This window comes from Peromyscus californicus, unplaced genomic scaffold (assembly GCF_007827085.1).
Source record: "Peromyscus californicus insignis strain IS unplaced genomic scaffold, ASM782708v3 Scaffold_20__1_contigs__length_68692818, whole genome shotgun sequence".
NCBI classification, from domain to species: domain Eukaryota; kingdom Metazoa; phylum Chordata; class Mammalia; order Rodentia; family Cricetidae; genus Peromyscus; species Peromyscus californicus.
Genome location: NW_026294503.1, coordinates 48,865,123 through 48,926,070, shown reverse-complemented (window position 1 = coordinate 48,926,070; position 60,948 = coordinate 48,865,123). Strand labels below are relative to the sequence as shown.

General features: G+C 50.7%; 2 protein-coding genes and 1 long non-coding RNA gene across 6 annotated transcripts; 1 reads left to right on the top strand and 2 right to left on the bottom strand.

Moving 5' to 3' along the window:
* Positions 1-3,155: 3,155 nt before the first annotated feature.
* Samm50 (SAMM50 sorting and assembly machinery component) lies at positions 3,156-36,292 on the bottom strand. Of its 3 annotated transcripts, XR_008220608.1 has the most exons (17): positions 36,142-36,292; positions 31,975-32,085; positions 30,338-30,439; positions 26,903-26,990; positions 25,213-25,319; positions 24,665-24,795; positions 24,361-24,448; positions 22,766-22,894; positions 22,220-22,291; positions 21,732-21,818; positions 18,891-18,961; positions 16,554-16,621; positions 14,099-14,245; positions 13,557-13,698; positions 10,458-10,575; positions 10,285-10,367; positions 3,156-3,351 (listed from the first exon to the last, which is right to left on the bottom strand). XR_008220608.1 is itself a non-coding variant. In XM_052748512.1 (15 exons), the coding sequence occupies exons 1-15, from the start codon at positions 36,160-36,162 to the stop codon at positions 10,530-10,532; spliced, it is 1,410 nt and encodes a 469-aa protein (XP_052604472.1). In that variant the 5' UTR covers positions 36,163-36,292; the 3' UTR covers positions 10,398-10,529. The 3 variants fall into 3 exon arrangements, 1 of the variants encoding a protein (XP_052604472.1); XR_008220607.1 differs by lacking the exon at positions 3,156-3,351 and having other exon boundaries at positions 7,351-10,367; XM_052748512.1 differs by lacking the exons at positions 3,156-3,351; positions 10,285-10,367 and having other exon boundaries at positions 10,398-10,575.
* Positions 36,293-36,297: 5 nt separating this feature from the next.
* LOC128116880 (uncharacterized) lies at positions 36,298-36,917 on the top strand. Its single transcript, XR_008220609.1, has 2 exons — positions 36,298-36,656; positions 36,748-36,917. It is a non-coding gene; the product is annotated as an uncharacterized LOC128116880 (long non-coding RNA).
* Positions 36,918-38,511: 1,594 nt separating this feature from the next.
* Pnpla3 (patatin like phospholipase domain containing 3) lies at positions 38,512-58,511 on the bottom strand. 2 transcript variants are annotated; one of them, XM_052748513.1, is made up of 9 exons: positions 58,239-58,509; positions 54,962-55,194; positions 53,302-53,367; positions 51,821-52,030; positions 49,608-49,668; positions 47,314-47,496; positions 45,607-45,739; positions 41,933-42,037; positions 38,512-40,537 (listed from the first exon to the last, which is right to left on the bottom strand). In XM_052748513.1, exons 1-9 carry the CDS (start codon positions 58,423-58,425, stop codon positions 40,447-40,449), a joined length of 1,269 nt encoding a protein of 422 aa, XP_052604473.1. In that variant the 5' UTR covers positions 58,426-58,509; the 3' UTR covers positions 38,512-40,446. The 2 variants fall into 2 exon arrangements, with proteins under 2 accessions (XP_052604473.1, XP_052604474.1); XM_052748514.1 differs by lacking the exon at positions 38,512-40,537 and adding an exon at positions 40,544-41,731 and having other exon boundaries at positions 58,239-58,511.
* Between the last annotated feature and the right edge of the window lie 2,437 nt (positions 58,512-60,948).

The following is a 60,948-nucleotide window of genomic DNA, read 5'->3' as shown; positions in this document are numbered from 1 at the left end:
CACCAGCTGGGGACGGGTGTGCACACGGATGAGCCTGTGGGAAGACTGTCAAACCATCGCGCTCCATCACACTAAGTGCTTTTAGGAGTTTTTAAAACCTGAAAAGTTCATCTCGTTTCCTTTTCCTATGACCAGAAAGTTGGTAACTTCCACAAAATATTTTATACAAACAGTTTTTATAGATCTGGGGGAAAGGGAAGGAGCCTGGAGTGGGGGAATCGGAGACCCTGAGATGTTTGCACTGCTCACCTCCAAATCTCCAAGCAATTTTGGGAGCGCTAGAAGTGTGCCGAGAAGAGGCGAGCAGAGCTAATGGATTCGCTGATGGAGAAAATGCCTGATTCCCCAGGTTACACTGTGGGAGCAATCTTAACTGCACTTTGGGGTGGCGTGCTGGAGCCTTCTGTAATCAGACTCTGTAAACTAGCGTTTGGAGTCGTGTTATTTAATCAGTTTGCTAATTTAGTGATTTGGCAGGAGAGTCGTCTGTGATTTTCACTGTAAAGGCTAAGAGCATGAGAAGATAACCAAGCCAGCCTGGAATCTTCAAACGGCCTCAACACTCTCCCCCACCAATCCACCAAGCGTGAGCCGTTGGGGTGGGGAGTGGGGGGGGGGGCACTTCTCACCAGCTGCGGAGATCAACAGCCTTTCATCCAAAGGACTCTAGAAGCATCAGCACACGGAGACAACATGCATTTGCATTTAGCAGCAAGCCCCGAGTTTTCCTTCTGCAAACCAGGCAAATGAAGCCACGAACGCACTTCGTGCTCCTAAATATTTTATAGATGAGCAGAGAGCGAATAACTTGGCACCTAGTCTGCCATGGCGATCCCTGAAAAGAGATTTCTCCTGGCTTTTATTAGACGATAGATGAGCAAGCTCCTTTAAATGTGCCTCTCTCATCCCCAGACCCCTCATCACCAATAAAGAAAGTGAAAAAGACAAGTGCCTTGATTGTGGATAGAAAGACAAATGCCAGGCCTGTTAAACATTCACACCTTGGCCTGACTGTGTTTTGCCCTTCACCTGCCACATGCTATCACCTGTCTGCAAAAGAAAAGGTTCTGCTCACCCTTCCCACCTAACTTGAGACCAGTGTTTTGGAGGAAGGAAGAGATGATGAATGGTTGGGGGAGAATTGAGGGGTGGTGAATTTTGGGGTGAATTTTGGAGATCAGACAACCAAAGGACCCTGGGAGGCCATGGCGGGGGGCAGGGTGGCGCACCGGAGGAGAGTCTAGGGCAGGGCCTGCTAGGGCCAGCCTGGTACAACATTCATCTTCACTATGGAAGCCTGAACACAGTCACGGGCACAGACGATCTCACGGGGCTGTATACAGAGAAATTACTCATGAAGACAGAGAAAGGGCTCATTTCAATGTCCCATGTCTTTCCATGTGTTTGTCCCAAAGGTTAGAATGGGGAATACATGACAAGCAGGGCTAATCTGGGGAAAGATGACCCCCAACGGGCCTTATTTCTTGACCTGCCTCATGAGGTGAAGAAGAGACTCTCCCAAACTCAGTGCAGGGGCTGTGGTGTGGCTCAAAGGCTGAGCCGTTGCCTGGTCTGTTAGTTGAGGTTCTCTAGAGAAGCCAGAAGCAATAGCATGGATGTACATCGAAATGGGAGTCACTAGATCGGCTTACATGGTACAGGCCGGGTAGCTCCACAGTGGCTCTCACACTGGACAGGTTGAGAACCCAGAGTTGCTCAGTCCACAAGGCTGGTTGCCTCAGTTGTCCCAGTTTGCTGTCAAAGGCCTGGAGGCAGGGGACAGCAGGGCAGAGCTACATTTTGTGATGGTCCCCCCAGCCCCCCAGTGAGTGCCCTGTAAGATTTAGATGTGATTCCACCAGTGACCAAATCCAACAAGACCTGCTATGGGGGAGTCGAGAACGGGGCATCACACCTGTGCACCGGCACGCAGAGGCAGGAGAATCATCGAAGACGCCAAGCCAGCTGGAGCTACAGAATGAGACCAGAATGAAATGAGCTTCAGAATGAGAGAGAGAGAGAGAGAGAGAGAGAGAGAGAGAGAGAGAGAGAGAGAGAGACAGAGAGAGAGAGAGAGAAAGAGAGAGAGAGAGAGATTGCTGTGGAGTTCACTGTAACAAGTGAAAGTAAGTTTCAACTAAAGAACCTATGTACCTGTGTGTTTACATAAACCTTACATCCGTGTCCAGACACATTCTATACACACACACACACACACACACACACACACACACACACGATTGAAAGACGCCTCAGCAGGTAAAGGCTGACCCCCCAAAAAACTCAGAAAAGTTACCCTTTGACCTTTACAGGCTGCCTGTGGACATGTGCACCCCCATTAATAACTTTTTAAAAGATGTATTTATGGGTAAGGGTGCTTTGTCTGCATATATGTCTGTGTACCATATGTGTGCCTGGTGGCCGCAGAGGCTGGAAGAAGGCATTCAATCCCCAGAAGGAGAGTTACAGATGGCTGTGAGCCACCACACAGGTGCAGGAGATCAAAGCCAGGTCCCCCGATCGAGCAGCCGGTGCTCTTAACCATGGAGCCATCTCTCCAACCTGCAACAACAAGCTTTAAATAGACATATGTGTATCTTGATGGAAGCCTGACTCTTGTGGAGGGGCTGCTAGGGGTGCAGTTCAGGATGCCTTGCAGGCTGAGCTCCTCCTGGGCCTGAAAGAACTCTACCCTTAACCTTGAAACAGTTTGTCTATGTGACACAGTTGGTTTGAGCCCTTTTCATCTGCTGATGCAAGAAAAAAAAAAAAAAACATTTACGAAGAGTAAACAGGCCTGATTTCAAAACCAATTAGAATTCGTCTTGATTGAGAAAATGAATACTCCGGCAAGCACAGCAGGGCCACAGCTAAAATCGCAGCCCAACAAGAAGGGATGAGACTTCATCCCCGGTGTCAGCTTCTCCTCTGCAGTCACACACACACACACACACACACACACACACACACACACACACACACACACCCCACAGTGGACCAGGGTGCCAAGCAGCTGCGAGCGGGTGACACTCTTGAATCAGAAGTGTGTCACACAGCTTGACTCGGTGCTGGGAATTGTCCCGGCACGGTCAACATTTCAGATTCACAAGGCAATCAGTAAAACGCAAGGTTTGGAAAGACTGTTCAAACATGAGTGATTTTTGAATATTTATTTCGTAGAGCTTAACAGATGGGTTTAGTGTTTTCTTCCAGGAAAGCTGGACAGAGTGGCTTTCGGGCAACAGACCATGCAAACCTCAGCAGTATCATCCCCCGTTGTGTGGCTGAAGATGACCCAACTGTACCAGAGCCCAAACCACCTTGTGATCGAAGGTTCTAGTTCTCTGCAGCCTGGAAGAAGAGCGCAATGGAAAGACTACTGCTTAGGGGCTGTATGCCTCAGTCACTGTGGGGAAGCAGGTGACTAGACAGATTGTAAAAGCCTGTCTCTGAGGTACAGCCACCCAAACATCCCGACACATGGAGGGACAAAGCAGATGTGGCACTCCCATCTACACTCAAGAGATTCTGACCCTTGCTGTGTGGCTTGGGCTCAGTTTTTTTTTTTTTAATTTTTTTTATTTAAAAAATTGTATGAGTGTTTGCCCAAACGAATGTCTACCATGTGCCTGCTGTGCCCACTGAGGTCAGAAGAGGGTATCAGATCCCCGGGGACTGGAGTTACAGATGATTGTAAGCTGTCATGTAGGTGCTGGGAATCAAACCGAAGTCCTCTGGAAAAAATAGCTAGTGCTTTTTGGGGGGGTGGGGGGCAGGGAGAGCATTTCAAGACAGGGTTTCTCTGTGTAGCCTTGGCTGTCCTGGAATGTGCTCTGTAGACCAGACTGGCCTTGAACTCAGAGATCTGCCTGCCTCCGCCTCCCGAGTACTGAGATGAAGGGCCTGTGCCATGCCAACCCGTTAACCACTATGTTGGGCTCAGTTTTTAAAAACAAGAACAAGCCGGGCGGTGGTGGCGCACGCCTTTAATCCCAGCACTCGGGAGGCAGAGGCAGGCAGATATCTGTGAGTTCCAGGCCAGCCTGGTCTACCAAGTGAGTTCCAGGAAAGGCGCAAAGCTACACAGAGAAACCCTGTCTTGAAAAACAAAAAACAAAAAACAAAAAACAAACAAAAAAAAAAACCCAAGAAGAAAAAGACTATCACAGCAGGGCTAACTGCTACCATAACATGACAAGAAAAAGGTAGAAAGTGGGGTGGCCTAGGGCTCTAGGTGGCCCAGTGAGCATCGACTATAGTTCTGGAGATGAGGGCTGGAGAGAGAGATGGTCTCAGTGGTTAATAGCACTTGCTGTTCTTCCAGAGACCCCGAGTTCAGTACCTAGCCCCATGTCAGGTGGTTCAGAACTACCTGTAAATGCAGCTCTAGAGAATAGGACTCCCATTGCTGGCCGCCTGAAGGTACCTGCACACATACACAGACACATAAAAAATAGAATACAAAGTTCCAAAAAGGAAAAAGAAAATCAGTTTTTAAGACCCCCAAATGAAAGGCTAGTGAGTGAACTCTGAGAAGTACCCACTAGGGTATCAGTGGAGAGAGCGAGGGAGGAAGAAAGCAGAGTCATCGTCCAGTGTCCACGTCCTCAGATCCAGACATCCGCAGATCTAAACAAGTATTTTTTGAAGCTAGTCTTGGTGGCACAGCCTATAAATCCTACATGTCAGAAACAGATGAGTATCTTTCTACACCTCAGATTTCATTAAATAACAATGAATTCCACAGCTACACCAGCAGCAATTTGCTAACCGGTCCCAATGTCCCTCGACAGCTGGCCATTGGCAAACAGATTCTCAGCTGGTAATGCTGGCCGAGCACACATTCCACAGTAATGCATGCGTGACAGAATGACAACAAAGGGTTAAAAAGGTCCACGTGGAGAGAGGGCTGCTACAGGAGAGTTCCAGTGAGGCCCTGAAGCTGGCAGGTAAGATACCAACAACCCAGATGGAGACCTTCTGGTTGTGCTCAGAGCTGCTGTGGGGTCACAGGGTCAAGCTGGGCTGCAGAAGGACCACTGAGAAAAGATGAAGGACTGGGTCCAGACAAATGGATAGAGGATGAATGGATAGACGGATAGATGGGCAAATGGATGGATGATGGATGGATGGATGATGAACGGATGGAAGGCTGGATAGATGGATGATGGATAATGAATGGATGTTGGATGGATGGATGATAAATGGATGATAGATGAAAGGATGGATGTTGGATGGATGGCAGTTGGAGTTAGTGGTATCAGATCTTGCCCTGCTTAACTGAAGGCCCTGGGACAGTTGGGGGTTCTCTGCCTATCGGTCCCTTAACACATACCAGGTGGTGAGATGGCAGGTTGGTGGGAAAATCACTAGCTCAATGTTCAGTGTCTTCATTAAGGGAAGTTGGGGATAGATGTAGCTCAGTTGATAAGAATGTTTGTTTAGCATGCATAAAGCCCTGGATTTGATCCCCAGAACCACATAAACCAGCTGTGGTGGTGCACACCTGTAATCTCAGCACTCTGGAGGAGGAGACTTGAGGGTTAGAATTTCAAGGCCATCCTCAGCTACATAGTAAGTTGGAGACCAACCTGAGTTGCACGAGACCTTGGCTTATACACACTTACACACACACACACCCATAAAATATCAAAAAACTAAGGAAATTGGAATAAATCATCATCTTCAGATAATACTGATGTCCTCAAATTATAAATGTACACAAACTTTTTCAGTACTGGGTTTGGATGCAGGGCTTGTTTATGCCATGAAAATGCTGTGTATTCCTTGGCCTCACCCCAACTGCCTCACTCAGAATGACTACAGAGAGGAGGAGAGTAGGTACACAAAGATGTGCCCAAGGGCCCTGGGCCACAGGAGGCTCCTCTGCCCTGGAATTAGAGAGGAAGCCACATGGACACCTACATGTGGCCAGTGTCGGCCTGTCTGGAATGAACGTCAAGCACCTGACCTTCCCTTCCACACGGTTTCCATTTCCTGCCCGGAAGAGCTGTACGGGAACTTTTGCAGACAGACAGGAAATACTAAGGACCCTGGCTGGAGACTGTGGAAATTGGCGGGAAGGGTCAAATTCAAGGTGGCATGGCTCTGGTATGGCTGCTAACAGCAGTGAGTTAATGTCTCTGCTTTAACGTCAGGTGGCAATCAGTCGACCCAACCAGGCAGGTGTTGTGTTGCAGGAAATCCTGTCCCATTTGGTTTCTCTTCTTCCCCATTAGGAAACACATTTATTTCCACTCCCGAGTCCGATATTAAGGCCACAGTGTCATTTCATTGTGTTCTAATATGTCCAGCAGTTGCTCTGCTGGCTTGGGATTTCAGGGAAATCAGGTTCAGAGCAGTAATTTCTGGCTATGATAATGAGTGGGAGAGATTGCTTTCAGGGCTCTGACTCAATATAGGGAGGTCACTTTGCAGTCCATGGTGATGGATGGGTCCAGGACTGCTATTATCTTCACTAGACGAGGCAGACTGCTTTAATTGACCAGCTCATCTCCACCGTGACAAACACAGGAAGCCTTCCTCCATTAGGGGCTGACTGATCGAAGCAGGGCGGGGAAAAGAGGCTGTAATTTTCTCAGTGGGTCAAATTCATCGAATGTACTTTCTTTTCAAAAATGATTGCTATTTATTTCTCTAGCAAGATCACGCAGCATCTCCTTTTGCCCGCTCATTCTTTGTTCTTAAAAGTTATCTAATGATTTGGCGAGGAATCCTGCAATTTGCTTGTCAGGAAAGTGCCACGTTTGAAGCCACACTCTGGCGCTGAGACAAGTTGCCAGTGATTACCGTTAGCCTCGCTCCTCCCGGGGCAGAACATCGCTTCTTGGACCACTGCTCCCACCCGGGGAAGGCAGTGTTGAGACAGCCTCCCACGGCTCCTTCTCACTGCACCGGAGAGTGTAAAAACATGCCAACATTTAACTCAAAATTGAGTAGCAATTTCCAGTCTTTGGGGTTCATCAGCGCAGGAGAGGCCTATTCCTCTCTATCTTCTACACTTACTCCAGTCCCACCCAGATGCCTGGTTCTGCCTCCTGCCAATGCCCTGGGCCTCTCCAACTGGCTGCTGTGGCCTCTGGACTCCCACTGGGTGCCATGCCTCCAGCCCCCAACCCCACCCCCCAACTCTGTTTCACATCCTCACCCATCCCTATTTCACAGGACTGGGAGGCAGAGAATTTATACTCGATAAGAAAAGGCTTCTGCTCTGTTGTGGTGCTGGGACTCAAACTCGGGGTTGTTTTTTTTTCTTTTCTTTTTTTCTTTAATCTATCACACAGAGACTGCCAGTCTCCCAGTCCCCAAAGAGCTTCATGACACAATCAGTGATGGTATTAGTGGAATCTTTTTATTTGGGGCAATTGTGACACGTTAGCATTGTAAGATTGAGATTACTAAGGAACCCGTTTCCCCCCAGTGACCACTGTGCAATAGCATAGAATCATGTTGGGGAGACCAGAGCCTCAGGAAGGGCTTTCCAGGAGACCAGAAATGAGGCAAACTCAGGACAGAAAGCCAAGAGGGACGGCCCAGCGGCTCCTGAGTCGCCTTGGCCCAGACACTGGGGGATGGGCGCCATCACTACAGCTCTCCTCTAAGTATCAAGATAAGTTTCAGGACAGTCAGCCTGGGGATGCACAGATGACTGAGCCAGCACACTCCAAGAAGGAATCTGGTGTCCTTGTAGGAAGACGCAAGCTGGCTACAAGACCGGTCCCTTACAGAGTGGAGCAAAGGTTAATTAAACACATGGCAAACGCTGTCCCCGCCTAGATCCTTCCTTCCACATGCTGAGGAGAAATGAAGCATTAAGCTGCAGAGAATCTGGGCCAGGGCCCACAAAGGAGCTGCCTGCCCTCCTTAGCTTTCTAGCCGGGCTTCTGAAAGCCCTTTTTGAGACTGCTGGCTCTGGTCAGTCCACCACACTCTGAGAAGGGAGAGAAGTCACCTTTCTCCCCTGGGTCTCTGGCTTCCACCTTGGCCCACCACCTCCTCTTGCTCACCCCAGAGCAGCCTGCAGGGCAGCCTGCAAATCCAACAGGTCTGGCCAGGAGACAGCCAGGCTGCTTTCATTAAGGAGCCAGAGGCAGCTCCCAGGGCAGCACAGCCTTGATTAAAACCAGACTTTCCCAAGTGCCTTTTCTGGGTTCTCAAGGGTCATGGGGTCTGCAAATCTGTGTCACACAGTTTCCGCAGCTCCCAACGTCAGGACCCTAAATGGGTTCCTTCTTCTGTTAAAAAGCATCAGTGAGAAAGTGCAAACAACTGGCAACTCTCCCAGCCACTGAAGGGAACACGTTTATCCTCCGCCAATACCAGTTCCCACTGCAGGTGGTAAGGAGAGGGAGGTCTGCAGGGGCCTGGGACCCCAGGGTGGGGCTGGGTGCAGGCAGACCCCCAAGCCCCAAAGTCATTTAGCAAAGACATAAAGGCCACGGGGAGGACAGGCCAGTGCTGAGATCCCAGACACACCCTGTGTTTTCAAAGACTTCAGAGGAGGCTTAACGCTCCCCCCACCCCATATCTTTTTTCTTTTTTTCTCTCTCTCTTTTTTTTTTGTGTGTGTGTGTATGGTGTTTGTTTGTGGAGACAGGGTTTCTCTGTGTAGCTCTCTGGCCATGCTGGTCATCGCTCTGTAAACCAGGCTGGCCTCAAACTCCACAGATTCACCTGCCTCTGCCTCCTGAGTGCTGGGATTAAAGGTGTGTGCCATCGCTGCCTGACTTATATTAATTTTTAAAGCTAAGAATATCCCCAAGGGGCTGGAGTGGTTAAGCACACTGGCTGCTCTTGCAGAGGACCTTCCCAGCATTCACAGAGTGGCCTACAACCATTTGTAACTCCAATTCTGAGGATCCAACACCCTCTTTCTGACCTCCACAGGCACAAGGCATCCATGCGGTGCACACATAGACATGAAGGCAAAAATACCCATACACATAATAAATAAATAAATCTTGTAAATAAATAGAAAAACATTCCCAAAACACCACTTCCCAGAGACCTGAGTCAGAGTAGACAGATGCCCATGTCCCAAGCCTGGAGCTCAGGACACAGCTGGCCAGCATACCCTCAGGCTCTGCATCCCAGCTTCCAGCCAATGGCAGAGTGACAACACTCAGGAGCTGCTGGCAATGTGCCTCAGTTGGTAGAGGACTTGCCCAGCAGGCACAAAATGCTGGCTTTGATCACATAAATCCAAAGTGGTGGTACATGCTTGTAATCCCAGCATTTGGGAGGCGAAGACAGGGGGATCAGAGGCTCAAGGTCATCCTGGGCTATATAGTGCATCTCACAAAAACTGGGTCTATCCCAAATACATCCAGACTCTTAACATTATCCCTAAACAATTCAGTACAACTATTTTAGTATGTTTTTTGAGATGGGGTCTTTACGTAGCCCAAGCTGGCCTTGAACTCATGTTGATCCTCCTGGCTTCTGGGATCACAGATATTGAATTAGCCACCTGGCTCAAGACTTTGCATTGGAACCTACAGGTGACTCACAGCCTATGTGCAGTCCATGTGCAGACACTGTGGCTTCACTGTGGGGTGCACATGTGATCCCTGCACTTCAGGGGCTGAGTGAGGATCCCTGAAAGGTCAAGGCCAGCCTGAGCTAAGTGAGACCCTGTCTCCCACCCCCCAAAAATCCTGTAACATTTTATTATATGACAGCCCTGAGCATCTGTGGATACTGGTATCCAAGCAAAGGAAGGGGTGGCTTCCAACTGATCCCCTTTTAAAGACTGAGGGATAACAACTCTATGAAGCCAGAGCGAGAGGAGCAGGTGGCAGACAGAACTGAGTGTGCTCTTCAGCTAGCCTTGAAATAGGGTTGTCTGGTCCATCTGGGGACCCGATGCTTTCAAAAGGGTCCTTAAAAGAGAGCAGAGGCAGGAGTCAGGCCTGCTGGCTCTGAAGAGGGAGCCTGGGCATCTTTAGAAGCCAGCCTTACCCAGCAGCACCTGGGCCCATGGACCCTCTGGACACCTCAGCTCCCTGCTGATGATGGCTGTGCAGCTCGAGTCATGGTGTGACAGGCAGAGCAGCCATGGCTATCAGCAGACAGTGTACGTCCCCTCTGCTCAGTATCCTAGCATCACACCAGCACTGGGAGGCCACGCTGCCACTGAAGTGGCCTGTGATGACAGGGCCAGTGTCCCTTGGGGCCACCCACAGCTCAGCCCTACTCCCGGTAGGTTGAAGCCCACCAGCAGATTTAGGGGTCTGTGAGGGAAAGGCACTTTGGGGAGGTCACCTGAAAGCTCTTAGGCCCAGGACTGCGCAGGTCAGACTGTCACATGTCCTCAGGAAAAGCAGGTGTCCAGACAGACGCATGGCCTGAAAGACAGACCACATCCAGGACACAGCTGAGTGTTTCAAATTTATTGACGTGATTTCCCATAGGATTATGGCCCAGAAGCACTCAACTGTGTCTCCTCCAAACAGGCCTGTGGCCTGGGAGAGTCCGGTGCTCATCCAAGCTGCTCTGGGGGACTCAAGTTACAGGAACCGAATCCCAGCTCCAAACTGGACGCCATCACAAATCCTAAAAAGAAAGGGAGAAGTCAAACCCGGCACCCCTATGTCATCTGCTAGCCCCCCAGTTCCGCCAGCGCCAGCGTTAGCAGAAGAGAGAGCCTCCGCTGCTCCAGGCCACCCGAAGGTCCGCCCACCTGCCAGGTGTCAGGAAGGAAGAGAAGCAGGAAGCCCACATGATGGGGCTGGCCCAGAACACAGGATGGTCCTGGGGCTCACAATGACCCAGCAACCCAGCCAGCCAGACCTGTTCCTGATCCAGGAAGGAAGATAAAAAGGGTTACCACAGGTGTGCTCTCTGGAGAGCTCAGCTCTGGGGTGTCCTGTGTGGCCCTTCTCATCCTGGCCAGGCCTGGCTGCGGGCAATGAACAGCCAGCTCAGTGTCCTCAAGACAAGGTTCCCGACATGCCACACTGGAACGTGAAGCTGTCTCTCACTCCCCTGCTGAGCAGCCCTTGTATTGGAGGAGAGCAGCACCCCTGAGGTTGAGGATCTGAGCCCAAGCTGCACAGTGCACCTGCACCCTCAGCCTAGGCTGCCCCTTCCACATTTTAGACCGAGTCCATAAAAGGGACCATGGCTGCTGTCACTGCTTTAGAGAAATATACCCAGTTCCTCAGAGAACACACGGGCATCAGTACAGCTCTGCTCCTACAATTGTGAACAAACCTAAGGTGTTTCTGCTGTGACACACATGTCACAGAGCAATAACCAGGGTGGCTACTCAGGATGGCACCCAGGGTCACAAGGCCAGGGCCCATCAGTCCTCTGCATACCCTGTGGGCCTGCTCAGCCTCTCCCTCTGGGCCAGGTGCAGGTTGCCTTCCTGCCTCACGGTGGCAGTGCTCACCCCTCACACCAGCCCCAGCAGTGGTCACAAGGAAAACCCACTGGTGCCTGCTCCCCCAGAGCTCTTCATCCTGGGGGTGCACTAAGCATGGGGGACAGCACTCACACCTGACAGGCACCGAGGGGAGGACATCAGTGCAGCTGGAGGGAGGGTGAGGAAGGAGGGGATAAAGAGCCTCACTTGTCAGCAGCCATTTCCTGGAGGCGTCTGCAACCCTGCATACTCTGAGCACCGATACACACCCCTCCCCAGGACAGCAGTGCCCAGTCAGGATGCCCTCCCCACCCTGCGTCCTCAGAAAGTCTCTTGCCCTCCCCAGCTGCAATGGTGCCCTTCCTGCAGCTCAGTGAGCAGCTGCAGCAGGCTGATTCAGCTGGGTCTCCAGAGAGATGACAAAACTCTTGGGTCCCAGAGAAGATGGCGCCATAAATCACTCAGGAGGGAGGTCAAAACACTTCAAACGGACTCCCTTTTGTAAAGGCCTCAATTGCCAATTACAGAGCACCTGGCTTAACCCTGGAGGCGGGGCTACAGACTGTCCACCTACCAACCGCCTAGTTTTAGAAACAAGATGAAATTGAGGTCATTTCTCTCAAATGTTATCAAATTCCACTCTTGCTAACAAAGCTGCAAGCCAAGCCACACCAGGGAAGGGTATTTCCTGTTCAAGGCTGACCCTGGACTTCACTGCCCACAGCAAACACCTGCTGCCACCGTCACAACGGCAAACAGCTGCAGCAGCCTGACTGGGCCTTCCCCCGCTTCAGCAGCAGGCTGCGTCTTTATGAAGGCTTGGTTCTGGGTTAATCTTCGAAACATGCTTCTCAGGTTTCACTAAGAGAGAGCTACAGCTGAGGGGTCTTGAGCTGTAAAGAGCACCCGTTAAATGGCCAAGCAAGCAGCTCAAAAGCAAAGTAACTGCTTGGCGCACACTGCCACCCTGTGGCTGCTGTCAGTATTACAGTAGATGGGCCACGAGAGTTGAGGTACTAAAATCAGCAGCAATGCCCACTGGAGCCCACCACACTCCCAAAGCGGATTGGCCCGGGGCACAGCCTGAGAAGCAGCTCCTGGGTTCTGGCTCTGACTTGGAGCCAACCTGCACTCACAATGCTTCCTGCAAGGCTTCCTGCAGGCATGGGCCTTGCAGCCAGCTGGCCACAGCTCCAGCTCCACCTGCATGGAAGGCTGCAGAGCTGAGCCCCATGCTGAAGGCATGGTGTGGACAAAGGACACCACTCAGGGATGAGAAGGGCAGGCCAGGACAACAACAGCAGTCTTGGGGTCACAGACACAACAGCCAGACCACACAACAGCAGGGGAGGAAACATCTATCCTTGAGTCGTCTGTCGCCTTCCACAGACCCAGGGTAGCTAAGTCCAGGCCTACCACAAGGTGGCACCTGGCATCTGCCCTGGGGAAGTGATCTAGCTTGGACAGTCATGTGGGTGGGGCCCCTGTGAGGGGGCTGGAGCCTGCGTAGAACACCCAAGCACTTGTACTGTCTCCCTGTGAGACTGCTTGTCAAGAAGGCGGCCCCGTGCAAGCCAGGCCCAGAGCCCTAGCCAGGAACTTCCTGCTAGCACCTGTCTTGACTTCTGGAGCCTTGCCATTTAAGCTTCCTGTGTATAATAATCCCTCTGGGTCTCCAGACAACTTTACAGTGCCTACAAGATAATGTAAGAGATGGGGTAACTTCTACAACCCTGAACAGCACTTGGCCAGATTCACCCACGACACATAGCCACTGCTCCACGTCCATGGGTGGAGTCCTCCAGCCACAGCTAAGCTGTAGCCAGCCCCAGGCCAGTGGTGGCACAGGGAAGTTCTACTGCATCACACTTCCAGAAGCAGGGTCAACTGCACCACACTTCCAGAAGCTCTACTCGCACCTGGTCAGCTCCTCGGAGCAGTAGAACCCACACTGTCCTGGGGACAGAAGCAGCCGTGTTCCAGGGAAGGGGTGGGCACCTCCCTTCCCCTCCAACTAAAAGAGAAACTCAGCAGAGGACCCACATACTTTCATCCTTCAGTTGACTATTCAATCTCTCCTCAAGTCCTGAACCTTAAAGCCACTCAAGTGACCAGCCCAGAGCAAACTGCAACCCCAGAGCTACAGAGCTGACAACGGCCCACCCACCTGTCACCCCGCTGCACGCCCATAGGAATGCAGTAGTTCAGCTCCAACCGAGCAATGTTGCCAAGCCGGAGGACGATGCCCGCTCCATAGGACCAGCGGATGCATTCAGCCAGCTTCCGGATGTGGGCTTTGGGGCCTTCGCCTGGAATAGCAAAGGTGGTATCAGATGTGTGGCTCCCTCCCTAGCAGGGCCCCTCGCAGCTGGGCCTAGCTAGTGGAGATAGGTACAGGATTGGGTATCTGCTTCCCACTCTCCCAGAGCCAGCTGAATGTCTCAATTCCCTGGGTCTGGCTATCCTGGCCCCTCTGCCTAAAAAAGCTCTCCCAGCAGAGCAGCTAGAAGGCCCTGCCACACCTCAGATAGGGCCCGAGGCTTCCCCATCTGTTCAGCTGTCTCCTGTGAGCACCTAATGATACCTGGGAGCACCTGAAGCTTGTTTGCAGAGAAAGAAGCAGACGCCCCTTACACCTCCCCCTTACACGATGGCATCATTAGGGAAGGCACCGCCCTGCATCAGGACTTGGAGCCGGGGCACACTCACCATAATTGAGGTTGCACAAGTTGCCCGCGTTGAGGAAAAAGTGGGTTCTGAAAAGCTCTCCGAAGCCACCCTGGCCTGGCCGGAAGGGCAGCGGGGTGTAGAGGTGCAGGCCCCCAGCCCAGTATGCCTCCCCTCCCAGGTAGTCTCCTGAGGAGGGAAACAGAATCTGCTGAGTCAGCTCTGTGGGGTCCTGCTTTAGTTCTGCCCCGCAGACCAGGCAAGGCCAGCCTCTCTCCTTTTCAGTGTCCTTCTACCCACACAGCTGAGTCAGGGCACCACAAAAGTACAAGGCTGCCATATGCCGTCTGCAGTGCCTGGAGTGTCCCTCCTCCTCAAGTGGCCACACTGAGCCTCCCTGTCTTTCACCATTACTGTTCTCTATCTGGCACGTCGGGACAGTGTCCACGCCCAGCTTGTCGGGGATGTCAGAGCCCAGGCTTTTGCCCAAAATACCCTGGTTTCAACACTGGAAGGCCAGGCCCGGAGAAAAGTTCCTTTTTGGAGTCAGTCATTGGCTCGAGTTACCCAGGAGAGGAAATCTCTGGGATGACTTCCCTCAGGCCTCAGCAGCTGCTTCCATCAGTCAGGGAAGTGTATGGACTCTGGGGGCCAGAAGCCCGAGCCTCGGTGAGTTGTCCTGCTCTGTGTACCCTCACCCTCGCCCTCGCCCTCGCCCTCGCCCTCCATTTCTCTTGCCACTTGGACGGCTCTTTGGAGCTGCCTGTGTTCCTTGTTCTGTGGCTCTTGCTGTTGTGGCAGGAAAAGCTTCAATTCTCTTAATTCCTTGTTGCTCACCAGCAGCAGGGAGGAAATTTAAGAAAGAAGAGAAGCAAGGGCCTCTGGGAGACCTTCAGTGTGGAACCCAGGGGATTCCAGCAGACCAGCCCTCCATAAAGGCCGCCAATTACCTTCCAGGATATTCCAAATGCATGTAGTTGCCATGTGTCTTTTTGAAAATATATATGAGGGCTGGAGAGATGACTCAGCTGTTAAAGGCTAGGCTCACAACCAAAAATTTAAAAAATGTGTATGAGAGCCAGGTGTGGTAGTACATACCTTTAATCCCAGCACTCGGGAGGCAGAGCCAGGAGGATCTCTGTGAGTTCAAGGCCAGCCTGGACTACAGAGTGAGTTCCAGGAAAGGCACAAAGCTACACAGAGAAACCCTGTCTCGAAAAACCAAAAAAAAAAAAAGATTGGGAAAACGTGGAAAGTGTAGTATATGATTTCATAATCAAGTCTTGGTTAAAGATGAATTCTAGCTCCTTCAGGAAGCTCAATTCCAAGGAAATAAGTAAAATAACTGGAGTGTGGTGGTGCACACCTGTAATTCCAGAGAAGCAAAGGTTCTGAGGGAGGTCGAAAAACCAAAAAAAAAAAAAAGAAACAAAAAACGGGCCCCCCCCCCCCCCCGAAGTGTTTGTCAGCCTATATGTCTCTACACCACAAGTGTGCAGCGGTTGCAGGCACCAGAGAAGCTCATCAGATCCCCAGAACTGGAGTTACAGACGGCTGTGAGCCATCAGGGGGGTACTGGAAACCCAGTCCTCTGGAAGAACAGTCAGTGCTCTTTAACTGCCGGGCCATCTCTCCAGCCCTCGGGTGTCATTTTGCATCTCAAACAAAACAGGTCCAAATTTAATCTACCTCCGTAATGCCTGAAAGTAACTGAGTACCAAACCTGGGGCTCCTTCATTTCATAATTTTCTGTTTTTTTTTCTTTAACTCATTGAGTGATTTGAAACAAATGTGGATGCATGTAAAAGCAGATGTTTTCAGGACAGCTTCTGAACTTGGAATTACAGCATTAGTGGATAGACCTATCATCCAGGTTTTTTTTGTTTGTTTGGTTTTGTTTTTGTTTTTGTTTTTTGGTTTTTCGAGACAGGGTTTCTCTGTGTAGCTTTGCGCCTTTCCTGGGACTCACTTGATTGTTTTTGTTTTTTTATTTTTGTTTTTTCGGGACAGGGTTTCTCTGTGTAGCTTTGGAGCCTGTCCTGAAACTCGCTCTGTAGACCAGGCTGGCCTTGAACTCACAGAGATCCGCCTGCCTCTGCCTCCGAGTGCATCACCACGGCCTGGCTTATTGTCCAGTTTAAACCAAACAAACAAAACAAATCTCAAGAAAATCACCTTATTCACAACCACAGATCTACATGGCTTCTACCTGGTGGCATTATTCGGCAAACCTTCAAAGCCAGAAGGCACGGGACAGTACATGGCTCTGCAGTCTCTGGGAGACAAGGCCTGCAGAGTCAGGGGTGTCCTAGGACACAGGGCAAAGGTCGCCCCCGGAGAGCAGGAACTGGCATGGCTGCTGGAAATGCTCTTATCCTTATACTCAACGAACGCCAACGCTGTTGCAAACTGGTATTTCCACTGCCTCAGTCCCCTCACAAATGACAGCCCATACAGAAGGAAAGTACTGCATGTCTCCAAGCCTAAGCTCACTGACCTTCACTCTGGGGTCCGATGCTGTGCATGCTAAATCCCCGGACGCTCGTGGGACCTCCCAGGTAAAACCTGCAGCAAAGTGACAGGTGTCAGTCAGGTCATTAGGGGAAGATCCACAAGATCCACAGCAAGTGAGACAGCAGCGGGGCCACAGCTGGCTCTGGACCATGACACTGTCTCCACACAGCAGAGCATTAGGAGAGGGTGAGAAAGACGCAAGTGAGCATGTGACACCACCCAACAGCAGCTCCTGCTGGGGATATGAGCAATGAGACACAACAAAGACACATGGGGAAAGTGAGCAAGGAGGAGCAGGACTATCCCTTATAAAGGGTGGGCAGCTGTCTAAGAGCCCACCACGAGGTTCCCTCTCCAACCAGACATCCTATGTGGCAGACACCCTCAGCCACATTAGGTTGAGAAGGCAGAGCCCACATCACATAACAGTGTGGCCCACCACAAGAGGGCCCAGATGATACTGGAAGGAAACAGACCACACAGAGCATTACTCTGGCTTTCTACAATGAATTGTACTATGTTCTAACTGCCAAGGATAGAACTCAGGGTCTCCCCAAAGATTAGTCAAGTTCCTCAAAGACACAATATCCCTGAGCTCCTGTGATACTTTTTAACTGGGGGAGGTTGTTCTAATTTTTTAGGTATTTCTATATCTATCCACCCATATCTACCTCTATCTATCTCTATCTATATAGATATGTATTAGAGAAGATCTCACTATGTAGTCCTGGCTGGCCTCAAACTCAAGAGATGCATTTGCAGCCGGGCGGTGGTGGCGCACGCCTTTAATCCCAGCACTCGGGAGGCAGAGCCAGGCGGATCTCTGTGAGTTCGAGGCCAGCCTGGGCTACCAAGTGAGTTCCAGGAAAGGCGCAAAGCTACACAGAGAAACCCTGTCTCAAAAAACCAAAAAAAAAAAAAAAAAAAAAAAAAAAAAAAAAAAAAAAAAAAAAAACAAGAGATGCATTTGCCTCTGCTCTCCCAAATACTGGGATGAAAAGTGTGCAATACTATGCCCAGCTAGGTTTAGTTTTCAGCGGTCAACCATATGCAAAGCTGTTCCGTGCCCTGGGAAGAGTGGTCCAAGAGGCTGAGACAGTGCACAGGGATCAGGGCTCCAGTTTTCCTGCCCCACAGAAGTCTCTCTAATGTGTCCATACAAACTCAGGGAGCTCAGAGGTCTACACGTGCTTCTACTGTCTGATTGCTACGCTTTCCTGAAAAGTCTGCTGACATCAATAACGCAGGCGGACAGCCAACTCTGGCTTGGGTGCTTCTTAAAGATTTCTTTTTTTTATGTGTAAGAGTGTTTTGCCTGCATGTCTGTGTGTGCACCACACACATGGCTGGTGCCTGAGGAGAGCAGAAGAGGGTGTGTGACCCCCTGTAACTGGAGTTACAGACATTGTAATCTACCACGTGGGTGCTAGATAGATCCCTGGAACCCACATGAAGAGTCAGATGCATAACGAGCAACTGTAATCCCAGCACTCCTATAGTGAGACGGACAGAGAGTCACCTGGAAGGTTGGGCCAGCAAGACTGGTATTTGCAGCACAACAGCAAAATCAATGAAAAACAATGGGGAAGGCTGTCTTCTGTCCTCCACACATGTACCAGGCATATCTGAATCTGCACACACATGCACAGGTGCACACACACAAAACGTTACTTCTGAGAACTTTCTCATGACTTGGTGAACAATCACTCTGTGATCTCTCTATAACATTTAACAAATGAGAATACAAGTTGCATATAAAATACAGTGTCTTCACAGCTCACTCTTTACATACATACAGACACACTCCTAACTAACCAAAAGGAGCCAGCCCAGGGTTAGGCAGACTTATCCTCTGGGAGGACTGAGCACCCTACTTTCTTAAATGTGCCTATATTTTCACTTCTACAAGTACTAACCAAATTCTTTCATCATAATAAAAAAAGAGAGGAAAATTCATTTATTTTTTTTTGGGAAGGAGGGTGCTTGAGACAGGGTTTCTCTGTGTAGACTTGGCTGTCCTGCAACTTTCTCTATTGCCCAGGCTGGACTCAAACTCACAGAGATCCACCTGCCTCAACTTCCCGAGTGCTGGGATTAAAGATGTGAGCTACCACACAGGGCTGAGAAAAAATTTAATACAACAAAAGCATTCTAACAGAAAGCAAGTGGTACTAAGTATGAGTACTGGGTACTTCAAAATCAGTTTCCACATGAAAACCAAGAGCAATCTGAATATTGCTCTCATCTGTTAAAAAACAAACAAAACAAAAAACCAATCCAAAGTCCCAGAGGAAGGCAGGTAGCCTCTGCTGGCACTGACCTGTCAGCAATGCTGGATGGCTTGTCACCGATGGGCACCAACATTCCACCCCAGAGAGACGTGGAGAACACCTGTGCGAAGGCAAACAGTGAGCACCAGCAGCGAGCTGGCTCCACTCCGAATGCCCCTGCTGTGCAGAGCAGGGCACCAGCGGGACACGGGGACCTGGGGATGCCCCTGCTGAGCAGAGCAGGGCACCAGCGGGACACGGGGACCTGGGGTTGTGAGGCTGGAGAACTCGGTCAGGCAAACTGAAATTCCAACAGTCACACAGAAGTACAGCAGGGCTTAGCTTGTGTTCCAGCCAGGACAGGCCCCTTATGCATGAGAAGTCACACCCACGGGACAACCTGATAAGGAAGGTAGCCAGGAACCTGGATATGAGATCCTGCAACTGTTCGGACCCCAAAATCTGAGGAGACTGAGGTACGCAGCTCCTCAGGCTGAAGGTCTCTACAGGCTATGGTGCTCCTGCAATCACACAGTGTAAAGACGTGTGTCTAGCTCTCCTTCAGGGGCAGCACCGTCCAGTAAGGGGGCTCAGTGGCACACTCTTTAAATCGTGTAGGTCACCCCCAGTCCTACTGAGTACCACTGCTGAGCTGGAGGCCCTCACTCAGCAGCCCCAGGCCCTCATGGTGTCAGACTGGCCAGAGCCTCTGCTCCTCTTGGTCCTTCACCTGTCCTGTCCTTGCCAACTCCACACTGCTCAGATGGTCTTTTTCTAGATGCTTCAGTGGGAAGGACTACAGACAGAGAGTGGAAGAGGGCAGGCAGAGCCACAGAGCACACAACAGTCCCATACAGCATGGCAGGATGAAACCTCCCAACTTCACCACTGTCTGGTGGCACACTCACGTGCCCATCTGTTGGTGTGGCACTCTGAAGCCACACACACTACACTACACTTGGTTAAAGTCACCTCTGCCGTAGACTAAGGGAAGGACTCCAGTCTGATGAAGGCTGAGCTAGCTATTCAGCTGGTTACCACACTTCAGACATTTTCAACTTAGCAGTAGGTTTACTGGGAAGTGACGCCATCAGGAAGTAAGTCAAGAAGCACCCATGCTCTACTCGGACATTTCCAACTAGTGGGCGCCACACAGTGGGCTGCATGGGGCTCAGGCTCTGACCCTGAGACATTGCTTCCATCCCTAGTCCTTTTCTGGGCTGAGACCTGCCTCTGCTTCCTGGAGGCAGACTCTTTCCTCAAAGGCCTCAGCAGACTCCCAGACCTGCCCACCCCACCTGTACATCCCACTACCTCTGGCCTAGAAGGCAGCTTGCCGGCTCCTGAGAAGGGCAGACCCCCACTTTCCTTCTTTCTAGCCCTACACGGGCTCCCACTCAGAGGCATCTATACTCCACATTCCCACCAGCAGACAAGGTCCCAGTTCTTCCTGCCAGAGCCAAACATCCTGAGTCCTGTACCCTCCTCTTATCTACCCATCTATCTATCTACTCATCCTTCTACCATTCACCTATCTATCTATACGTTCTCTTACCCACCCATTTATGTGCCCATCCATCCATCCATCCATCCATCCATCCATCCATCCATCCATCCATATATACACACATCCATCCACCCGCCCACTTTCCCTCCACACAGCACTTGTAGATGCCTCGAAAGAGCCATTCTGCTGTTTCATCCCCGTTCTCTCCTGTCTCTGAAAATAAGCATTTTAGTTTGAAGAGCCTCAGCTTTAGAGGTACGGCCCAGATCCCAGGGCTCTTCCTCAGTCAGTCTCTCTACAAAACCGAGGGACCAACTACCCTGATCTTCACTCCTTGCTCAACTCTGACCTTGCAGACACCAGCTCTCCACTGATGCCTCCTCCTCCTCCTCCTCCTCCTCCTCCAGGAGTCAGCTGGGTGCCATCCACAGTAAGCCATTCCCTTCACTGGCAGCCACTGTCCCTCTCCTGCCCCCTACTCACTGCCTCCCCCAACTCTGTCTATCTCGACCACCAACCTCCTGCCCCCTTTACGTTCTACCCCCATGCTCCCACCTCCTGGAGTGCCTGGCAGCCAGGACGTAGGTGTGAGGTGGGGGAGTGGGTGGTGGACAGGATGACTGGGTGGGGTGATGAATGTGTAGGTCAGTGGGTGGGCACACAAATGGGGAGTAAGAGCATGTACAGAGGGACAGGTGGGTGGACAGATGTGAGGACAGATGAGTGGGTAGGCGGTCAATGGACTGACTGACAGATGGGTGCTTCTATAAAATAAGTACAGCGGCGCCCTCCAGCCCTCAACCCAGGCAGGAAGACAGGAGAAGGTGGCTGGAGCCACGCCTGTGCCAAACTCCCAGAAGCCTGGGGTAGGAGGTCATGTGGGCAGGTGACAAAAGGATGTCACAGCAGCAGAAGGCAGATGAGGGACAAGTGCCTGTGAAGGAAGAGCCTCATCCCCAGAGAGCAGCCTGTGAGGCCAGCATGGGCAGAGGAGCAGCAACGAAACTCAAGGCACTCCAGGCACCAGCCTAGAGCACAAACTCCCAAGAAAGCAGAGGCAAGGTGTGCATGTAGGGGAGCTCAGCTGGGGGATGGGAGGAAAGGGGGTGCGGGAAACTCAAGAGCATGTTCCACACCACAGGCACAAGAGGCAGCAGAGTCTGAGCAGGGCCAGGCAGACAGGAAGGGATGATGGGGGGAGTTCTGTGATGACTCTGAGAATGAGGACCCAGCGCAGCCTGGCAGGTCACACCCATGCTGACCACAGGGCTCTTAAGCCCTGTGAGTAAAGCATCACAGCACTGGGCTAACATCAGTGCTTTGGGCACTCAGCACCCCGAGGTGAAGGGTGACCCCACAGGCACAGCAGAGGCTGGAGACTCACCGAATCCAACATGAGCGGCTTATTCAGCTGGAGTTCAAAGTCTTCCTTGAGGAAGCTCACATCCCCTCCAGTGTAGCCTGCCAGCTCCTGAGGGAAGAGGGCAGAGGTCATGGAGACACAGGGGCTGCTAAGCACTGCCTCTGCAATGACAGTTTGCTGGTTGTGCCTTTCAGAAGGCCCTGGCCTGCTCAGCATCTGGAAAGAGTCAGCCGCATTCATGGCAAGGACATTTTACATACAAACCTCACCACTCACTGCTCCTCTGAAAATGAAGACTGGGCACCCAGGGTCCTGCCTGCACCATGAGCAGCAGGATGAGATAGGCTGGACCACCACAGCCCACAGGGTGTTACCCAGGTCCCCTGTAGCTTCAGGGCAGCTGACCACACCACTTTTTAAGGTACTCAACACTACTCCCATTGGCCCCAGCCTCCGCACTGTGCATGAGAGCCCTGTGCACACTTCATTGGCTCTGGTGAGAACACTACCTGGTTGACTTTGAGCAAGGCCCCTCTTCTCGGCAGGATAGATGAATTCCGAGAGTCGATGACCATGGCATGCTGAAAGGAATGAATGGAGCATACTTTCACTTCAAGCAGCAACAAGGACAATAGAACTTGCTGTGCACTGAGGGCTGGGGCTGTCTGAGCATGCTCACAGAGCTTCACCTGCTCCTGCCTTCCCAGGATGGCACAAAGTTCTAAGATGGCCTACCCAAAGACACCAGAGAGTTTCCCACTGACTCTGACCAGCCTTGTTCCCTCACAGAGCAGAGCCCCACCCTAAGTCAGCTCACTGCCTTTCTTTTAATTTCTGGAAGGTAAAATTCCACAGCCAGCTCTTAAACACATGTCTGTCTGTTTCCACTGATGTTACTTACAAAACATAGTAAGAGGCAGTGGAACTGGAGGCCACTGTCCCAACCACCCAGTTGACACCTCAGTGTCCCCCAGTCAGCCCCATATCAGCAGAGACTAGCCAATGGGCCACAGGGTTCTGTCAACACATTTCTCCAGCCAGAGAGCAAGTCTTACCGAGAGGGACGACTTCAGTGAGTGTCCGCTTTCCTTCCGCACAGCGAAGGATGCAGTCCTTGAGAGGCAGCCCAGTTCCCGCCACACACCCTCCCACTTGATGGTGTGACTGGTCTTCCATATGGGAAACTGTAAAGGCACGGAAGGAAGCTTGTTCTGCACTGTTCACACTGGAACAAGCTGCTGCAAAGCATCCTTTGAAATGAGGCATCACTGAGTAACACTTGGCATTTTTTTTTCTCAGCACCAGGGATGGATCAGGCCCTTCCTGGCATTTGATCCTCCCTAGCCCAGCCCCAAGATAAACTGCTTTAAATGAAAGGAAATAGGGGAGAAGGAGGAACAGAAGAGGACACAGGAAGGAGATGGGGAGGGCTGTAAACTGCACCAGAGCAGTGCTACTCTGCTGCAGGTGAAGGAGCAGGGCCACACCCAAAAGCTAAGGGGACTCTGTCAACAGCAGGTGTCAGCCTCATCACAGTAAGACACACAGACGACGTGACACACCCGCTCAGCCCGTGACTGGCTGAAGGCAGACCCGGTAACCTGTCATCTGGATGGTGTCAGCCCCAGAAGAACAAGGAGACCAAGCCATATGGGGCCAAGGGCTTTCTTCCCACACCCAGAGGGAACACGCAAAGCCAGGTCCTGGGAGCCTGCCCCTCAGCAGGCCTGCCCCTAGCTCAGAACATTCTATCTAGCTCAGAACATGACATTCTGTCTGAATGTCATGATGTCAGGGAGCTTTGGGAAGTAGCTGTGACTTCACTCACAAGGACACCAGGTACCAAGCTTCCCACAGAGCAGTCTTCCCAGCAAGCTCTGCAGCCTGCAGGCCTGGAGGAAAACACGAGGCCACTGATAATAAGGAGACACACTAACTGAAGTCCAGTACACAAACTTGGTGTGCAAGAGTGTAGACCAAACTTGCCCATCTCAGCACACTGAAGCACTGGGCAGGCCAGAGGAGTGAGTGCAGCGAGGCCCTGGCTGTCGGGGCAGCAGCCAGGCTCAGCAGTCACTCTACACGAGGGTCCCAAGACTCAGGCCTTCCCCAGATGTCTGCCAGAAGTGAAGCTTCCTAATCAACTCTTTCCTACAACACAGGGCTGCTCTTAGCGAGCAAGCCACTCACTCAGGGAGACACATTGCTGTCTCCACAGTAACCATCAGGATTGACAGGGTCAGACAGTGAACCTATGGTGCCCAGTGATACTCAGGGTGGCCTGAGACACAGCCAGTGCTGCCCAGCCTTGTCCTTAGCCCACGCCAACCCCACATCACTCTATACTCCAGTCCCTGTGTGTCTACTGTTCCATGTGGAAAGTAACCCTGACTCCTTCAGGATGTGCTGTCTAAGAAGCTTAGGGGAAAACAAAAGGGAGTACCAGGGAGAAAGGTGGGAGAAAGCACCGGGTGCTACAGTCAGTCAGGAGCACAGATGTCATGTGACCAGAGCGGACACCAGCCAGGTCTGTCCCCTGCTTACCTGATTAGCCAGGAGGAGGCCATCAAGGGGTGAAAAGTCCACACTCACCCACCCGTCTCCCTCTCGAGTGAATGAACACACTGCCCGCAGGGCCTGGTGTACTCACACTGTACTCGGCAGACACTCCTCGGTCGGTCTCCCGGAGTGAGCTCCACGGGAACTGCCCAGTAACTTTATATAAGTTTACAGAGAAACTAGGAGGCAAGGGAGGAAGAGAGCTTTAACAGAGGGTCTGTGCACAGGGCTTGCACACAGCTACACTATGGGCCCCATTAGCTACACCGGGGCTCCTCCTCAGGGCAGCAGCCACAGGGGAGCTGGCTGGCAGCCAGGGGCCACTTCACACTCAAGCCATCTACTTTAACTTTTAAATCAGGTCACTGAGCTCAAGGACCTGCTTGGCTTCCTACTTTCTCTCGAAGTTTCCAGGCTGTGGTTTGAAGAACGACAGGCCGTAGGAAGTTTCTTTGGTTCCGTAAGAAAACTGAAAAGTCACTTTTTCTGCACGTCCTAGGAGATTGGGGAGCTTGAGGCCAAGGACCTATGGGAGAGGAAAGGATGAAGCTGGCCCTGGACCAGTGTAAACAAGGCTCAAGTATCCACAGCCTTTGTTTCTTACAAGACGCCCTTGCCAATTACACAGCATCCCACACAGGCTGACCACCTGGGAAACTGGAAGGCAAAAGCCTCCCACTTCAACCCCAAACCTCCTCCACCGAAGCATAAATGAACCTAAACAAGACCATTAATGTGCTCATCTGTCCTAGCACCAGGATTAGCATCGCTACCAACAACTCCATGCCGACCAGTTAGTTCTAGGAGGTTAAAGGGAAACTGTAGATGACACCCGAGTCCCTAAGCCTGCAGGTTCCAGAGCAGCTCCTTGTTTTTTCCAAAGGGCACAGCTCCAAAGCTTACACTCGAGAGAACTCTAACAGTGACAGAAGTCATGTCCTACCATACTGCCTTCATTATTGCCGACCATGGTGTTGTAACTGCCCGTCAGCCTCCTCAGCTCCGTCACTTCAAAGGTGACATCTAATCCATTCGGCAGTGCATCATCACCTAAAGAAGTACACATTTAAAAGGGTCAGCATGGCTCGGTGGGTAAAGGCAACTGCCACCATGCCTGCTGACCTGGGCTTGATTCCCAGGACCCACATGGTGAAGGAAAGAACTGACTCCGGCAAGTTGTCCTCTGACTGCCACATATGTCCCCCCACACATATGTGTACACATACGTACACACATACAAACCAAAACACACTTCTATACCTAACACTGGAACGTGTACCCAAAACACACCTCTATACCTAACACTGGACCCTGCTCTCTGTTCCAGATACAGCCCAGCTGGGAATGTGTCCTCCCTAGGGAGGCCTTTGAAAATGTTCTGAGTCCCATCTAACCAACAACAAAGGATAGGATTCATATGATGGTAAGGATTTCAGTAACCTAAGAGAGACAAGCAACACAGTACAGTTGAATATCCTCATCCAGCAGGGTGTGAGCAGTGTCTGAGCTGGAGGGTTCTATTTCACAGCCAACCAAGGCATGGAGTGCTCTGCAGAGCGAGGTCAAACCCTGCATGGCTGGGGTGGGATCTCAGACTTGCCTTCCGCCCAGGGCACCTGCTGGGTGTTTCCGCTAGACACCTGCACAGCCATCAGGAATGGAGATATCCACATGGTCTCCACAGGCTGAGGCAGGAGGCACAGGGTGGAGCCCTGGCACTGTTCTGGTTTTTATTTTTATTATTTACTGTTTTTACTTTTGAGACAGGGTCTCTCAATGTAGTCCTAGCTGGCCTAGCACTCACATGTAGCGTAACCTGGCCTTAAACTCACAGAGAACCTCCAGTCTCTGCCTTCCGAGTGCTGGGACTGAAGGCGTGTGCCACCACACTAAACCCTCCTTCTCTTTTCTTTTCTTTTCTTTCTTTTGGAAGACTTTACTTTTCAGAGTAACAAAAGGCAGAGTTCCCATCAACCCTTGCTGCTCTGACACGTGCTCCCGCTATTAACACCTCACATTCACGAGGTTCGTTTGTCCCAACCGTCAAGCTCACAATGCACAGCAGGGTCAGTGACGTGTAGTGTGACGTGTGCTCAATGACAGGTTTAGAATGCCCTAGGGCAGCCTCTGCTGTCAGGTAATTCTACAGCTGAAGTCACGGCCAGAGAGGAGAGCTGACCAGTGCAAGGCCATGTTCAACAGGGACTGGAGAGAGCTGAAGCCACGTGCCATCAAATGGTCACTGAACTGACCCTGGGGAGGCGGGGCAGGCCTGCATGCTTGAACTCTATCATTCACTACTGGGCCAGAGACAAGTTACCGAAAAGGCCCAGAGCCTCCACTTCATAAGTGAAGTGTATCTGAACCCGCACCAGTGTCCCCAGGTGCTCCCATCAGCTCATCAGTGGGTCCTGAGCTTCACCACAAATTAGATCACTGGTCCCCACCCACCCCTCTGCTGCTACCACCCCTCTGCTGCTATGAAACCCACAGGTGTATCTTTAGAGATGGCTAACTGACTCCAAGACCTGCCCGAGAAACCTTTGGGTGCACTCTACATCTAACCACATGACTGTTCTATGACCCTGGAGGCTACATGGTGGCATCAGAAAGATAATCTCTATGGTACCTACCATGACACGTGTCGATCAAAACATCCACTTGCCTAAAAATTCCTAGGCGAAGCAGTTTTTCACGGGCTTCATGAGATTTCCGCATTACCTGGGAGAAGGACAGACAACAGAGAAGGAGCTCTCCTAAGACACAGGAGCCCTGAGAGCCATGTGACCTGTGAGTGTATGCACTGAGAGGTGCACGTAGCAGGAAATGTCTGTGAAATACCGAGTAGCAATGTAGTGGGCAGGAATACACCTGGGGCTCAGCAGAGAGGAGTGAGCTTGGGGGGCCCTGAGCACTGAGCAAAAACCACAGCATGTAAGAGCAACACTCTGGGGATGGACCCAGGGAAAAGCTGACAACAGAGTTGAGAGGTGAACCTGACTGAGATGGAAAGCAGCCAGCAGAGGAGTACCCAGACACAGACAGCAGTCAGGAGAGTGAGTACCCAGACACAGACAGCAGTCAGGAGAGTGAGTACCCAGACACAGACAGCAGTCAGGAGAGTGAGTACCCAGACACAGACAGCAGTCAGGAGAGTGAGTACCCAGACACAGACAGCAGCCAGCAGAGCGAGTACCCAGAGACAGACAGCAGCCAGGAGAGTGAGTACCCAGACACAGACAGCAGCCAGCAGAGTGAGTACCCAGACACAGACAGCAGTCAGGAGAGTGAGTACCCAGACACAGACAGCAGTCAGGAGAGTGAGTACCCAGAGACAGACAGCAGTCAGGAGAGTGAGTACCCAGACACAGACAGCAGTCAGGAGAGTGAGTACCCAGACACAGACAGCAGTCAGCAGGGTGAGTACCCAGACACAGACAGCAGCCAGCAGAGTGAGTACCCAGACACAGACAGCAGCCAGGAGAGTGAGTACCCAGACACAGACAGCAGTCAGGAGAGTGAGTACCCAGACACAGACAGCAGACAGCAGGGTGAGTACCCAGACACAGACAGCAGCCAGCAGGGTGAGTACCCAGACACAGACAGCAGCCAGGAGAGTGAGTACCCAGACACAGCCAGCAGCCAGCAGGGTGAGTACCCAGACACAGACAGCAGCCAGCAGTCAGGAGAGTGAGTACCCAGACACAGCCAGCAGACAGCAGAGTGAGTACCCAGACACAGACAGCAGTCAGCAGAGTGAGTACCCAGACACAGACAGCAGTCAGGAGAGTGAGTACCCAGACACAGACAGCAGACAGCAGGGTGAGTACCCAGACACAGACAGCAGCCAGCAGGGTGAGTACCCAGACACAGACAGCAGCCAGGAGAGTGAGTACCCAGACACAGACAGCAGCCAGCAGGGTGAGTACCCAGACACAGACAGCAGCCAGCAGTCAGGAGAGTGAGTACCCAGACACAGACAGCAGCCAGCAGGGTGAGTACCCAGACACAGACAGCAGCCAGCAGTCAGGAGAGTGAGTACCCAGACACAGCCAGCAGCCAGCAGGGTGAGTACCCAGACACAGACAGCAGACAGCAGAGTGAGTACCCAGAGACAGAAAAGGCCAAGGATAACAGGGAGAAAAGGTAACAAACAGAAAAAACACCCAACACTGGTGACGAAATGACACAAAGAGCTCTTGAGAATGAACAAAGGATGAGAACACATAGGGAAACGTGCTTCACAGCGAGAACCCAGGCACATGTCTGTAATCCCAGCACTCAGAGGCTAAGGCTGCAAGAGCTAAAGAGGGAGACCAGCCCAGTGAGACACATAGTGAGATGTTGTCTAAACAAACAGAAAAGGAAAGCAAACCAAAACAGAGAGAGGTGAATGACAAAAATTTAAAAAGAAAAAAAAGTATTTGAGGGCCAGAGAGATGGCTCAGTGAGTTATAGTGTTTGCTACAAGGTCCGAGTTTGATCCCAGGGACATATATACAAATCAAAATAATGAAAGAGCACTCTGTCTAACAGATGGCAAGACCTCAGAATGTGGCTCTCAGCTCTGGGGAGTGGACCTTCCCTATGCCCCTGTGGAGGTACGGAATGGTGAATCTCCTTGAAGACCAGCACGCTGACCCTTGAAGTGATAGAGCATGCCCTTTGACCTAGTAACCCACCCTCCTGTACTGTGCATGCTCTGACACAGCAGTAAAATGCTGACTGCACAGCCATCGTGAGAGCCAAGCACTCAGTTTTGTTACTGTCCACCAACAGAGACAGCAACGATTCAGTGTTTGCAGTGTGGCTTCTCAGACATATAGAGAGGACTGCCCTCACAGTGACAAAAAAGAATGCTAGTGCTCCCTGATACCTGGGTTCATCCTAGTGAGTGACACACTTGGAAGGACATGGTGGAACCTGAGCTGGCCTCTGGGAGCCGTCAAGCAGTGGCAAGGCAGTGTGCACATTCACACCAAAATGCTCTCCACCTGTACAGTTTACACCTCTTTATGCAACTGAAACACCACCTTTTTTTTTTTTTTTTTTTTTTGGTTTTTCGAGACAGGGTTTCTCTGTGTAGCTTTGCGCCTCTCCTGGAACTCACTTGGTAGCCCAGGCTGGCCTCGAACTCACAGAGATCCTCCTGGCTCTGCCTCCTGAGTGCTGGGATTAAAGGCGTGCGCCACCACCGCCCGGCTGAAACACCACCTTTTAAACACATAAACTTTTGCTTGTCGCTTTGCCAACACTGCTCAAGGTTGCAAGAGGAGGCAGAGGGAAGCCAACCGACCTGGCCACAAGGACACCACTTATGATCTGTTAGGCAGCTCAGTGTCATCCAAGAGCAGGACAGAAGGAAGCCACAGGCAACTTGCTACTGCAGCACAGGAAAGTATCTGTGCAAGAGAGCAAGGGCCTGGGTGATGTGCAGGGTATCCACAGAGGATCTCAGGGCTCTGGGAAGGGCCTGGGTGATGTGCAGGGTATCCACGGAGGATCTCAGGGCTCTGGGCAGGGCCTGGGTGATGTGCAGGGTATCCACGGAGGATCTCAGGGCTCTGGGCAGGGCCTGGGTGATGTGCAGGGTATCCACGGAGGATCTCAGGGCTCTGGGAAGGGCCTGGGTGATGTGCAGGGTATCCACGGAGGATCTCAGGGCTCTGGGCAGGGCCTGGGTGATGTGCAGGGTATCCACGGAGGATCTCAGGGCTCTGGGAAGGGCCTGGGTGATGTGCAGGGTATCCACGGAGGATCTCAGGGCTCTGGGCAGGGCCTGGGTGATGTGCAGGGTATCCACGGAGGATCTCAGGGCTCTGGGCAGGGCCTGGGGACAGCTCTGATGCTGAGAGTCAGCAAGAGTACAGGGCAGATGGAGCAGACAGGAGGACAGACTCTGCCTTCCTCAGGATGAACAGAGGTAAGAAGAGCAGAAGTTTGTGTGAGCTGTGGGAGGTGCTCTACAGGCTGGGGGCCCTCTGTGGTGAGAGGCTGCGGGCAGAGCTGGGGGTAGTCTCTGACTCTTCACAAATTACAGGCAGAGAGTGCCACGCAGAGAAACTTACCTCAATGAGGTTTTTAGCCTTAAAAACATCTCCGATTTCACAAATGATGATGTCATCCTTAGTCCGTCCAAGTCCATCAAAATGAACATGCTGAACCACCACCTAATGTAAAAAGGAACAGAGGTCACCACCCCCAGCACAGGAGTGAAGCCAGAGGCAGGGTCTGAGACAAAGGGCAAGGTCTCTTCAAGGGTAATACCTGGACTTCTTACTCCCGACTTCATTCTTTTTCCAATTTTACGTGTGTGGGTGTTTGCTTACATGTATGTCTGCACAGCATCTGAGTGCCTGATGCCTACAGAAGACAGAAGGCAGCTTCCCTAGAACTGGAGTTACAGACGGTTATGACCTGCCATGTGGGTGCTGGGAGTTGAACCCGAGTCTTCTGGAAGAGCAACACTCTTAACTTCTAAGTCATCTCTCTAGCCCCTGTATTTTTTGTTTTGTTTTGAGCCCCTATATTCTTATTTTAAGATCTAGCCTTTGCCAGTCTGTACTGCCCATGAATGAGCTCTGGCCTCTCCAGCCTGAGAACCCAAGATCATGTGGGTCCTGCACGCTTATAAGCAGTGAGGCCCAGTCCTTTTAACATGGCCAAACCCAGCCTCTGACGTGGGATGAAGATCCTTCAGAGATGTCACAAAGCAGGTAAAGAATGATCCTTGAGGGCTGCAGAGATGGCTCAGCGGTTAAGAGCCCTGACTGCTCTCTCAGAGGACCTGGGTTCAGTTCCCAGGACCCACATGGCAGCTCACAACTGCCTCTGACTCCAAGATCTGATACCCTCATACAAACATACATGCAGGCAAAATACCAATGCCCATAAAATAAAAATAAATAAATTGAAAAAAAAAAGATCCTTGACTTTTCTGAGAGAAAGGAACATAAATACAAACTCAAGGACTGGGGCTGTGGCTCTGTAGTAAAGCATTCGTCTGGAACGCAAGAGGTTGCTGGGCATGATGGTGGTGGTGGCGCATACCTTTAACACTCAGGAGGTAGAGGCAGGCAGATCTCTGTGAGTTGGAGGCCAGCCTGGTCTACAGAGTGAGTTCCAGGATAGACAGGGCTACACAAAGAAACCCTGTCTCAAAGAGCAAAAACAAAAACAAAAACAAACCCAAAACAAACAAAGGATGCAAGAGGTTTGAGAGGTTCTGGGTTCAATGCCCAGTACCACCAAAAATTATACATGTATATAGACTTAAGCATAATTTGAGTCTATCCTTGAAAAACTTTTAAAATTTTATTTTATGCATTTGAGTGTTTACCTGCATGCATGTCCTTGTATTACATGTGAGCAATGCCTGGGGAGGCCAGAAGAACCATTTTATCTTCTAGACTCTAGAATCTAGAGCTAGAGTTACAGATGGTTTTGAGCCACCATCTGAGTACTGGAAACCAAACCCTGGCCATGTGCAAGGACAACCAGTGCTCTCAGCCACTGAACAATCTCTCCAACCATGAGAAACACCAACTGTCATCCAGGAAACCCTGAGAAACAAGGAGCTTCTGTCCTGAAGCCAAGTCTTTCTGCTTGCAATTGGTGACAGGAGAGCTCCTTTACTTCTCCATAGGGCCTTACTAAGAGAATATTCCAGAAACAACCATGTCAAGATGTTCCATAGAATACTCACATCTTTGTTTTCCAGAATTTCCTGTTTCGCTTCAGGTTCAACTTCCACAAACTCAGCTTCTTCCCCCAAACCTCCAAAGTCAGGTCCACTGGCCGGAAGAGGCTCCAAACTCTGCAAGGGATGGAGGAACGAGAGACAATTGAACTGACAATGAAAACAAGTCAAGCTCCACCTTTCAGCTTCAGATGGTGCCACAAAATGCAGCACAGCTGCCCCCTTGGTTGTGTGGGGTAGGTGGGGTAGAGACAGGATGGGAAATAGAAAGGCAGGTAAGCTGATGGGCAGGTGCAGGCCCTAGGGGCAGGGCTTAATAACCGTGTTCACTGGGTTATTAGTGAGTAAATAAAGATTTCAAAAGAACTTGCAATGGGCCAGAAAGCAGGCACTTTCCACAACCCGAACTGTGTGGCACTGGGGACTGAACCAGGTACTTTCCACAACCGGAACTGTGTGACACTGGGGACTGAACCTAGACCTTTGCACATGCTGGCCAAGTACTCTCCACCACCAAACTATATTCTTGAACTGTCTGAACTTGTTTTTTCCTTTTCTTTAGTTTTCTGAGACAGGGTCTCTCCTCAAATGCACTGTGCAGCCAAGGCGCCCCTTGAAATTCCTCCCGAGCCTGCCCCTGCTTCCTAGTGACAATATGAATTGTCACCACCTCAGACCACCACAAAGCCAGCCATGGTGGCATGTGGCTATAATCCCAGCACCAGGAGGCTAAGGCAGAAGGGATCCTATCACTAAACAAGTAATCACAAGAGCAACTTCTTAATAAGCTTTCTGGGGGCAGGGTCTGGGTGAGCATAGCTGAGAAGACTAGAAAACAGTTATATACACATAACATACACATAGTACAGTGTTTCATCTGTGTGTGCATGGAACATGTAATCGGGTGCTTTCGATCACCAATCTGTTCCTGTAAGTGAACCCCCTAAGTTACTGGGGCACTTAACGGCAGAGAGAGCCAGGCATCCCTGAAGTGAACTCAGAGTGGCAATTCAGAGGACTGTCAAGAACAGGCAGGCAGTATCTGGCTACTTCCTACTCCATGCTTGTCTGCAGTCATATTCCTCTACAGTACACAAAAGTGCTGACATCTGCAGAGCAAAGAGACCCTGGGACTGCCATCCCCTTCTCCTTTCCCTGGAGTACTTAAGGGCCTTCTGCCACAGGCACCCTGTACACAGACTCTGCATCAGGATAAGGAGCACAACAGAATCATGACTGCTCCCACACCTGCGCTAAAGACTGGTCCTCAGACTCCCATCCAATATAAGTACCTTCATTGTGAGGCCATGTTGGCTCCCTGAATAGTCTGAAGATCCACCTTAAATGTATCTTTGGGGGAGGTGAGGTACTAAGACAGGTACTCAGGCCTTGAATTTACTATAATTCTCCTCCATTCTCCTGAATGCTGAGCCACCATGCCAGGCTAAATACCAGTTCTGAGTGTGAGTCATTCTGACTGACTGACTGGCTGGCTGGCTGACTGACTGTGCGTGCAGGGTCAGAATCAGGGTCTCACATACCCAGGGATGGCCTCAAACTCACTACATAGCCAAGAAGAGTCTTGAACTCCTGATCCTCCTGCTTCCAACTCCCAAGTTCCTGGGATTATAGCCACCATGCCTGAGTCCAAAGGGACACCTCCTCTTAAATGTTAGAAATTCGTGGCTTCAGACAGGTTTCCCTTTTTTGTACTCAATTCCTAGTCACAGGATACTGATTAAATACAATTTTCGTTTGTTCTTTTACTTAACAAAACCACCAAGTCTCTGTGGTGGAAGGAAAAAAGAAAAGCAGCTGTGCCTCGAACCCCAGGACCTGTGCAGATGTAGGGCTGTGAGTTCAACACCAGCCTGGGTTTTGTACTTACCAAGGACGACAAAGGATACATCATTTCATGTCATTACCCACTGGTTTTTGTTGTTAGTGTTTTTAAAACTAAATCACTATTAACTTTTCCTAAGTATGGAAACACTATTAGGCAAAGCAGGAATGTGCACATAGATCCATTCTTAATCCAACAGTAGGCAAATATGCCTTGTTGGGCTGAATTTGCATTCCATTATTCTAAAAAATCCACTCACCTCATATTGTTTGTTTTTTGTTTTCAGACAGGATCTCACTATGTAGCCCCAGCTATCCTAAAACTCAGTAAGCAGATAGGGCTGAGGTCAAGGGCATGCACCATCATGCCTGGCAAATAGATCTATAATCCCAGCTACTCAAAAGTATGAAGGATTCCAAGTTCCAGGCCAGCCTGGCCTACAGAGTGAGTTCAAGGCAGGCCCTGACAACCTAGGAAAGGCTATCTCAGAATTTAAAAATATTTAAAGAGATCTACAGATATAGCTTAGTGAGTGCTTGCCTGGAAGGTACCTGCAGTGCTAGGGAGGACCCTGCCTAATAGGTTCCTACAGTATTCAAGAGAGTACTGGAAAAGTAATTTGAACCAAGTCCCAAAAGATGTGACTATTTGGATAGGTAAAGCTGGGTGTGGACATGAGCGATAGGCGAGGGACTAAGCCCAGGACGACAGCACAGTTCAAAGAGTGTGTCACAAGTGCAATGGTGTGTGTGTGTGTGTGTGTGTGTGTGTGTGTGTGTGTGTGTGTGTGTGTGTGTGTGGTGTGCCCAAGTCTGGAGGCCTTGGGCTAAATGCTGTTAGAATTAAAGGGACACCACCAGAAAATGAGTCACAAGGCAAGTGATGCTGTCCACACTGTGTGGTGCTACGCCCAGGACTCCATTAGTCTTGATTTTAGGACATTTTAAGGCTCTGTGACTCTGGACAGATGACTCATTCTCTGGCCTTTGGGAACAATTACAAAATGCGGTAAGCATCCAACTACTTATTCAGTAACACTAACTTAGTTGGTTGGAACTAAGGTACTGCACTGGGCCCAAAAGACCACCACCAAAAAAATAAAATAAAATAAAATAAAAAACGGAGCCGGGGTGGTGGTGGCATACGCCTTTAATCTCAGCACTCTAGAAGCAGAGGCAGGAGGATCTAAGTGAGTTTGAGGCCAGCCTGGTCTACAAAGCAAGTTTCAGGACAGCCAGGACTGTTAAACAGAGAAACCCTGTCTCTAAAAACCAAAAATCAACAACAGCAACAAAACAAAAACAAAAACAAAAAGGAAAAAGAAAAAAGAAGAAAATGGAGTTGGTTATGAACTTCTGTGTCACTAAGCAAAACCTAACTTATTCATCAGACCTTAGGCGTCATGAGGAAGAGAACGGGCAAAAACCTCAATAAACCACTTCAAAGGCAGTAACTGAGCCAAGCATATTAACACATGCCTGTAATCTCAGCCCTCAGAAGCTGGGACAGGACGGCTCATGTGAGGCCAGCCTGGGCTACAAAGCCAAAGGCAGAAACAGACAGGGAAGGAAGAAATGATGAGACAGGACGAGACTCTTCTCCGCTTTGCTCTGCCCACTCACGGGAAGGAAAGCTCATTTTGCTGTCTAGAGTAAGACGCTGCCCAATTCCAGGTGGCAAGTAAAAGCCAACCCAAGAGTATTGAGGGCTCAGCAGGTACAGGAGCTTGCCCCTGGGGCCTGATGACAGTGTTCGATTCCCCCAGGCTCCACTTGATGGACAGAGAAAACCTGCCAAGCTGTCTTCTGACTTCCACATGGACACACACAAAATAAATAAATAAATGCATTTTTTAAAAGCAAGAGCATCGGGCTGGAGAGATGGCTCAGCGGGTAAGAGCATTCGCTGCGCTTGCAGGGAACCAAAGTGGTTCCCCGACACCCTCAGGGCGGCTCACAACCCTCAGTTAACTACAACTTCAGGAGATCCATCGCCCCCTGCTGGTCTCCACAGGCTCTGCACACAAGGTTCACATACACACATGCGAACACTCACGCCCATAAATAATAACTGGAAAAAATTTTTAAACAAGTCCGTTAAACAATTGGTTCGTGTTTTGTCTTCTGACAGACCCTTCTTCCCTGCCGCGGTCCTATGGAGGCGGGTGCTGTGAGGCCACCGGGAAAATTCCGCTGAGTGACCTTGGGCAAGTCACCACGGTCCTCAGCGCCGCTACAGTGGCAGGCCCAAGCGGCTCCCGCACCCTCCCCGCTGCCCTTGTCCCGGGTGCAGACGCGCGTGTCCCGCCCGACCGCCGCGGGGCCTCTCACCCGGGCGTGCACTGTCCCCATGGTTCCCTCTTCGGCTGCTGCCCCGCGGAGGTGCCCGCGCCCACCCTAGCTCAGCTACAGACTCAGACGCGCGGCTACAGGTCACGGAAGCGGCGCGCGGATCACCGCCATGCTGCACAGCCTAGGGCCCGCCCCCCTGGCTCAAGAGCCTCCGCTCATTGGTCCGAATGTGACAGTGACCCGGATGTTGTTCCCAAGAACGCCGGGAAGCCCAGTTGCAAGCGTAGAGCGGGTAGTAAGGCTCGGAAAGCTGCTCATCTGGGCGGAGCTGATCCACGGGCGGGTTACGGGGGCTGCACCCTTCTTGGACGCCAAAGCCTGACCCTCGTTCCCTGGTGGCTTACACCGGTCCAGTCATTGGAGCCTCGTTTTCACTTCTAAGGTGTGGCCTAAGGGCGAAGGGGATGAGAGACGAGTGTATGCTCCTGGAACCGGGCATCGAGCATGGCTCGGGTCAACACCGTAACACCTTCGCCCGGATCCAGTAAAAAAGGGTGAGTGTGGGGGTGGGGTCGTTCCTCGAGCGGGTTCAGTAGGTAAAACGCACCAGCCGCCAAGCCTGACAGCTTCAGTTCAATCCCTCAGACCCACATGGCGAAAGAAGCGAACCAACTCCAGAAGTTGTCATCGCTGAGGCGATCTCCACACACAAAATAAAATTAAGAGTCAATAAAGATCGCCTTCGCAGGCTCCCCAGGAACATGTGTTTGTTTCTACTTTATCTTTCAATTAAAATATATTTACATCATCCCTTTCCCCCGAATTTTGTTGTTGTTGTGTGGTTTTTTGTTTGTTTTGTTTTGTTTTTTTGGTTTTTTGAGACACCGTTTCTCTGTGTAGCCTTGGCTGCCTTGTGTCCTGGAACTTTCTCTGTAGAACAGGCTGGCCTCGAACTCAAAGAGATCCTCCTGCCTCTGCCTCCTGAGTGTTGGGATTAAAGGCGTCCACCACCATCACCCGGCCAGATTCATAGTTTTAAAAAGATGAATAGAGCCCATCCGGTGATGGCAGTGAGTGGCATTAGACAACTGTGAGCTGTCTGTGAGTATTACTGAATATTGGGCACGACTATAGACACTGGCCAGGCCCATACCGTGTTCCTAGCCTATGGCACCAAATTGCATTAGACAGAAGCTAATAAAGGCAAACCCCACTATATACTTCCTGCCTTCATCCAGTCCAATGGCAAGCATACATCCTGAGGTACTTCTTGCCTACGTACCTCTCATCTACCTACGTGTGATCAAGGCCTCCTGTTCAGTTGGGGCAACTAAACCTGTTAACAGAAGTGGAAATATGTGGCTTGTTATCTTATATGGAAAACATCCCCCAGCATTCCAGGAAGTTATCTGTCCTTGGGCAAGTGGGGCTTACAGGTTAGAAGCATTTTTGTTTTATAGATCTCTTAAGGACAATAATTTAAACTTAAAACATAACTTTAGCCCTCACATGTCCTCCCCCGATAGATTATTAAAAAGCAGCTGTAAGCTGGGCAGATGAATCTCTTGAATTCGAGGCTAGCCTGGTGTACAGAGTGAACTCCAAGACAGCCAGGGCTACATAGAGAAACCCTGTCTCAAAACAACAACAACAACAACAAAAGCAGCTGTAGATAGAAGGCAGAAAGAGAGGTTTGGTCTGACCTTAGGTGGGACCATGTTTATTCACAATGAGAGAGTGTTTTGTCACCTACGTGTTTGGATGTCCAAGATGGCTACAGGGGGAGATGGAATGCAGCTCCTTATAGTCATAGTCCACAAGGGAAGCTGGGATCTGTAGTCCTTCACCAGGAAACTGTCACTCCTCTGCTCCCTTATTCTTGGAGCTTAGAACAGCGTCTGGCTCAGTCAATAAGTCTGTGGTATCATGATTACACTGAGGTAAACTGAGGGTGACTCACTTGAGCACTCTGCCCATTATCTAAGCTTTTGTTCAGGTTGCCCCTTTGTTGGATGCCCTTCTTGGCTGTGCCCCCTGGGAGTGCTCATGTAGTTTTCAAGGCTTCCACACTAGCTTCATCTGTGGCCTAAGAGTGTCATACTCACCCATTCCTTTGTCACCATGGTCCTTTCCCAGTGGTTACTAAAAACGCACATTCTAGGCTGGGGGTGGTGGTGTGTGTGTGTGAGCATGACACTGGGAAGCCTGCTGCAGGAGAATGGAGGGTTCCAGGTGAGCCTGGGCCACAGAGTTAGACCAGCTTGGGCTATATAGCAACACCCCAGTCATGTTTTGCAGTGTGGAGAACATCTAGCATGCAGGCCTAGAGGAGAGGACACAAACCTATAGAGAAAGCTTCCCCACAGGCCCTTTTGACTGTAGGAGGAGAGAGGCAGAAGAGACTGAAGGTACATTTTTTAAAAAAATCATATTTATTGTTTTTTTCACGTTGATTATGAACCCTTTTCCCTTAACAGTTGTGGGTATTTTTGGTGTTTCCATTCAGTCCTGTGGACACACTCATTTGCATAAACACATCCATACTTGTTTTTAACAAATGAATGAGCTTTGCTACCTGCTTAGCAGGTCAAGACGTAGCTCCCCGCCCAATGGTAACTTCTCCACTCCGGGTGTTCCTGACAGTGCAGGGCTCCAAACCAGCAGGAATTTTATTTGCTAGGGTGGCAGGAATATTCTTCTCTGCTGATGAGAAACTTCCAGAAAGGGGCAGCTCAAGGCAGGGCAAAGGAAGCTCCTGCCATTTTTGGTTTGTTTGTTTATTTTTTGTCTTTTTGAGGCAGGGTCTCACTTAGCCAAGGCTGACCTCTAACGGCCAAGGCTGACCTTGAACCTCTGACCGTCTTGCTCTTCAGCTGGAGTGCTGGGATATGTTTGCCTGTCACACCACAGCTTATATGGTGCTGAGACTGGACTCACAGCGTCATGCATGCTAGACAAGCACTCTGCCAGTTGAGCCATGTCCCCATTCCCAGCTTGTCTTCTTTCCACAGTCTTTCTTCTGGGTAGCCTAGAGCTAAGCTTTACCTCTGAACCACATTCTCTCCCCCCAGAGTCATCCCCTGTCCAATCAGGATCAACCCTGCTGAGAGTATGTGCACCAGGGTGTGATGATTGTGTGAACCTGGGGTTCACTAGGACTCCAGGAAACTCCAACACGGGAGACATATACCTTCACTGCCAATGCTCAGGAGTATGAGCAGGTCCTTGTTTCGAGCTTTGTTTGTTTTTTATGTTCTAATCTCATATGTGAATTACAGGAAACACATCATACCCGCAGCATACACACACCTGAGAAAAGTGGATGCCTATCCCCATTAAGGCTGGTGGAGCAGACGGGAGAGGCAGTGGTGGTTGGTGACAGTACAGAGATTTGGAAACAGTGGAGAAAGCAAGCCAGGCTGAGGATGCAGAGGCAGAGGTCCACTGCGCTTCCTACCTGTGTTGTTTTGCCCCCACATACAAGAGATGTTATTTTAAGGCTAATTCTCTTCACAGCTCACTGATCATATGTGTGTTTATACAAAGTTCTTTTTTTTTTAAGATTTATTTATTTATTGTATATATAGTGTTCTGCCTGCATGTATGCCTGCATGCCAGAAGAGGGCACCAGATCTCATTATAGATGGTTGTGAGCCACTATGTGGATCAGAGAGTTGAACTCAGGACCTCTGAAAGAGCAGCCAGCGCTCTTAATCTCTGAGCCATCTCTCCAGCCCTATATAAAATTCTTTATAAACTATTTTAGTAAGAGCCAATGGTGTCCTTGAATGTAATAAGTTATCTTGTATTACTTCTCAGGGACAGCCACATCCCATCCCATTACACTTCTCCAACAATTTTCCTTACGAGATCGCCCAGTTTGAATTCCCGTTTCCAAACACTGCTGCCCTTGGCATCCCAGATCATTCACAGGCTGAGAGACAGTGGAGCCTCCTCTCTGGGTGAGCTCCCAAGCACCAACTTCACCCAGACCAAAAGTGGCTTTCTGAAGACCAAATCTTTGCCTTTGATTTCTCTAAACTACCAATTTAGCCCAGATCCTGTCATCCTGGGGTCAGAGGCATGAGGTCACCACACAGCACCCAGGGGCTCAGCTCCTGGAGAGTAATTTCCTAGACACCTCCACAAGCAACAGAACCCTTCCTACTGTATAACAGAGAGTATGACACCCCCACCCACCCTCCCACCATCCAGACACCGTTGCTCCAGCTGAAGGTCAAGCTGGGCTTTGGGGTGGAAGGCAAGGTGGCCTCAGCTTTGGCCCCTCCTGGACCATCCACAGGGGGAATGTCCAAGTTCATGGGAAGCAGAGAGACCAGCAATTTACAAACCAGCAGAGCTGCACTGGGGTTTGTGTAGCGATGAGTGGTGTCCATGCTTGGGTATTCCATGGTCACTCTTGGATGCCTGGGATCTGAATGGAAAAGAAGGAAGTAAGGTTGGAGGCCCTTCCCAAGGCTCTGAGCCTCCAGTACTGTCGGAATCTGGTTAGAACCCAGCCTCTGCTCAGGTCTCCTCTCGAAGATCTTCACAGGAACCTCCTGGGACACTGAATCCTTGCTTGCTGGGGCACGGTATTCCACCTGAGAAGTGAGTCTACAACATCAAAGGGATGTCACATCCTGCTCTCCATCCCCTTCCCTGCCTCCTGCCTGGGAGTCAAAGAGCCTGGCTGCAGACTCTTGCTGTGAACCTCCCTCAGCCTCAAAAGATCTAAGAGGGGTCCCTCCTCTGCTATGTGGGCTTAGAGTCTCTTCAAAGACCCCACCATGCTGTCTGTCTCTGGTGCTGGGCCTGAAAGCCCCCACCACACTGTTGCCCCCTTGTCCATCTGTCTGTCCATGGCATTAATAACTTGTAATAAACACCTTATTCGCCAGTAATCTATCTCGGTGTCCTCTTGAACTCCCCACCCCAAACCTATCAGGTACAGGGAGGATGGTGCCAGGCATCAAATCACCATCACATACTTGGTCATTGCAGGGGCAGCCCAGAGCCAGAGCTTCTTCCTGCCTTCAGTGCTGAGGTGACAGTCCCCATCTCCTAAGCCTGTGGCCTTCTCCACTGCCTGAACATCCCCCGTGGATATCCACAGCTTCACCCATTAACAAGCCCTCAATTGGACCATGGGCTTCCTTCACAGGAGCATGCTGTCCCATCAAGGTGCCCCTCCTGGACCCACTTCCCATAAGTCACTGGGACTGCCCCCCTCTTCAAGCTGCCAGGGGTCCTGCCCACAGGCACAACAATGCTGCTCAGTACCTTGATCTCCTCTGTCCCCTGAGCCCACAGCTCCTCCTTTCTGTCTCCACTCTGTCATTCCTCTCCCTTCACAGCCTAGGTGAAGGACCCCCAGGGCAGCAGATGTCCTGGGGTATCTATCTGGTAGAGTCAAGGCCTCCCTCAGGATGCGCCCTGCACAAAAGGGCAAACTCCTTATCACCAAGTCAGATGTTCCTAGAATGTTGCATGTGGCCTGGGCAGAAACCTTGTAGTGGTTCTGACAGGAGAGAAGCATTCTGAAGGGACAAGGGTGCTCCTTCCTGTGGCTCTCAGACCTTTGAAACAGTGAAGGCCAAGGAATTGGGATTTCCCCAGGAGTCTCCTGCTGAGGAGAGAAGGCCAGAATCTTGGAGGAGAGCCTGGAGCCGGACAGCAGTGGACAGGACCACACTATGACTAGAACTCTTAGCATACCTCTGTTTAAACTTAAATCTCCTGTCAGAACCCCAAAGGTTAACTTCAGGTGGAGCTCTGGGAACAACAGGGATGCCCATCTGGCCCACATACCCTGGGCCAAATTATTTACCTGGTTGAGGGGAGCAGACACATCGTCACTCGGGCACACACCTGGGAGGTCGCCCACTGCAGCCACTGGATATCATCAGGGAGGTCAGGGAGCCACATCACTAACCTGCGGGAAGGAAGCCAAGGACACCACCGTGCATGCACTGCACATATAAACACACATGCACACCTATCACATGCACACGGGTTTACTGTATCAGTCTGAAGACAAACCAGAAGAAAAGTCAATAAAAAGCACCCATCTCCCAACGGTAGCCTTCATCCACACGAGCTGCCACTGTCACGTCTAACCCCGACCGGATAAGCTCTTTAAGGCGGATCTGGCTGTCACCACATCAGTGAACCTTCTAAAATCCGTAAAGCAAACCAGGCCATTCAGGCTTCCAGAAAACTCCCAGGAATGAATGCGGAAGGCCTCAGCTCGGTGGGGTCAGTCGACCTAATTCCTCAAGGGCTGATGGCAAGTGCTGGCTGAGGCCTTGGCTCTCCACAGAGGCTAGCTGTTCATGGACACCATGAACCCAATGGTAGTACCATGGGGGCCAAAGACATTCGTAGGCTCTGGCAAGAGGCAGGTTGCTGGTGAGTGCCAGCCCAGAACAGGAGGCCCACTCTACAGGGGGTCACTAGATCATTAAAGCTGCCCAGGGATTTTGATGGAGAAACTGGAGGTGGGGCTGCTGCAGGGTGCTAAAATGGAAATGCAGGGGATGCACACAGGACTCTAGCTTGCTGCATGTCCTACCCAGAGGTGTGTGAGCAGACCTACCCAAATGGCAGGTTTGCCGTGGAGCAGATAGAGAAGCACGGAGGCAGACCTGGGTTCCATTTATTTCTTTTCACACAGGGTCTTGTTTTCTTGTCTGGCTGGCCTAGACCTCCTGGGCTTTTTAGCTTCCCAAGTAGCTGGGCTGCAATTGTGAGTGGCTGACTCGCCTAAGAGATTCTGTAGCCTCAGCCAGAAGGGGAGGAAGCCAGACATTGCCGAGCACCAGTACAACTGTAAAACTTGGTGGCATATCCAAGCATCCAGGAAAGACGAGGAGGTAGCCCTCCAGGGAGACCTGCCTCCTGCAGGAGTGGGCTGGTCAGCATTAGTCACTGCCTGGGAGCTGTGCTGGTGACCATAAAATAACATAAGTGGGGTGCGAGTTGGGGGGTGAATCATGCCTGACACCCTGAAAGCACATGAGAGGTTGAGGCAGAAGGCTGACTTGAGTTCAAGGTCAGTCTGGTCTACACAGTAAGTTCCAGGCTAGCTTGGGCTTCGGAGTTAAAATTCTGGCTCAGAAGTTTGTACACACGGGGCAGAGAGATGGTTCACAGGGTGAAGATGTTTTGGGCCATGTTTGACACCTTGAGTTTGATTTCCAGGACCCACACAATGGAAGGAGAGAACCAACTTTGGAAAGTTGTCCTCTGACCTCCACACATAGGCTGTGGCCTTCATGAGTACTCGCACAGATGCTTGACTTATGCTGCTAATGTTAAAACCAGAGAAAATGCTGGGTGGTGGTGGTGCACACCTTTAATCCTAGCACTCAGGAGGCAGAAAAAGGTGGATCTCTAATTTCAAGGCCAGCCTGGTCTACACAGAGAAACCCTGTCTTGAAAACCAAAACCAAACCAAATAAAACAAAAATAACCCGAAGAATGGGACTGGAAGGCAAATGTGAGGAGACTTCAGATTGGAGGCCAAAAGTGAAAGGTCTGAAAAAATGCAGAAAAGAGAAAGTTCCCGAGTCCGGAATCCAACCCAGAGACAAGGCTTTCACAAGAGCCCCAGGAAAAGGGGAGCAATGGCCATGGAAAAGAAGGAATTACAGACATAATTCCAGAAAGTCCAGTCCCCAAACCACAGGAGAGCCAGGCTTCGCCTGAGAAAGTGACAGTAGGTGGAATGAAAGACCAGCCCAGAAGGGCCAGAAAGACAAAGCCACTCAGCCACAGAGGAGGAGAACCAGGTGGAAGTGGACTCCTCATGAGGAATCCCATGAAAGCCTGGCTTGGGACTCGAGAGGACAGACTGTGGGTTGCAGGTCTTTGAGCAGCTGCCCAGCAGTCAGAAGTAGAAAACAGTGGAGGTTCTAGGGAGGCCAGCAGAAGTTTCCTTAGGGATTTGGTGTGGCTCCGCTTCGGCAAAACTATCGAGAACACCAAGAAAAAGACAGGGCCCAGCCGGGGTGGCACATACCTTTAATCCCAGCACTCAGGAGGCAGAGGCCGGAGGAGCTCTGAGTTCGAGGCCAGCCTGGTCTACAGAGTGAGTTCTAGGACAGCCAGGACTGTTACACAGAGAAACTCTGTCTCAAAAAACAGAGAGAGAGAGAGAGAGAGAGAGAGAGAGAGAGAGAGAGAGAGAGAGAGAGAGAAACAGGGTCCTAGGAAATGGAAGGGCAGGGCTGTGTGGTGGCCCTGGAGCACCAGTCCAGATGAGACAGGACAAGGACACCAGGAGAGGGCCAAGGCAAATGGCACAGCCAGAACATCCAGATGATGCCTCTCTCCCTCTCAGCCCCCATCTCTCTCCTCACCTCCTCTCTCTCCCTCTCTTCCTCCCCCCTCTCTCCTCTCTCTCCTTCCTCGTGGTACTGGGACTGAGGCATTGAACCACGCTAACTACCCACTCCACCACTGAGCTACATGCCCAGGCACATTCTGTTTTTGAGACAGGGTCTCTCTATATGTACCCCAAGCTAGTCTTAACTAACGCTGTGACCCAGGGTGGTTTTGAACTCCTGCTCTTCCTGCCTCAGCCTCCATTCAGAGTGCTAGGACCACAGGTGTGTACCACCACACCCAGGATAAAAATCTGAAACATTCTGAGTATTGGCATGATGCTCAAAACATTTCTGATTTTTTTTAACCTGTTTGAACTAGTTTAACTGGTAAGCCTATGCAAATACCCAGAATTCCAAAGCAACAACAGCAAAACCAAATCCTCAGAAGTCTCAAACACTTTGCTCCTAAGCATCTTGAGTAAAGGATGTCAGCCTAAAAACAAATCACTGTTGCCAGCTGAACATGTGGGCACATGCCACACGCAGGACCTCACTAGGCCTTCTGATTATCCTCTGCCCCAGGCAGGCTCACCTCTATTTCTTCAAAGGTAAGCTGAGGTGCAGAGAGGTACATTCATTAGTCCAGGGCCACACAGCTGTGGAAGGGGTGCAGCTAGGTGTTAAGCCAGAACAGTCTGATGGCTGAGCTGAGCTGCTGCCCCACTGTGCTGTTTGAGTGGGAGCCCCAAGTTCCAGGCCACCTCACTTCTGTCTCCTAACTGCTGACTCTGACTTACAGCATCCAACCATGGCCAGAGGGAACGGGCCTCTCAGCTCAATACTGTGATTCTAAAGACAGGCCCAAGGACAGCAAGGACCTGCCTCTAGGCCTGGCCTTCCTCCTCACCAGCTCAGTGACCATAGTGTTGTGGCCTCTACCTCTCCCTGCCTCAGTTTCCCCAGGGGATCATGAATGGCTGGACTAGGGCCTAGTTAAGGCCATGGCCAGCTCTATGAGTCTGCAGATGGCTTCAGAGCTTACACCATGTTGCAGATAGCCATGGCTGAAGGAAGGGGGGCCTCTCCCAGGGCTCCATCTTGTGACACATACAGCCCGCCTGGGCCGAAGCCACTGTCAGCTCACTGAACTGTCACAGCAGGCCTCGATGCTTACCTGTGGACTGTAGCAATGGCCAACTCCACAGGCAGAGTACAGGGCAGCATGATGTAAGACAGAATTCTGATGGGCAGGAGGTTGCAGGCTTTGCTCAGGTAGCCATCTCTGTCCTTAATCGCTTCACTCAGAGCTGAAAAGAGCAATTTGGAACCACAGATCTGTATGGCTCCTGAGAATACCAGGATTCAAAGCCCCTCTGCCCAGTAGGGCTCAGACCAGCTTTGAAAGAGAGGAAGCCTGGAGCCGACAGCCGGGCAGCAGTTCAGACGGGACACACTGCGGTTTGTGAGGTGTTCCTCTCACAGCCAGGGTGGTGCGAGGTCAAACACCAGCCAAGTCTGATGGTTCGGGCTTCTAATCCCAGCCCTTGGGAAGCTGAAGCAGGAGGATTTCAAGTTGGAGGCCAGTGTGGGCTACACAGTGAGATAGTCTCGGAGAGAAAAGAACACATGGAAAAGAGTTCCATCTCTCCCTCCCACCTTCCCCCCTCCCCTCTGCCGGCACATGTTTAGGCCTTTGGCTCTCTCATGTTTCCAGATGAGGGTGCACACAGCTTCCCAGCCACCCTTGGCCACACTCCTCTCCTCCGCTGCCTCTTGCTTCCTGTAGCCTGACCTTTGATCCCCCTGATGACCTCCTGACACCACCCACTGAACAGCTACTGCCTGAAGGACAGACACTGGGTTCCATTCATGGCTGAGTCTCTCTCGGGCCTGGCTGGAAGCTGTTTGTGGGCTAGTCTGTCTGACTTGGCACACCAGACCACGGTCACATGCTGCAGTTACTCAGCAACTCCTATAAACAACAAATGGTGACTCTTCACAGAGTTGGATGCCGGAAGGCCAAGTGTTAAGGTGTCAGCAGACACTGGTGTCCGGTGAGGGCCCAGGTCATAGATAGCACCTCTGTGGGCCGAAGTACCGGAGGATATTTCCTGGCCCTCTGTACAGCACCAATCTCATTTGGAAGGCCCTGCCCCCAGGAGTTGTCCCAATGCTTGCCTCCCAACACCACATCCCCTTAGGAGCTTGGATTTCAGTGTGAGAATCATCTGTGTTCTTGAGATAGGGTCTCATGTAGCCCAGGCTGACTCAGAACTCACTCTGTGGCCAAGGCTTGCCTTGAACCCCTGATCCTCCTGGCTTCACCTCCTAAGGACACTACCACATTAGGCTGTCAGCACAGGAATTTTGAGGGGCACAAACATTTACAACATGTCATTGTCCACTCGACAGCCAATGACAGCATAAATACATCACATGGAGGTAAAAAATGGTGGCTGAAGAACGAGGGAGCTAAGGAGAGACAAATGGACAACTGTGACCCCCCAAAGGCATTCTGAATGAAGAGTCGGGAGACAGAGGCTGGATCCCAGGTCCTCCCTCATATCTATGGCTCTAATGAGAGTTGGAGCCAGTAGGGAGGCAGCCTGGCAGGATGGGCCTGGGCCTGGCTGCTGGGCTGGAGCTTGTGTGGGTAACCTGGGCTCAACTGGATCAGCGTTCCTCCTGATCATGACCTCTAGGTACAGTGGCCAGCTTGTGCAGTAGATGGAGATGTCCTTATGGCCTGTCCCCATAATCCCAGAGGCTTCTTGCTGGAAAAGCGTCACCTTTTCCCCTCACACACAGCAAGTGGCCCAGTTGCTTACACTGACCATCGACTGGCACACCTTAGTCTCATCCCGCCCCAGTATAGCAGTACCTGTGCTGAGCTGGGGGGACAAGGTCTCCTGGATGCTCTCATCCCAGGGCACAGCTGTAAGGTACAGACTGGCTGGAAGCTTGTCCCCCACAAGGCTGCTGTTTTCCGGGCAGAGAGGCGTGGCTTCTGACTCGGTCTCCTCTGAGGACAGACTCAGGCCAGGCTGTGGCCCATTACAGATGCCTGCAAAGAACAGGGAGATGCCCATGAGGGTAGAGATGGGAGACCGCTGTTGTTTACCCAGCCACACTCAGCCCCAGGTGGCAGGGGAAGGCGAGCCAACACAGCAACTTCACGCCTGCTATAATCCCACACAGGACACATCAAAACTAGACGTGCCGTGCGTGCAGCCAGGCAGATGGGAGTGTGGTTCCTGCCTCACTCACTCGCTCACTCTCTAGATATGTGGGATTCTCTCTGCTTCAAAGTCAAACGCTACACCGAACAAATAACTCTTCTCCCGCAGGCCGAGCACTTTCCAAATCCCAGGCCCTGACCGACAGGCCCGTGGCCATTCAACAGCCACCAGAATCACCAGTTCCACTCGTCGGCTCAGGAGACACAAGCGCAGAGACTCATTCAGAGTCCCACAACCACTACTCGGCAGAGCCAGGTCTGGTGTCCAAGATGACACCCTTCCACCATACGGCTTCCAAGTACCGAGAGGCAGGCAGGGCCATATCTAGTCCTGGTCTGTCTTTCTCCCTCTCTCGTGATTCTTGTTTCTTTCCCTTGAGTCAAGGTCTCACGATATAGCTCTGGCTGGCTTTGACGTGGCAATCCTCCTGCCTCAGCCCTGGGACTGTAGGTCTGGGCCAACAGCCTAACCGAGAAGCAACACCTTGAAGGGTTTTTTTTGAAACAAATCAACGTCCTCCAATCCCAAGATGGAGTAGCATTTTGGATAAAGTAGCCAACCCCTCGTGTGTGCGCGTGTCTGTGTGTGTGCATGTCTGTGTATCTGCACCTGTGTGGAGTGCTGGGCACTGGCTCCCCTCACTATACTGCAGCTCTCTGGCTTGCCTCACTCACTTTAGCAGCCCTCAGTGGCTCCCAAGTCCACATGTCACACTTCCTCTGCCCTCTTTGTCCCTCCTTCAGTGTCCCCACCCTGTGTCACTCCAGCCCCACGGGCCCTCCTCTCACCACCTCTGGGAGCCACAGGCCTTGACTTCTGCTCCCGAGCTCTCCTACTCATCCAGGGCCCACACTCTCCAGGACATCCTTCTCTTGTTCAGGCCCTGACGATCTCAAGGGTCAGCCTGAAGCCTAGATCTCCCCGCCGGCTCGCCACCGCCCTTCCACATGCCCATCCCGCCTCTTCATGAGGCTGTGGAGGCTGCTTGCCATGGCCCTGCGGCCTTCAGAGTGGATGAACACGTCTGTCCTTACAAAAGGACCATCTCCTGTCTCCACAGATGTGCTTCAAACCCACACGCGCCAGGCACATGTTCTACCAACCCTCTTGTTTTTTCTTCCCTTCCCTTCTCTTCCTTTCTTTTCCTGACGGGCTTGGGTACTGAACCCAGTGCCCTCCCTATGCTAGGCAAGCACACTGGCACTGAGCTATAGCCCCAGCCTTTTTTAGGGAGACCCTATCTCAAGAACTGTTAAAAAATCAGGGTCTCACTAAGTGGCCCAGGCTGGTCTCGAGCTCATTTGGCAACCAGGGTAGGCCTTGAACTGCAGTCCTCTGCCTTAGCCTCCTGAGTAGCTGAGATGACAGGTCCACGTTACCAGGCCGAGCTTGTGACAAGGGACATGTTTTTTAAGAAGGACCAGCTTTCCTCACTGTGTGACTGTGGGATGTGCCCGCGTAAACTAAGGAAGTCATGATGTCAAAATACCATCCCACTGTGTGACTACATATACACAGCCCAGCATGGTCGCCTAGGTGAGCTTGGATGACTCAAGTATAGGGCCTCTTAGGGAGAAGACTCATCTAGTGGGCGGGCCCCGTCATGGGCTGGGGCCCAGATCCTGATGGCCTCATCCGGAAACTGCTCCCAAACCCTGTCACACCTGAGCCCATTACACTAAAGGCTCACAAAAGAGCTCAAAGAGAAAGAAACAAGCGGCCTGCAGAGGAGGGGCCCTAGGGTGGTGTCAGGCTGCCCAGGTTCAAATCCCAGCTCGGCCGGCCTCTCTTCTCCAGCCTGCATCCTATCTATAAAAGGGGCAAAGGCTTCCTATCCCATAGGGCTGAGAAGTGGGCAGAGTGAGATTATGGGGAAGGCCATGAGAATGGGTGACAGAACTGAAGGACTCTGCAGTCACCCCCAGGCAAGACCTACCGTTCTCTGCCAGGAACCGGAAGGCGTCCAGGTACCCTTGAAAGCACAGCTCTCCCATCACCTGTGAGCAAATCAGGCAGGTGAACCACACGGACCATGACTGCCATCTCCCCAGAGGACCAAGGACATCCAAGGCTTGGAGGGCCCCTGAGAGGGCCCATCTGATTCGGTTTCCCCAGGTCTCATTTCCAATGTCCTCTCCACAGAAACTCTGCCAGCAAGATCTATGTTCCAGGCAGATGGGGCCTGGGGCTGTCACTCTAGCCAACACGGAACTACCCTACCTGTCCCTGGACATTCATGGCCGAGCATCACGCTTGGTGAGCAACATCAGTAGTTCTCAGGACACCTGTGTCTACACAGTGGCTGCACTATAACACCAATCAGGAAAGGGAAGCTCTGAGTCTGGTGGCTCCTTGCCATAGTACAAATCAGAATCACGTTTAGGAACCAAAGTGAAAAAAAAAAGTTCTGGATCAGGGGCGTGGCTCAGCAGTGTAGCTCTTGCCCATAATCCACCAGTGAGGGCTAGGGGGAGCATGGCTCAGCTGTGAGGCCTTGCCCATAATCCACCAGTGAGGGTTGAGGGGGTGTGGCTCAGTGCAGTGCTCCTTGTCTGTCTTCCATCCTCAGCATCACAAAAGAAGAAAACCCAAATGTCTGGGGCAGTGCCCCTGATTCATTTTAAAATATTGTGCGTGTGTGTGTGTGTGTGTGTGTGTGTGTGTGTGTGTGTGTGTGCGTGTGCATGTGCGTGTATGTGTACATACAGAGGTCAGAGGACAATTTACAGGAGTGGGTTCCTTCTCTTGCCATATGGGTTCCCAGGAATGAATTCAGTCCTCATGCTTGGCAGCAAGCACCTTTACACACTGAGTCAACTTGAGGGCCCATGATTTTGTTTGTTTGTTTGTTTGTTTGTTTTTGAGGCAGGGTCTCTCTCTCTCTCTCTCTCTCTCTAACCCTGGATGTTTTGAAACCCCATATATAGGCCAACCTGGGCTTAAACTCACAGAGATCCACCTGCTTCTGCCTCCTGAGAGCTGGGATTAAAGGAGCGCAGCACCATGCCTTGGTTGTGTGTGTGTGTATTTAAGATTTAGTTTTTAATTATTTATACAGGTATGTTCATATGTATACAGAGGCTCACAGAAGCCAGAGGCACTGGAGTTACAGGCGGTTGTGAGCCCGATGGGAGTGTTAGGAATCAAATTCAGATCCTCCACAAGAACAGAGTATGCTCTTCACCTCTAAGCCATTTCTCCACTTGTTTTGTTTTTAAACATTTTTTAAAACGTAATTTATGTATTTTATGTATGAGTGCTCTGTCTGCTTGTATGCCTGCCAGAAGAGGGCATCAGATCCCATTATAGATGGTTGTGAGCTGTCATGTGGTTGCTGGGAATTGAACTCAGGACCTCCAGAAGAGCAGCCAGTGCTCTTAACTGCCAAGCCCTCTCTTCAGCTTTTTTTTTTTTTTTTTTTTTTTTTTTTTTTTTTTTTTTTTAAAGGAAGGGTCTTTTTAGGTAGCTCAGGCTGATCTCAAGGTCTCCATCCTCCTGCCCCAATTTTCTGGGTGCTGGAATACAGGTATGTACCACCCCTCCTACCCTACTGTGGGTAGTGCCAATTGTCAGCTTGACAGAATCTAGAGTCACCTAGGAGAGGGGCCTCTGAACATGCCTGTGGGAGTTTATCGTGATTGTGTTAATTGGGGTAGGAAGAGCCGCCCCCTGTGGGTGGCACCACTCCCTGGCTGGGATCCTGGATCTTGGAAGCAGAGAAGGAGAGCAGGGTTGTAGCACACATCCATCACTCTACTTCCTGACCGTGGACTCGATGTGAGCAAGCGCTCTAAGCTCCTGCCTGTGACTTCCCTTGAAACGTGAGCCTGAATAAACCTTTTCAGAAAACTTGCTCTTGTCAGGATATACAAATATTTTTTTTATCACAACAGGAAAAGAAACTTAGACACCATCCCCCAGCCCTGATTTTTTTAGACCCCAATTCTTGGAAGTGGAGTCTGAACTCTGGGTCAATCCAAGTGACCCCCAGCGGAGCCTGTGGGTCAGAGGGACAACAACCAGCTCCAGGACAGCAACATTTCTGAGTCACCATCATGGCACAGTCTATTCCTGTTGGCTCATGGAGGGACTAACAGGTGTCCCCAGCTATCCGGGAGGCAGACAGCGGCACCCCAGCACCCCACTCACCTTCACATCTGGTGGGAAGAGCGCTCTGCTTAGAAGGTGGAGGTTCCTAGTACAGAGGCGGAGACTGAGGTTGGTGACATTCACCTGGAAGAAGTTGGTGGACTTGACTTTGGGGCAGATGTCATGCTCGCCATAGAAAGGGGACACTGTGATGGTGGTTTTGGCATCCAGCAGGGGGACATTGTCACTCACACCTCCATCCACGTACCGCTGTAAGGAAGATGGAATGGATGATACTGTTTTCTGAGACACTGCAGTCCATATGGTGGCCCAGGGACCACTCTTCCCATGGCTTCTGACTGGCATTCAAGGTTGCTGTGTGCTGTGGCATAGGATGCCCACTGTGCACAAGTGCCAGGCAGAGAGACACATGGAGATGAGAGTCCACCCCATGTGTGCTTGTCAAGTCCTAAGGCCAGGTAGACACCTATAGGTGAGTCTCTATGTGCATAAAGGGGCTATATAAACTAGGGGTGCTATATGTCCTGGGCACAGAGTGTGATATGAACCCTGCCCCCACAGGAGACACATGGCCACAAGTTCAAATCCAGACTCCCGTTGCTGCTTGGGAGATCTGGGACAAGATATTTAATCCAGCCTGGTTTCCTGTAACATTTTTCTTTTGGGGGGGTGGTTAACCTTGAACTCATGATCCTCCTGCCTCAGTCTCCCGATTGCTGGGATTATCTGTGAAAGCCACCATGCTCATGACCGTCTTACGTAGTTAAGGCTAGCCTTGAACTCCTGACCCTCCTTCCTGAGGAAAAGCATTCTAGGAAGTCAGGGGACATCACCAAGATGCTCCTGGGTCCCTTCCACTTAATTCTGGAAAGATCATATGCCTACATTACGTCACAAGAAGACTGGAGACCAGTATCAGGAACCAAGATGTGCTTAGCAGCTAGGCTCCCTGGGTTATGCCCACAAAGGACACACATGTGGTACACACACATACACTCAAAAAACCAAAAAAAAAAAAAAAAAAAAAAAAGTAGATTGTTCCACTCTTGGTGTGCTGCACTTGCCTTTGAATCCCAGTACTTAGGAGGATTCTAGCCAAAGTTACATAGTAAGACCCTGTCTAAAAGATTAAAAAAATGAAATACACAGCTAGCCTATATTCCCCCTGAAAATCAACGACCTTACAAGAGTAATTTAATTCCTAAGCATCTTATACTTTAATTAGGCCACCAGGAGGATCCCCAGGGTGCTCAAGAGCAGATTAAGGGAGCCAGGCTAGTGTATCCAACAGACAGCAGACAGGGAGGTGGAAGACACTCCAGGGGTGGGTGTGAGTCTGTGGATCAATCCTATGGGATGCCTGGTATGGATTCTGTCCTCAATGCAGAAGATCCCAGCTCTGCAGTTAGACAGTCATGGACGCCAGAGCCCAGGTCACTGCAAAGGAGGCCTCAAACACTCAACTGTATTACCCTCCCCATCACCCCCCCATCCCCCCACCCCCGCACAGGTATACTTACCTCACCCCGGAAGGAAGGAGGGATTAGGCCAGAGAAGAAAGGAATGAAGCAAGAGCACACCAGGGCCTGTGAGGACAAAGAGGCAGGACAGTCACAGGGTGTAGCACCTCCCTGTGCCCTCTGTACTTCCCAAGTGAGCCCCGCAAGTGAAAGGCTCTCTGCACACACTAGGCTTTTGAACACCTGGGTTAATGACTGGCACTCAACACCTGTATTTGAGGCCCTTGGGTCTTATCAGCAATACTGGCTCCTTAACCATTTGCCTGCACACTTCAATCTTCTGTCCTCATCCCCCAGGCTGACCATGTGGTTGACTCGGTGGCATAAGGGGCTGGAACCATGCATCTCACCCAGGGGCTAGAGGAAGCACAGACCTGGGCCCTCCCTCGGGGTTCTCCTGCAGCCATTTAGAAGCCATGTGGACCCAGTGGTCCCGCAGACCACACTTTGAGAATCACTGTGCTGGACAGCACCGTGTCCACTGAGAACAGATAGGAGTTGGCAGTTCAGAAGATACTAGAAATTCAAGTGGAGCTGGGCGGTGGTGGCACACGCCTTTAATCCCAGCACTTGGGAGGCAGAGCCAGGTGGATCTCTGTGAGTTTGAGGCCAGCCTGGTCTACAGAGTGAGTTCCAGGAAAGGCGCAAAGCTACATAGAGAAACCCTGTCTCAAAAAACCAAAAAAAAAAAAAAAAAAGTCAAGTGGAAAATTAGATTGCATGAAGCTGCTGGCCACATGTGCAGCCTCATAGAAACACATTCAGTCAAACACAGTTATTCATTTAAGAACTATAAAAAGCCTGTGTGTATGTGTGTGTGTGTGTGTGTGTGTGTGTGTGTGTGTGTGTATGTGTATGTGTGTGTATGGCCCAAAATGGCATTTTGATATGGTAACTTATCTTCTCTATGCTAGATCTTGAACTAGAGGCAAATAAGAATGGTGCCATTCGGGAGAAGCTTCATTAAAAAGAAAAAAAAAACCAGCCTCACTGCATAACATGCATAGGTTGTGGTGTGAGGCACACCCAGGACCAGTTCTCTGAGTCTTGAAGGAGGAAGAGACACTTCTGTAAGGGTGCGGCTGCACAGCAGAGCACTTGCCTGGTATGCCCAAGGCCCTATCTGTTTTGAAATAATCTTCTTGTACACTGTGAAGATTCGTCACTCGGATTGGTTTAATAAAAAGCTGAACAGTCAATAGCTAGGCAGGATTTGGGGGTCAGAGAGGATGCTGGGAAGCAGAAAAGCAGAGACATGGTGAGTCGCCAACTAGATGCAGAGGAAGCAGAACATGCAGGAGAGGGAACAAGCCATGAGCCATGCAACAGCACATAAATTAATAGAAACAGGTTAATTTAAGTTATAAGACTAGGTGGAAACAAGCCTAAGCTATCGGCCAAGCTTTTATAATTAATAAGAAGTCTCTTTGTGGTTATTTGGGAGCTGGTTGGAGGGACAGAAAAGTCCACCTACATCTATCTTCCAGCCCCAGCACTGGAAAAATTAAGAGAATTAAAGAATGCTGACATAGTAGGGCTTCCAGCGGCTACAGACCAATTCGCTGGATGTACAGTGTTCACATGGTTCCGGTCCAGTGAGACAATGACAGTCCCGTACTGCTTTTTCATTTGACCACACCCAGAGAGGCAAAGGACTTACATCCACCACTTCATCTTTGGAATGGAAATCAGACACCAGCACATTCTCTCCATCCGACACCCTGGTGAGGGAGATGTAAACCTTGCCAGAAATGATCTGGTGGACATTGTCTGGGAGGGTCTCCTGGAGCCCATCTCGGACGCACTTGTTAATGTTGAAGAATGGATGGAGGGAGCCAATGTTGCGTCTCCTGGCTTTCCGCACAAGGTCCATGAGGATCTCCATGATCTGATCTGGGGACAGAAGACAAACACACAGAACAGGATATCATATTGGAGACCAGAAACCAGAAACCACACAGAACTCCTGAACTGTGGCTGGTCCCAATTAAGACACCGTAAAACACACCCTGTATTTTGGTAATGATTGAGCACATTCAAGGAGGCTACATTCCAAAGATTTACTAGGTGATATTATCTCTGTCACAGTGGCTTACAGTCATTACAAAGTGATGATATTCTGGGTATGACTCAAAAAAAAATCAATTTCACCCTTGTCTGACTTTATTCAATGGAGCAACTAGGAAATATAAGATTGGCCTGAATGGCGTGTGGTGTGTATTTCATGGATGGTGCTGAGCTAGGTCTTCCAGTAGCCTATGTATGTGAGAACTCCTACCTGCATGTCCACAAAGCCACAAGCCACCAACACATCAGCACCCCAGCCTTGGCACAAATGAACTGGGCATTAAAAGATACAGAAGAAATAATAAATAATGAGAATAACCTAAATGTTATTCTCAACTCTACCCCTTTCTGAAGAAAGCACTCTGCCACCTGTCCATCCTTCAGGATGCCTTTAAAATTTTTTTAAAAAATTAATGTATTTGTATCCATGTGTGGGCGTGAGCTTATGTGTACCACATGTGTGCCGGAGTCCACAGAGACCAGAAGAGAGCGCCACATTCCGAGGACCTAGAGTGACAAGTGGCCGTCAGTTGCAAAGTGGGTGCTGGGAACTGAACTCGAGTCCTCTGCAAGAGCAGTAAGGGATCTTAACCACTGAGACACCTCTCCAGCCACTAAGACTGCCATTTTCAAGGAGAGCAAAATTGACTTGCTTTTGGAGACAGAAAGGATTGAGTAAAATGACGTCTATAAAATGCTCAACCCAGAAAAGACTGCTGAAGTGGCTAGTCTCCACGTTAGGCTTTGAGCCCAGAATTCCCACACTGCAGTGGGTGCATGGCACATTCGCGTTTCATCCGGCCTCACTCTCCAGCCCGGAGCCCTTGGGCTAATCCACTCTGTCCTGGCACTATATATCTAACCACCTCTTCCAGCCCCAAGCAGCGCAAATCCTGAACTCCACAAGGACAGACATATCCCAGCCTCTCCTGATCCAACTCTAACCCTGACTCCCAGCAAACCCCTCCCCCTTGCTGAGCCTGGCTTGAGAGTGAATTTACGCACTACTGCCAGATCCTACCACCTCTTCTGCCAAGTCTAGCCAACACAGATGCCCCAAGGGCCTGTGCCTGTCACAAACTGTGGAAAATGCACCTTAGCAGCTCCCACCAGAGATAACCTGTAGCTCTGGCCTCTCTGTGACCATAGGACAGTCACAGGCTGCCCCGTCTTCCGAGCAGTTACTAACACCTTCTTAGGTGTGTTTCTCAACCTTCCTAAATGCTACAAACCTTTAACACAGCCCCTCATGTTGTGGTGACCCCCAACAATAAAATTATTTTCATTGCTACTTCATAACTGTAATTTTGCTACTGTAATGAATTATAATGTAAATATCTGTGTTTTCCGATGGTCTTAGGCGACCCCGTGAAAGGGTCGTTCGATTCCCCCAAGGGGTTGCAACCACAGGTTGAGAAATACTGCTCTATATGAAAGTAGGCATACTTCAGATTCCTGAGGTCAATGCATTTAAACCTTGTCCCAATAATTATCCATCCATATGGGGGCCCAGAGTCCTCCATGTAAGAAATGCTTTTGGGGGGTTGGAGAGATGGCTCAGTGGTTAAGAGCACTGGCTGCTTTTCCAGAGGTCCTGAGTTCAATTCCAAGTACCCACATGGTGGCTCACAACCATCTATAATGAGATCTGATTCTCTCTTCTGGTGTCCCTGAAGATAGGTCTCTCGTATACATTAAATAAATATATATATTGAAGAAAAGAAATGCTTTTGGTCAGTGCTGAAACCCGGGTGTGCAATGGCCATTGGGCTGGTCTAGCCTTTCCAGAGGCCACTCTCTCTGACCTTTGCTCTTGTCTCCCTCCCTCACTGGGGAAGACAGACAAGCAGGCACACAGCCAGCCAGACCTGCTTGTCTTCTAATCCCATCAGCTCAGGGTCTGCTCACTGATCCTATCCAATGGCAGAGCTCCGCTCATCAGCAGGAACTTTTCCTGTGCCTGCCAAAGTCACTCCCGGCTGGCTCTGGCCAGCTGAGCAAAGAGTAAAGTGTTGAAGAGGCCCAGATCAATGAGGGTTGATAAGGGGCATTATTGTGCCACCTAGGGACCTTTGGGTGTCAGCAGCTTCCCCGTGGGCACTTAGCCAGACCCTGCCCACAATCTCAAAAGCATCCAGCTGTGACACTGGGAAGGGCATCGCACCCTAATAGTTTAGGGGGTGAGAGAAGTAAATTCACCTCCTCTTGCTCGTGGATGCACGCATGGGCAAATGTTTAATTAGGCCAAGATTCAAATGCCCAGAATGTCACTGCCAGTGACACTGATCTGGGAGGGGCGGCTGGCCCAGGTCAGTGAAGACAGGAAAGGGTGGAACTGGACCTGTCTGGGAATCCATTCCAATCTCTAGGGAGGGTTCCAAATACTTTCCTAACGCACGCACCCCACCCCTAGCAGTCACCTCGCAAGGCGACCAGAGGGCTGGACTGCCACCTAGGGTTCAAGTCTGGGTACCTTCTGCCCCTCCTGGCGGCACCCACCATGGTACATTAGCTAGAGACACACAGGACAAACCCTTCGCGGCTCTGATGACAGGGACCGGAGGACCCCTGCGTTGCTCCCTGCACCTTCTTCCCTACTGATTCGGGATGGCCCAGTTGGCAGGACCAGTGGAGGGCCCATTTCAAACCAGGGCGCCAGAGCGGGCCGGGAAAAAGATGCTCAAGAGTCTCCTGTGCACAGCGTGCCCGCTGCCGCCCGCCCTCGAAATCCCACGCCGGGCCCCACGGCACCGAGAAAGGTGGAAGCTCTCTGGGCAGGTTCCTTCAGGCACCCCGGAAGGTGTCCCCGATTCCCTAGGTGGAGAGGCCCTCCCCGCACGCAGGGCCTTGGGTGGTGGCCGTGAACGCACCGAGAGGGAGTCTGCATACGAAGGCGACCGCGTGCAGTGCACCGGCCGAGCAGCCGAAGAACGTGCGCGCCTCGCCGAGGAGGTGCGGGGCGCGCTCGCTCAGACACAGCGTGGCCCCGATGTGGTAGAAGCCCAGGAAGCCGCAGCCGGCGAACGACAGACTCGAGCAGCGCTCCGGGTCGTACATGGCGCTCGGCGCTCGGGGTGGCGCTGCACCTCAGCTCCGCTCCGGGTGCGCAGCTCTGAGCCTAGGGAGCCGCAGCCACCTAGGCAGTCCTCGGATGACGTCACCCAAGGCCCCGCCCCTCTCGGACCATGCAAATAAGCCAATGGGAGGACCAATGGGCGTACAGGGCCCCTGCCCCGCCCCCGCCCTCGTGGGCTTTCCCAAACCCTAGGCTTAGATGCTTGATGGACAGAAGTGGCTCTTTTCTTTCAGGTCCTGGAGGGCACGCCCGCCCGTGACACTCTCTCCTTTCCTTTACTACACAGGAAATGCCACCATCTAAAAAGGACTTATTGTTTCCTTTATTTTCTTGTACGTTTTCTGTTTTTGCAGTTATTTATTTTGCTTTCTGTACGTTTTCAATTCATGGAGAGAGGTAGGAGATTTTCTTTTCTTTTAAAATACTAAGGAATTTTTTATCGTGTGTATTTTGCCTGCATGTATGTCTGTGCACCACGGGTGTGCAGTGTCCAGAGAGGCCAGAAGAGGACGTTAGAGTCCCTGGAACTGGAGTTACAGACAGTTGTGAGCTATCGCGTGGATGCTTGGAATCGAACTCCCGTCCTCTGTAAAAAGTAGTTGGTCTCTCAACCACTGAACCATCTCTCTAGCCCCTTGTTTAATTTTACAGTACTAGGAACTGAACCAGGGGCCTCCTGCATGCTAGACAAACGCTCTACCGCTGCATTCCCAGCCTCTTTTTCTTATGATATGTTGGCTCCTTCAGTTAGTTATTCAGTTGGCTTTGAATTCAGTCTTTACCCCAGCCTGGACTACAACTTCTGACTCTCTTGCCTCAGCTTCCTAAGTAACTAGGATAACAGGATGCCACCACCAGGCAGGGCCTGAAGTTTCCATGTCAAAGTTTCACTTAAAAATAAAAAATGTGGCCGGGCGGTGGTGGCGCACGCCTTTAATCCCAGCACTCGGGAGGCAGAGCCAGGCGGATCTCTGTGAGTTCGAGGCCAGCCTGGTCTCCAAAGCGAGTTCCAGGAAAGGCGCAAAGCTACACAGAGAAACCCTGTCTCGAAAAACCAAAAAAAATAAAAAAATTAAAAAAAAAATAAAAAAAAAATAAAAAATGTGATTGGAGGGTGCTAATGAAGACATGAGTTGGGGGAACTGGGAGCAAGATGATTTCTGGTCTTGTCTGTGCCTGCTCAGGCTTCTGACGGAAAGCATCTTTGACCAGCTGGCTTAGATTCTAAAAACCATATTTTATTTTATGTATAGCAATATAATTTGTTTATTACTCTATAATAGAATATCTTTTATTTAAAATGTATATTTAATATTTTAATGTGTACTCATTGGATGCATGCATATCTGTGCACCACTTCATGCTTGGTGGCCATGGAATCTAGAAAAGGGCATTGGATCCCCTGGAACTGGAGTTACAGACAGTTGTGAGCCACTATGTGGGTGCTAAGAATCGAACCCAGGACCTCTGGAGGAGCAACATGGGCTCTTAACCACTGAGCCATCTCTCCAGCCCTATAGTAGAATAATTTGATACAATTTTAAGCAGAAGGAAAAAGAGAAAAAGTTTAAGTTATAAAATCCCTCACCCCATGAAACAAATTTCTTCTAAAAATACTTTTTCGAAGTGGGTCCACACAACCAATGTGTTCAGTGACTAGTAATGTCTAATTCCTACTGCACTAATGGTCCGTGGGATTAAAAAGATATCCCCATTCAGTCTCTGCTCAAAGGACAGGCTGAACTCTTTTGCAATGCAAAAATGGTTATTTGGTACTTCAATACCCAGAGAGTTGAATTCCTATGTCCATTATGGAGGGGAAAAACTATGAGAGTTGAAACTAGAAAAAAAAAATTAGTTTTACATCCTGTCTTGAGACTCACATGTCCTTTGTCCACATCCCTTTTTTGGTCTCCTTTCTAAATTGTAGAAAAATAAAAGGGCCTGTTCGCCACTCATTGCCTTCTTGGCTATCCTTCTGTGCTGAGATCCCCACTCTGGCCTCAGGGAGTTTCTCCATATCTCACCATCTGTTCCCTCAAAAAAGCAAATGACAGTTCTGCCCATGGTAAGAGGACCTGCCCTGTGCCCTGCTGGACTCTCTCTCTCTCTCTCTCTCTCTCTCTCTCTCTCTCTCTCTCTCTCTCTCTCTCTCTCACACACACACACACACACACACACACACACACACACACACACACTGCTCTGCAGGATGAGGTGTCAGATCCCCATGATGACAGGGAGGCTATTCAGGCTTGAATAATGAAGCATTCTTTCCCAAGAGAAAAAGCATTCATTTCCCTACTGCTCGGGTGTTTAAGTCAACATACACTGTGGGATTGATTGACACTCGCGGGGCATGAAGGCTGGGGCACTCTTTCCTATAGAGCAGTTCATATTGCCTTTGAGTCCATATGGTAATTATAGTAACTGTGATGCCTTTACTATAAAAACTAAATGCCTAGGAAGGAGAAGACACAATAGGTGTGAACAGACTTTTATTT

What these genes read in the sequence shown, in the direction of transcription:
- Pnpla3 (XM_052748514.1), bottom strand. Translation starts at nt 58,425, where the DNA reads ATGTACGACCCGGAGCGCTGCTCGAGTCTGTCGTTCGCCGGCTGCGGC. An exon ending in CCAAAGATGAAGTGGTGGAT is followed by an intron (nt 53,368 to 54,961) that starts GTAAGTCCTTTG and finishes TTGTCCTCACAG; the next exon opens with GCCCTGGTGTGCTCTTGCTT. An exon ending in TGTCTGCTCCCCTCAACCAG is followed by an intron (nt 41,732 to 41,932) that starts GTAAATAATTTG and finishes TTCTCTCCTCAG; the next exon opens with CAGGAGACTCCTGGGGAAAT.
- Samm50 (XM_052748512.1), bottom strand. Translation starts at nt 36,162, where the DNA reads ATGGGGACAGTGCACGCCCGG. An exon ending in AGCCGCTCATGTTGGATTCG is followed by an intron (nt 18,962 to 21,731) that starts GTGAGTCTCCAG and finishes GCCTTCGCACAG; the next exon opens with GTGTTCTCCACGTCTCTCTG. An exon ending in CATCGGACCCCAGAGTGAAG is followed by an intron (nt 14,246 to 16,553) that starts GTCAGTGAGCTT and finishes TTCCCTCCTCAG; the next exon opens with GAGACTACCTGGGAGGGGAG.